At 40.9% G+C, this 72,089-nt stretch overlaps 2 protein-coding genes across 2 annotated transcripts in view; one reads left to right on the top strand and one right to left on the bottom strand.

Moving 5' to 3' along the window:
* Positions 1–33,776: 33,776 nt before the first annotated feature.
* Positions 33,777–58,299, top strand: TDRP (testis development related protein; the record flags this gene model as incomplete). The annotated part of the gene is made up of 4 exons (XM_079550552.1): positions 33,777–33,887; positions 45,648–45,707; positions 55,209–55,312; positions 57,954–58,299. The coding sequence occupies 4 exons, from the start codon at positions 33,777–33,779 to the stop codon at positions 58,297–58,299; spliced, it is 621 nt and encodes a 206-aa protein (XP_079406678.1).
* An 11,675-nt stretch (positions 58,300–69,974) lies between these two features.
* FBXO25 (F-box protein 25) overlaps positions 69,975–72,089 on the bottom strand; it is a gene marked incomplete at both ends in the record, with an annotated part of 22,843 nt that continues 20,728 nt past the window's right edge. Inside the window, one exon of the mRNA XM_079549928.1 lies at positions 69,975–70,064. Coding sequence (XP_079406054.1) covers positions 69,975–70,064 — 90 coding nt within the window. The remainder of the gene's footprint in view (positions 70,065–72,089) is intronic.

A 72,089-nucleotide genomic window follows, 5' to 3' on the forward strand; every position in this document is an offset into this window, starting at 1 on the left:
TATTTATGTATGACTGGTCTGATCAGATAAGTGTCAGTGTGGTTGGAAAATGGGAAATCAATCATTGCTGTTGGTTGTCTGTACAACATTTTTGCCTGAGCCGAGTCACCCAAAGCTATTACTCAAAATTTCAATCTCAAGGCTCCACAACCACCACATTACTTTTTGTGTAATAATTATTAGCTTTTTTTATTATTTTTTTTTTGCCTAGAGAATTCTGAGTATTTTGCTTCAGCAAGAAGCGAATACAGTGATAAGCATTACTTTGAAAGTACCAAAAAACCACATTCTGCTCAAGAAATACTTCACAAGCTCTTTAGGTAAATGGCTCTTCAAATGTTTTTCCTAAGGTAGCTTCAGGGTTCTGTTGTGAGACATGCATTATATCCTCCCCAGGACATAAATTTAATCAGTCCCAGGGAAACCTCCACCCAGTCATTGTTCCCACTAAAGGAATCATCTTCATACAATATTTTTGTCCAAGCTATTTCCTGGGAATCAAATGTGATCCCATAAAAAAAAAAAAAAAAAAAAAAAGTGTCTGGACAAAAGCATGTTGTAGCAGGGATATCCCTCTCTGGCAGAGTAACATTAAGAGAGGTCCTACACAGAGCTCTTATCACCACCAACGTAGATGTTATCTGTGAAAAACAGTATTAAAATGGAGAAAAGCAAAAGCTGGATACCATAATCTCATTTCCCAATTTGAAGTTTTCTAAGAGCTGTGGAAGGGGACACTGGGGAACCTCTGCTTTAAAATCAGAGCCTTTGAGCTCCCATCACAGTGCTAGAGGAATCAGGACTGTTTATAAGTTGCTATTTAATGTTTTGGAAATAGTCTTTCACTAATCTGTGATATTTGTTGTTTTTCACTTCTTGTCTCAGGTTAATCTGGATATTCAGTACCTACCTCTAGACATACAGGTGACATAAGTCACTGACAGGTCTCCTTTCATTATCTTTAAATCCAACCAACAATAAGGAAAAACTCTTCCATGTGTATCCTCCTCACCAGCTATTTCACCTACAGTAAATAGCACTCCTGTAAAAAGTAACCGAAGTGAAGATAGCAACTTGCACCTTTCTTTCACTCAGGGCTTTACAAACAGTGCACCCTTCCTTAAGGCACTGCTATGATGGAGCCACTGTGCACCAACTGAGCCAGAGAAGTTACAGGTCATCAAGCCCATGTGTTCCAAGATCACAGGTTTTTTCATTCTCCTGCCAGTCGCCAACCATGTCGTTGCTGTCAATCCAACAGGTCTTATGTACACAAAGAGAACTACTCAGTTCTCACACCCTTGCATTATATATATGTTACTATATTCATACGATCATATATTGAACTCAAAATGGAAGACTTTTCTTGCTAATATTGTCTAAAAGGCATTTCAACTGCCATGCGATGAAGACTTGGAGCTACCAAGGAGCGCCAACAAAAATCCAGTCTCCCAAAGTCATATTGAAATCCTGCTACGTTTTGATGCACAGCTCCTTTAAAGTAGTAACCAGAAATGGTAAAGGCATTTTGTGGGGTGGTGCGGCAAAAAGAAAAGAACCGTGAGCCCATGACAGCCCATGACAAAGGTACAGGGGAGGCACACTCAGATGAAGTCTGAGCTGCTGCTTTATGAAGGGAAACAGGAAAAAAACAGCAGAGCAGAAAGCCTAAAGAAATTGAAGTCAGAACAGGAATTAGAATGTGACCCTGAGAAGAGCAAATAAAGCTTTTCATTGGCACCCTGGCAGGGAAAGAAGCTGGGAAGCCTGAGCACAGGTGTTTGCTCCATTCTTGCTGTCAACAGGAAAACAGTCACCTGATTCAACCATAAATTTATCTTCATATGCAGTAAAAAAATCTTCCAAAAATATGAATTTTCTTGAATTTACTAGTTCAGGAAAGAGAGGATACCATTGGGAGGACCCCATGCAAAGTATGATCTGTTGTGCTGTGGTGCTCAGTTCCTGGATGAAATGTATTTTCTATAGGTCTAGAAGAAAAAGCCAACGTGAAGGAAAAAGAAAAACAAAACACTACAATACCAAGATGATAAAGACAAGGGAAAACTTGAAAGAGAGCAATAATGTGGTTTCAGCTCAGATGGTAGAAGATTTAAGAGGAAGGAGAAGAAAGCTAAAACCAAGAAGCATATATAATTATGCCACTGATTCTGATCACTGCATTTGAAGCCTGAGACTAAAGACAAGGAAACTTCCTGCTGTCTCCAGACCTACAACCAGAGCATCAGCTGCTCCAGCACATGTTTTCATGTCAGCCCAGCCTCTGTCCACCACCTGCATGATGGCCTAGCAACCAAATGTTCTGGCTTCAGAGTGGGAGAAGAAATGCAGAAATTTGCCAGCACAAGGTTACAGTGACAGAACAAATAATGGAATCATACAGTGTTTTGGATTGGAACAGACTTTAAAGATCATCTGGTATTAAATTCTTCCACTAGATGAGGTTCCCCAAAGCCCTATCCAACTTTGCTTTGAATAGCGACAGGGAGAAAAATCCTTACCCTTTCTGAGCAACCTGTCTCAGTGCCTCACCACCACACTGTGAAGCATTTGTTCCCAATGTCTAATCCAAACCTTCCTACTTTGCTGGGGGCCCAACAGCAGAACGCAGTACTCCAGGTGGTGTCTCATAAGAGTACAGAGTACAGGAGAACAATCTTTTCCTCAACCTGCTGGCCATATTTCTTTTTATGCATCCCAGGATACAGCTGGCTTTCTGAACTGCAAGCACACATTACCAGCTCACATCATGATTTTTACCAGGCAGAAGAGGAACAAGGATGCAAGAAAGAAGGAGAACTGGGGAAACCAAGAGCTACTTCCAATATTCCCTATTCAGACACATGACCTTCCTAAAATGGCCCTGGAAAACATCCCCTCTCTTCTTGAGATCTCTATTCCAGCAAGTTTGAGGAGAAGCATGCCATTCCCACAGTTAGCTAGAAGATAATAGACTTCCCATCTTCTGCTCCCTAGACAAGTCCCCTCTGCTCACTCCCTGCCCCCAGCCCCTCTCAGTCAAGAGAGCAGGTTACCAAAGATGCTATTTAAAGTGTCCTGGCTGACTCCTATTCACTCTGATGAAGATATCAATCCCAGAAGGAGGACATCCAACAGCTCTTGGGCCATAGAGTAAGTTTAAAATGCAGAATGGAGAAAGTAGATAGGAAGAAAGAATATGCTGGACAAAAAATAACCTTGTCATCTGACACAGCTGCACATGGTTTCTAAATATAAATACAAATGTTAACTTAATTATCCTGATTACTTAGCATAAGATTATTAGTTGTTTATTTCCCTTGTTCCACTCTGATTGGAATCTTAATTAAATTCAGCTGTTGAATAACTTGTTCCTATTGTTTCATCAGGCCTTTGAGTATGATGATGCTCTCAGGATTATGGAAGTGGAAGTACAATATCCTGTGAACTTATGATGAGTTAGCTATAGCACAGCAGCTGCTAATCTGGACAGTTTTACTCTGTGATAAGTATGATGTTGTTCCACTTTAAGGAGAAAGCAAGCAAGCAATCTAGAATTATCTTGTATTTCCCTTTGGGTTCAAGAAATGTCTTTGGGCAATTACTGTAAAGCAGCTGAATGAAAGTAGCACGTTAATCACTGATGTGTTGATGTCCTCATTTATGTTAGTGTTTATAAGGGCTAGTTCCCTTGAGGGTAACAGGTGACATCTGTCTTTTGGCAGCATGCTTTGACTTGAAGGGAGGCATTTGTACCTTATTGCCTTAAAGAAAACTGTCGTTGTTGCCTTAGGGTAGGCTTTGTTCTTTTTGGGTTGTGAACTAGAAACCCCTAAAATTTTAAGGAGGGCTTCCAATGAGAGCACTTGGGATGAGGGATGTGTGCTGCCCATGTGACCTTTGTAGACTTCCCCTTCTTAAAAATTGAGTATATTTCAGATTAATTAAATGCTGTGACTATCACAAGCACTTACAGATTATTTCCAAATACATCTCTTCCTTATGCTACCCCTTGAGACCATAATCTTGCTCTTCTAAACTCCTTGATGTTTTTTATTTCCGGCATACTGATGTGAACAGCTGTGCTACAATTAAATAACCAAGATCTTGTATTTGGGATTAGCTCCAAATACTGTTCTACCTAAATTAATTTCTGCTTAAGTCTTCCTTTGGCCTGCACTCTGATGTTTTGGTTGTGGCACTCCATAAGGAAGTTACCCTTTCTGGAGGATAATTTGTTAAAATATCTGCAAACACATACCTGCATAAAATCCAAGAAAACTTTAAGATTGGGACACAACACGGCATATTTGATATGTGAAAATTCCCCAGGTCAAATCTGTACTGAAAGGCCAAGGCTGAAATCCTCTTCCAGTCAGAGGAAGAAGTCAGAAGTTTCACCTTGCTATAAAATATTTGGGGGAAGATTTCTGTTGTTGCTTTCCCCTGGGCCACCACTAGGCTGCCTACTGGAAGACCACCAGCCCTGCAGAAGACCTGGCACTCCTTTTGAAGCGCAGTTCTGCAGAGAGTGCTGAAGCAATGTGCAAGTTGGATTAGAGAAGCTATGTTAACTGGGGTCATCCCTACCAGTAAGGAGCTGTTAGGTTAAGACTGCCTTTGGGAAGAATGAAGGTTAGTGAAAAGATGTAGTCTTGAGATACTGTCCCAGCAGTATGAGAAAGTTGCTTTAAGACAGTCTCTGCTGGGACCTCTTTTTGAACAAAACTGTAGTGTCCCTGGATATTTCATACTACCAATGAAGTAGGTATGCTGAAGCAGTGAATTATTGGTCTGAAGATGGAAGACTTAAGAGAATACTTGAATTGTCTGTCAGTGGACTTGTCATCACTGATGACTTGTGGTGATAGGAAAGCAGATTCTATCTATATTTCTGTCCATTATGCTGTGGCCTTTTGAACTAATAGCAGGAGAATATGAAAAATAGGTACTGTCTTCCCTGACTGAATGGCAGACTGAAGATGTTTTGATCTGAATACATATAAATTCCTCTTAATGTGGAATTCTGTATAAAAGCCTAGGCTGCTTTGCAATCTAGTGTAACATGAAACAAATTAAACTTGTTGCTCAGGGCTCAAGAACTTGGAATAAATGATCATATCTCTCTGAGATCAGTTTCTTACAGCTGGAAATGATTGAAGAATGTTTACTTATTCCAGAAATTTTGATCATGGTATGAACTGGTAAAGACAGTGAAAAGTTTGATGACCCGCACGGAACTGATAAAATGCATATGTTTTCATATGTGTTTAATTGACAACACATCGCAGCATATATTGGTCCTGTCTTGCTCATGGTGGGGCCAGCTCAGGAAGGGTGTGTAGGTTACAGTCAGGGGCAAGAGCTGTCCTTAATCTGCAAATTATCTAGGAAAAGTAGAGTTCTTGTCCTTATGGGGCTGCCTGCTTGGCACACAGGAGATCCAGTGTGTTAAGCAGAGACATGAAAGTACTGTGAGCTTGCTACAACCAGTAGAGACTTCCCTTGGCCATCTGCTGGGTAATATGGAAGTGAGAAAAAAACAGTCTTATGAATCAAAAGCTACAAACTAATAAACAAGCCTTCTGAATCCAATTTATGCTACAGTAAGAGACTAAATATTTTTTTTTAACTGAAGAAGGGAAGTATCAGGTAGTGAAGTTTCCTCTTCCTTATATTTCAAGTGGATCTTCCTTACAGACCTTATGCCATCTTGGGGGCAGTAGGAAAGCTCTTCTTCACTGTCATTTCATACTGTAATACTACATACAGTGGTTTTTTAGCAGATAAAGCTGCTAATTATTTTTATGACTAACTATACACTATCTTATTTTTTCTTTTTTTTCTTTTTTTGGAGAAGTTGAGTGATTGCAAGATTGAATCACTTGAGTGGTTGATACTGCTGGGTACTGCATGCAAAAATTAGTTACTGTGGGACAATGTGCTCCTCAGATAACAGCCCTATACAATTTTTGATCAGCAAGATGTTTCCAACTTGCAGAAAAACTGCTCATTTGAGGCTTGCAGTATTGCTGCTTTATCTTCACCAACAACAGGAACACTGACATATGTTAACATTGGGATCTTCTCCATAGATAATACCTCTTCCATTCTGGCAGTTCTTTCACATTTTATTGTCAGTGGAGCATTATAAATGCAAGAAATAATCTGTGAAGCTGATTACAGCATCCAGGTTTTAGCAAAGTAATAAACATTTGAAAGCAACTTGTAAACTTCTGTAGCTTCACGCCTGAGTTCTCTCCTTTATTATTTATATTGATTGGAACGTGTGTGAATCAAACAGAAACATAAATGTCAGACATTCAGCAGTGTGAACACAAAGTAATTCTGAAAATCAGTAAAAGGAGAGCTTAAGACATGCAGTAAGTTAGCAGAAATTGAAGTGGGTCTCCCTATTTCCTCTCTTCTGTATTTTGTCCTGATTTCACCATGAAGTAAAATGCAAAAATAAAATTAAAAAATGCAGTAAAATGAAGGACTGTGCTACTTCCTTCCTGTTTATTGGAAAGAGATGTGCATGGATGCAGAAAGTTTCACGTAGGAATGAGGAGGAAAGAAAGCAGAGTAGGAATGTGGGAAATGAGAAGAATTAGCAAAATGTAATTAGATTTGGGAATATGGAAAATGAAAGCTTCTGTATGCTAATACTTGTTCCAGTGATTACTTTAGGATTTACTGTGTATTTACTCCTCTTAAAACTCATCCTCTGTTCTTCATTACATTTCAGTAATAACAATCCAGCCATCATTACTACTTGAAGTTACAGTTATGTATTCATAATAATGAGTGTTCCCTTGTTTTGGAGTATGTTCAAGCAGCTGATCCATTTCGAAGCTGAAAAACAGTAACTACCAGAAGCTATTTAACCCACTGAAACTCAATAAGCTTACAACTAGTAATTAACCTCAGCTTGGCCCTGCAGAAAAGTTGTTGTTGCCAGGAGAGTTGCCATTTTATGAAGTAAAGATGGCTGTGGATGATAGAGGCCAGGATGCTTAAAGTCTGTTAATGAGCATGCTTTGCATACTGGCATAGCAAAACATAGTAACCAGCTGGTGATTTGACATCTCACAGTGATGATTAACACATCTGCTCCTGAATCAAACAGTCATGGGCTGGTCATTGCTCTTCTTGGTGTGGAAACAGGGTCTGGATGGACAGTACCTCAGCTTTCCTTCAGGAGGTGGGATTGGCTCCTGCTATCCACACTTTAATTCCCATTAGCTGCACATGACTGGTGTGTTACAGGTACAGGCAGGACACCTGGTAAGATGGGGAAATCATCCCATTTTCAAGTTACCTCATCCCAGTTTCACTTGAAATGTTTTTGTATCAGCAGCAGTTTCATTTCAACAAGCAAGCAATACAGCTAAAAATCTCACATATCAGCAGAAGATTCTTCACCATCGCCGCTATCAGCAAAAGAAGAGTTTAAAAGTTTCTGCTATACACAGCTGAGAGATTAATAAATCTGTGCATTGAGCTGTGCTACAGCCAGTGCTGTGTCTGCGCTGCAAGGCTCCAGCAGTGCAAGGGATGGCTTCAGCAGTCCTCATAGAAGAGACATTAATAAGTTTCTTATTTCTAATTAATAGACAACATATTTTAATTATTTTTATCAAGAGCATTAGATTAATTTAGAGCAACCTGTGGTCAACGGATCTATGTCTAGGTAGAGGCCAGTCACATGTGGTGGACCCAGGGGTCCATCTTGAGACCAGTCCTCTTCAACATCAATATCAGTGACACAGTGGGATCGAGTGCACCCTCAGCAAGTTTTCTGATGACAACAAGATGAGTGGTGCAGTTGATACAACAGAAGGAAGAAATGCCATCCAAAGGGACCTGGACAGGGGTGAACAGTGGATATAAATGAACCTAATGAGACTCAACAAGGCCAAGTGCAAGGTGTTGCACTTGAATCAGGACAATCCCAGGTTGTTGTACAGACTGAGAGAAGAACTCATTAAGTGCGGCCCTGCAGAGCAGGAGTCCTGATGGATGAAAGGCTGCACGTGAGCCAGCAGTGTGCTCTTGTAGCCTGGGAGGCCACCTGTATCCTGGGCTGCATCAGAAGAAGGGTGGCCAGCAGGGAGAGGAAGGAAATTGCCTCCTTGCTTTGCCCTTGTGAGGTTCTATCTGGAGCACTGTGTCCAGGTCAGGAGACCCTAACACAAGAAGAATGCAAAGACGTTGAAGTGGGTCTATAGGAGGGCCACAGAAGTAATCAGAGGGCTGTAGCAACTCTGTTATGAAAATAAGTTGAAGGAGCTGGGCTTGTTTAGCTTGGAGAATGGAAGATGCTGGTACACTGCTTGAAAGGAGCTTGTAAACAAGAGGATGACTGACTTTTTACACAGCTTAAAAGTAAAAGAATGATGAGGAGTGGCTTTAAGTTAAAGAGGGAAGATTTAGGTTAGATTCTAGGAAGAAATTCTTTCCTCAGAGAGCAGTGAGGCACTGGCACAAGCTGCCTGCAGAAGCTGTAGATGTCCCATCCCTTGAGGTGCTCAAGGCCAGGTTAGATGGGGTCCTGGGCAGCCTGATCAGGAGGGTGGCAATTCTGCCAATGGCTAAGGGTTGGGATGGGATGATCTTAAAGTCCCTTCCAACGTAAGTCATCCTATGATTCTATGACTTGACTTGTTCATTCTTGTCAATAGGAGAAAACAATGAAAGTCTGCTATTCCTTGGATGCAGTCATGTTTATTGGTGAATAATGCCCCCATGAGCACAAAGATCACAGTTACCATTTGCCTTTTGATACTTCCAAACCTGTCCTTCAACTAGCATTCTGTTCAAAAGGTGGTCTCCTGTTTTTCTTTCTGACTTAACAAATGCAACTTTCCCTGTCTATGCAGTTTTCTGCTGAAATTCTGCCTGCTCTTGCAGACACACACATACACAACCCCCGAACTAATTAATTCCCAGTGTTAATGTTTACATTCAGTCTAGCCTTTGGCAGCCACCATCATTGTTTTAGGTCAGACTGAACAGCAGGATATTTAATTGTTTGCTCATTTAATCTGAATAAAAAGCAGCCAAAACAGCCATAAAACACAGGGATGATTGTATGTGACCAGCTCAAAAAACAAAGATAGATGTGCTGGATTGCACCCTCCTGCAAAGCAGTGCTTCAGCAGAGTACTGGGAACAGGGTCGCTGTTTTCCAGTACCACAGGAAGACTCAAGGAGTCTCCCATGCAGAGACCAAAGGTCCTCTGCACCACAGAGCCTACAGCAGCTGGAGGGAACAAGATGCTCCTAATTGTGTAATAATAAAAAAGTACACTATTTTTTAAGCTGAGCATGGGAACGCATGAATGCATGCATTCTACCACCAGCAAAACTGGCACATGAAACTTCAGAAAAGGGAGGCCTTGAACCTCATATTTGCATCACCAGTTCTTTGCCTCATATTGTGCATCTATATACGTAGGTTGCTTTGAAAGTAATGTCTCCTATTTACTTTCATGGAAGTTACAACAGGTATAAAGAGCACAATGATACCGTTTGATAGAGCAAATTCTTGGTTATACAATACTGTTTTTCAACATAGTTACGACCATTAACTACAAACATTTGCCAGCAATGAAAAAGAGCCTGCATGCTGTACTTGTAAAATTCTGCATGGTTGTCTAGAACATGACTTGTCTTTTACAACATCACTGCTGCTGAAATGCACTACCCACCACCTCAGTGTGCTCACATCCACTGTTTGGTCTCCATAAATGTTCAGCAAGCCTCAATGAATGTATGTCAACGGATTGTGATGTGCTAGAACAGGTTGCCCAAGGAGGTTGTGGATGCCCCATCCCTGGAGGCATTCGAGGCCAGGCTGGATGTGGCTCTGGGCAGCCTGGTTTAGTGGTTGCTGACTCTGCCCATGGCAAGGGGGCTGAAAGCAGATGGTGTTTGAGGTCCTTTTCAACCCAGGCCATTCTATGATTCTACGATTCTATACTTTTGGAGCTGCCTTCATACATGGATGGAGGTGTCCTCCAGATATTCCTTCCAACTTCAGCCATTCTGTGGCTATGACATTCCTAAGGGGCCACCTTAAGAAGTTATTTAACAGTAGGAAAAGCTCTGAGGTTCCTGCAAGAAGGCTGGGACATTTATAACAGAAGTTTGTTTACTTCTAGTGCTTGCAGGTTGTACATCAATAGGACAGTTCCTGCACCGTGTCCGTCTGCAAAGGTACTGTGTATGTGTTTCCACAGAATGAATGATCAGATGAAAGAATATAATTTGCATAATTATTTAATATCTATAATTTATTCATTTTCAACACCCGTTAACTTATAATTCACAACAGTAATTTATGCGCTGGTACTCATCCCGTATTTATCTCCTTACTACAAATAGCGGAGGCTTATTTTTAGCCAGCACTACTAAGGGAGTTAACAGAAGGCCTCAGTGTTTGTCTGCTATGCATTGGTCTTGTAGCAGTGACTGCTGGACACAACAGCCTGGCGTCGGCCTACTGACAGGCACAACTGCTTCCCTTTCAGTCCTGAACACAAAGGTCTTCCTAGCTTTGCTGTATACTCTTTATCACAGCCAGGGAAGTCCTGTTTAGCTTGAAGAAGGCTCTGGGGAGACCTTCAGGTGTTGAAGGGAGCTTATAAGCAGGAGGGTGACAGACTTTGTACACGGTCTGATATTGATAGGACAATGAGAAATGGCTTTGAACTAGAAGAGGGGAAATTTAGGTTGGATGTTAGGATTCAGTACTGAGAGGGTGGTGAGGCAGTAGCACAGGCTGCCCAGAGAGGTTGTGGGTGCCCCATCCTTGGAGGCTCTCAAAGCCAGGTTGGAGGGGGCCCTGGGTAGACTGTGGGTGAGAACTCTGCTCGTGGCAGGGATGTTGAAACTAGATGATCTTTAAGGTCCCTTCTAGCCCAAGCCATGCCACGTTTCAATGACTCTGTGAAGTCAGGAGAGCCTTTAGCACCACAGAATGTGAGCCCACCTGAGAACAAGGCAATCTTCCCTGTTCCTGAAGGATCCTGGATGCAGAAGAAGCGTTATCGCTGCTCAAAGCAGAAATACCATTCCCCTCGTGATTTCTGACACCCATCATTACATTTTATTACTAGAAGTAGTACTCAATTGACAGTGCTCCTTACTGTTATATAACTACAGCTCACCGGCTCCTTCAGCCCAGGGCCATTTCTGCTCCAGCTGGCACCTCCCTAGGCTGCACTCACTCATGCATGTCCCCTGGTCAGCATCCTCCAGTCCTGAGGGCACAGGGCTGACTCTGCCCACCCTGCCAACCCCTTGTAGTTTCTCAGTGAGTTCTGCTTCAGCATGAGTGGTGTGCTTTAAATTGCTTGTGCCCATCCTGTCTGCTGGGGAGCCCAGGTTTGAGCCAGGCCCTGCCTGCTGCCTGTTTCTCCAACCCAGACTGCAGAGTCTGAACAGCCAGGACTTTTTGGTTTGGCCCCTCTAGAGCAAATCAATACTTGTAAAGCCCAGCCTGAAATACAATGCCAAATAAATAAACAAATCTATTACTTCAGAATCCTAAGTGGCATTTCTCTTCCTTGCAATTAAATGCCCATGAATCATCTTTATTCAAGCTTAAAGCAATGAGTAACTCAGTGACGCAACAGGAGCTACAGCTTCTGAATTCATCTCTTCAGGCACCAAAAATAAAGTGTGATACCTTTGACTGATTTGTTGTCAAAACAACTGCAGTCAAGAGCAGCTTTTTATTTTTCAGTGGTTTTCAGTTTATTTCCCAAGACTTTGGCTAAGGGATTTTTCCTCACTTGACTGAGGAAAACACAGATGGCAGAATGCTCAGGGCTCGTCTCCACATGGAAATACAATGGAAGTGGTATTCCTGGATGTTGGATGCAGAAATGAGCGTTCTAATTATTATTCCAGAGCAATTATTTTTGAACTGCTATTTTGATTTAAGCCTCTGCGCAGCCACGCTGTTACAGAATTACCTCTGAATATGTATAACGGCCTTCCTGTTCTGAAACAGCAGCATCCAGAGTGGACGCCTGCATAAAAAGCACTCTGCAATAGCTATTTCAGAGGCTCTCCAAGTGCTGAGCAGCCCCAAGAGCAGGCAGTCCGAGGTCTTCCAGCAGCACCGGGGTGGCCAAGTTTGCATCGTGGTGCTGACAGCCCAGAGAGGAGAAGAGGAACCCTGAAGGCACTCTTAGTTGTGTTATCTCATGGAGGTGGCAGCAGGAAGGGTGGGGAAGGTGCTTGTATCAGTGCTATCCATTCAAGAGTCTTCTCATGTTTTAGATGTTTCTTCTGAAATTTCAGTAACGGGGATGTCCCACACAGATCTGTAAATAGAAGTCACATCTCGGAGGAAATGTGGTTATTTTTTCCTGCTTTCTTTCCTCACCTGCCACTGAGATCTGAAGAAGAATTGAAACAAAACTTCATGAAACAATTTGCTAAGACTGAACAGTGAAACATTTGAACAGCATAATTAATTTATACATAAAGATACAAAATGTTTGTATATTCATTTTCCTGGCTTCTTCTATAGAAATACACTTTTTTCCTCTATGCTATCTATTTACATATGCAATCATGACTTTTGCCAGTGAATCAACAATAGCCATGCATTATTTTTATTGCTTCCATTATTTCCTACTGCAGACATATGTTAACAAGTACAGAATGTATGTCACTTCACATGCCTCATAGCTACAAATGCAGTTCAAGGTGTATCTGTCATAGTCCAAAATAAAAATATACATATTTCCTAAGGATGTGTAGAAGCCTTTTTGACTCGCTAACACAATTATTCAACATATGATGTATCTATCATTCTTGAAAAAATTGTTGTTTTGAAATTTTTTTGAGTTTTGAAAAGTTTTTTGAAATTGAAAAAAGTGTTGTTTTGGTAAGCTTGTAGCTACTTCAATTATTTTCCAACACTCAATAACTCTTACAGCACAAACAGGTACCTGTCATAAACCAGGCTAGAAGAATACTTTGGAAAACAGGCCATTAATGCAGGTGGTTGTGGTGTTGTCCTTTATCTGTTTCAGTTCCTTGTTCCACTTAGCACAGATGTGTGCAGAGCCATGTCAATGGAGTTAAAAGGAAGTAATGGGGCTGCAAGTCAATGTGGACAACAGTAATGGTACTGGTCAGAAATGCAAAACTGGGGGTTGCTGGAAAACAGCCGGAGAACAAATCAGAAAACATTATGTGTTACAGAAATTCATGGTGCAGTTGCATCTTGAATACCAAATGCTATTTTTGGTTCCCACCTTAAAGGAACAGAATCTGGTACAGGAGATGATGTGTCTCTGATGACAATATCTGACCGTGGTCATGATGATGTCACAACAAGCCAGCATTGAAAGCAAATTGTATGAAAAGACAATGCCTGGTCACCTTCAAACAGGCACATCAGGTTTGACAGAAGTCTTTAAAACTGCAGGTAGCACAGACACAGGAATTAGGGAGCAGTCAACGCATTCACTATTCAAAGTTTTGAAGCAAAAAAAAAGAGAAAAACTTTGTACACTGAAAAACTGAAATGTTAGCATGCACTGCTGCAAGGTGTGACAGTTAGGTGAACAACTACATTCAAGAAGCTATTGGACAAATTTGCAGGAGGATATTTTTTCAAGGATTATTAATTTCCCCGCGTCGGAGATTGCTGAAAGCTAAAGGAAAGTGTATTTAGAGAAACACCTCTCTCTCCTGTAATCCTTTTCCCCTGAGGAGCAGCTAACGTCTGCTCTTAGCACAAGGTCAGACCTCTTGTCTGAATCACTGCAGATACCACTATAGACAAAAAAAAACCCTGCTTTTCAATGGCATCCATGTAAATCTCCCAGAGAAACATTTTTAAGATTTTTTGTCATATTCTGTAATCCAGAATCACTAAAGAGAAATATATTCAGAATAATTGTAAATAGAAACTTGAGGAATGCATAGAATGCTCCAACAGTACAGTAGAGTAGAGTCTAATCAAATCATAGAATAGCATAGAATGGAATGGAATAGCTTAGTTGGAAGGGACCAACAGATCATTTGGTCCAACTGCCTGAGCTCTTCAGGGCTAACCAAAAGTTAAAGCATAATAAGTACAGTGGGGAAAAAATGTATTATTTTTCCTTTAGCCAGAGTGGCCACAGGTGATTCTATGGAGTACCATTTGCCCTGCTGCTGATATTGTACAAATTATAATATCTGTAAAAAGAGAATCTCGGAGCGTATGGTACAATCATCCAAATTTTGTTACAAGTTTCATACATTTCAAGTTTAATAAAAAAGTGTTTAATACAAAAAGTGTTAGAATTCTTCAAAGTTTATGCTTATGTGCCCAAGTTGTCCAGGTCTCCACCTGATCTTAAGGGCTGCAGACAGTAAATACAGCAGGAAGGAAGGATGCACTGGCTAACAAAAAGATGTAAGCCCTCAAGCAGCCAACAATCTCACATCAGCAATCCGTGGCTCTCCTCCCCTCTCTGTTTTCTCCTCCACATTCTGTTGCTCTTGCAAATAGTTATCTTTTCACAGGGATTTTGCACCATATTTCATGTGAGGCATAACTAAGTGCTAATTTTGAAAACACAGGATGATAGCACAGTCTTAGAGGTGGGGATTCCCTTGCATTAAATGTACCCATCAAAGCAATAGAGATAGCATAGAGATAAAATTGTGCAGAAACAATAAGAACTTTGATAAAGTGCTTTCCAGTGTGTATTTACGTGATGAAATATGACTCAATTACTGCTTGAAATTATGATGAGAGCCAACATGGTTCTTTATGCAGCTTGCCTTGGAAATGATGGATATGAAAGACTGCACGTATGTTTGCTTTATTAATCTTTTTTTTTTTTTTCCAGAAGAATAGAAGGTGTCTACCTGGTCACAAAAGCATGTTTTTTATATAAAGTGGGGGAGCGAGAGAGGAAAGAGTCCTGTAAGTGCCTGGGATGACTGCTACTTCCCTTCAGTGCAGGGCAAGGACTAAATCACTGGGTCATGGGTCCAACTCAGTAACCTTGGTTAGTCAAACCACATGCAGCTGCTCCGTGAGCAGACAGCCACCCCTTCCTGGTCAGCGGTGCCCTTGGACATGGGACAGTTGTGCCTTTGGTTCTTGGTCTTGTCTGCTCAGAGCTGTGACCTCAGAGCCTTGCGTTTGCATTAGCACGGTCGGTGCTCTGTGCTGTATGCCCCTCTCCATGGGCCGAGGTGTCTGTTCCTTTGGGACATGTTCTGGTGATGGAGGGAAGCTGAGTGAGCTCTTCTACAACAACACGAGCACAGATTGCATTTTATACTGCATAAATAAATCTGCTTCTGCTCTCTCCTGTTGAGCTCTAATGACCAGCATGCTCTAAACGTTTCCTTTTATCTTCCTGTTGTAAAACCACACGCACGCTCTGCACACTCTGTTTTTTATTTTCTCTGGAGAATATCAGGTAGACCTTTACCAAAAAAAAAAAACAAAAAACAAAAAAAAAAAAAAAACCACCAAAACTAAACAAATAACAGCAGCAACAACAAAACACAAGAAAAACACTTTAACTTCTAAAAAAAGTATTTATTCCTGGACGTAACCAAACCCTTCATGCCGAAGCAGGGTGGTCTTTCAAGCTTTAATGAAATTCAAGTAGAAATTACTTACATTCCTCTCCTGGAATTTTCAGTTGGTTCTTTTCCTGCAGCAGTGGCTGTACACAATTGGTCCATGTCACCAAGCATGTTCAGTTTGGAATTTGTATCCCCTGTCTGTACCTCTTGAAATTCACTAGAACTGTTCTGGTGGTGGGTCCTGTGATGGGAAAGATATCCTTTTCCTGTAGGAATACCTCAGGTGGAGCAGTTGAAATGCCAGCATGCTTAAAGCCATTGTCATTTCTCAATTTAGCATTACAGAATGCTAAACCTGGGCCTGGAAAATGCAATACTATACTAATGCTGGCCAAGAGTGCCATTTTTAAGATCTGCACAATTATACCACCAAATTATACTGACACAAAACATGGCACTTTTTTCTGTTTTCACCATTTCACAGCTGTGGAAAATGGCATGAGCTCTATCAACAAAACCGACAAGACCAGGGCCAGGCTAAAACCAGGGGGACCTGATGTCACACGAGTACATTTTAGTGGTGTTCGAGTGAATTTGGTGATCCGTTTGGCTTGGCTTACTTCTTGCTGTGGTATTTTAATCTACAGCAAATGCATATCATTTCCTCATCGAGCAGACAGGGAATGAATGCCTGTGATGTACTATCACTGCTGTTAATTCAGCAGTCTGCGAGCAGAGATACAGCACACTCATTTGGGTGGTATTATCTACTTCAGACACCAGCCAGCAGGCACTGCAGAGGAAACATTTCACTGGCTCCCTAGTTTTCCACAAAATATTAAGCCTTGAAAGGAAGGCCCAAAGCTCAGACACTCATGCAAGGCGGGAGGATATTTTATGCTCACTGATGTATAAATCTCAAGGAGAGTCTGTTTTGCTTTCTGCACCTGCACAAAAGATTTGCTGCCAAGTAGCTCGAGTGCCTCTGCCTGCCCCAGCAGGGATGCATCCCTGAGCCTTCACTGTCCCTGGGCTGTAGGATTTCTTCAGAGTGGAAAAATCCCCACCTCCCATCAGTTAGTGAGCTTCATGCTCAACCCTGAGCAGCACGAGCAGGGATCTCACCGGGCTCCACTCCACACACCGCAGCTGAAGGAAAACACCTTTGAAGCTCTTGGCAGCACAGCAAAAGACAGCACCTGCCCAGCTCCCCTTCCAACACTCCTTCAGAGCCTCCAGCAGCTTTCTGCTTCAAGTTCGAGAGCTCACAACTGTGCAAAAGGGCATAAAGCGGCTGGAAATATGCAGAAGGGAGGAAAAGGTTACTCCCACGCTGCACTCCTTTCCACGAGCTTCAATATTTACAGTGTGCTATGGCTGCTGAATCAGCCCCAGTATTTTTACACTGGCAGCGAGCAGTAACTCTGAGAGAGCATTGCCAACTGTTGGTCCAAAGGAATAAGATTTAGGGAGTTATTTCATCAGAAAGAAGAGACTGGTTTCCTCTTGTTTTTGCTAGTATTTATGGAAAGCTGTCCCATAGATCTCCCAGTGTTTGGAAAAGGCTAACTGCTGTTAACAGAGGATCTGGAATTATTTTTTTTTGGTTTTCAAATATTCAGTTTTCAGACAGCATCTTCCGAGCTGAATGTCTGAGGTTACTTGAATGCATAGCTGAATATCAGACCAGTTCTCTGTTGGGGTTGAGGGGGCTGCAGTATTCCCAGTGCCTTTTGAAGGTGGTTACATCTGGAATTGCTCACCAGCTTTGAATTCCATCTATAAGTGCCCAAACATAGATTTAAAAGAAATATTTAAGTATTTAGATTTTAAGATACTTTTAATGCTTTCTTTCCCTCCTTAAATGTGCTAACACATTCCTCCCTTATGCTTACATTTATGGCAGAGCCCTGCAAGATTTCACTCAAGACTCTTCCCACATAAGAAAAACTGAATGTGATGGGAGCGGGTCACTGACATTATTTCCATTACGTAAGGTCCTTAATACATGACCTCACTAAAGCTCAGAGTAATAACAACATTTTATAGCTCTCCTGTGCCCTTTACTCAGGAATCTCAGAAAACCCTTCTGAAACATTGAGCCAAGCAGAATCAGTGGTGAATCTTACCCACCTAGTGACAGTCAGAGAATGGGAAACCAGCGTGTCAAGTGGATGAACCAAGCGGCACAGAACAGAAACAAAATTTAAACTGGAGATAAACTGACTGCAGTGACAACAAACAAGTAAATGTTTTCCATCCTGTCTTTGTCATCTGAACTCTTCATTCTCTCATGTGTGTTTATTTGATCTGCTTTCTTCTGTCTGAAAGGCAAGGATTCTTGCAGACTGAGAAAACTGGTTGTACAAGCTTTGTCAGGTAGATCTGTGGAGACCAGAAGGAGGTGCTACGTAATACCCAGTTTTTTTGCCACGCTGCTTTTCCCTGTCTTTGACACTGATTACCTGGTCTTTTCAGCTCTTTCTCCTCCCCCCCCCCTACTTGTCTTGCTTTTCTATTCTCCTAGTATTTATTAGAGGAAGGCAACAATCAGGCAAATGCAGCAGTTTCTACCACTGGAAAATGTATTTTTACTAATAGAGTAATCCTATTAAAAAACACATAGAAGAATGGCTCATCTAGGTGTTTTACAAAAAAAAAAAAACAACCATTTCTTTCTGTCCCTATAACTGCATCTAGTCCATACCCAGATCCACATTCCACTAAATATTGGGCCATACAAATCTGTCATTTCTGCTTTGCTTTGTTGCATTAAATTGGAATATGGCAAATACTGAGTTATGTTAAGCAACTTTGGATGTCACACTGTACATCACACACAGCAGTTTTGGACTGAATATAATATGTACCTTTCCACTTTTTTTTCTTGCTTTCTGCAGCTTATGCCGTAACCTTAATAACACTTGCACAATTTTTTTGTGTTAATATACCCTAGGTTAAGTTATGATCAGCCAACATCTTTTCAGCAATGCCAGTTCAACCAGAACACACAAAGCTTCACTGCAGTTTTGATTCACAGCTTAATAGCTTCAAGACACAACTTGTCCCTAAAGGACTCGAATGTTATGTTTGCAGCAGCCTCATAACATCCCCACAGGCACTGGCAGTGCTAAGTTGCATGCTTCAGATTTCTGTACAATAGCTTAAAATGAAATAGCTACTGACCACTATAACAAGCAAAAGAAATACATTTTACTATAGGGTCTTGGTTCATGGAACACCTCCAACCACACAAGATATTCATTAGCTGAAGAGCAAATGGCTTGTTTTCTGCTTGGGCTAAATTATAAGAGATTCTGTTGTTTCTGATGGCACAGCATATGCACTGAACTCTTCATCTCTTTGTTGAGAGATAAGTGCAGTGTTACATTAAAGTGCTCTGTTTTAAATTTGAACTAATACAGAGGCATTACCGACCACATAAAAGTCAAAGCATGTGCAATAATGTTTTGAATGTCAGTGCTTGTCTCTGGTGAAGAGCATCTTCATTTTGTAAGGATCTGCATTATTTGTGCTGCAGTTCATTCTTCCAGGCCAAAATTAAAACACTCACTTCTATTTTATAGGAAACAAAATATTACAGTAAGTTACAATACAAATAATCCATATTTTCTTGGAATATTTCTACACGTTATAACATTACCTTGTCAGAGATGTCTAATCACTCACAGATGGGAATTATAAGAGAGCAGATAAAACAGAAAGGATAATAGATACTACGAAACATGACAGATTTTGTACAGATTAATCAAGTTTAGACAATCTACAAATTTACTGTACAATAGCACACAGTCACACCCTCCCCCCATGGCAGAGGGGCTAGAGTTCTTTAAGGTCCTAACCTAAGCCATTCCATGATTTTGACATATGAATAGAAAGGAAACAAATATATTCCATTAAACATAAAATGTACATTCTTTTTACTGTGAACAGTAGTTTTGTTCATTCTGAGACTGGAATTATAGATGGTTGCCACAATGGCACTCCTTCGCTATCCTGCAGTTGCAGAAACGCACTAGCAAACAAAATTGGAGCGTCTCATCTTTGCGCAAAACAAAGCTGCCAGGTGCTGATTTATCAATGTAAGCACATTTAGTGACAAAGCTACTGCTTTTCTTTTCCTATTGCACTTATCCTACAATAAAGATCTTCTCATTGCTGATTGAACTAGCGTTGCTTCAAGAGCAATGACTTCAAGTTATGAAACTTGTTGTGCTTGGTGTGATATAATTCCACTGGAAGAACAAGAAACAGCTCCATACAGACATCACACAGGCCCTGGGACCATGAGGAGCTAGTATTCATTTAGACCATACTGGCTTTCCAGAATGTACTTCAGCACATAATTTACCTCCCCAGTAGGCATGTCCAGCAATAACCCATTAGAAATGTCACTGCCCTGCCAACATGGGTGGGTAAGGAGTGGTACTGAGTCACCCTCCAGCTGCATTAGCACAATTTAGACACGATGCTAAGGCTGCAGAACATTATGAACTTATCCTGCCTTGAGAAAGAAAAATAAATAAATAAATAAATAAATAAATGAAAATTAAATTGGAATTAAAAATATAAATAAAAGTATATAAAAAATATAAATAAAAAATCAACCAAAAACAATAACTTTTAAGCATGAGGCCTCTGTCTATTCCCTGTCTCATGCCATCATGCGTCATAACCCCCGCCTGGGCAGTACTGAAAAACAAAACCTAGGTTTTACTAATGTTATATTAATTTTTCCACAGACCCGCAGGAGAAACACCAGTGACTTTTTTCATAGAGGGGGGTCAGCACTGGGATGGCTATTTTTATTGACTAGGTCTATTGATTTATATGCTAGCATAGTTCAGTTGTTTACTCAGGCATTTCCCCATGGGCTTGCTTAATGGAGAAAATGTCTGCATATACATATGACTAGCTGAGTTTCTTTGCACTTCTTTATAATTAGGGTAAACCTTCAGTTTTGTTTGCCTAGTTACTGTTCTACTCATTGTCATACTCAATGTGATAGTGAAGTTTTCAAAAAATTCACAGTAAAGTGATGCATCTCGCTGCAGAACATAAGACTCAAGTAATTAAAGACAAATATGCAGCAATAAATGTTCAGGTACATGCCCTTTAAAACTTTTTTTTCTTTCCTGCATCCGTGGCTAAGACAGAGGCTGCATTACCTCTGCTGAGCATCAGACAGAGCTTTATAGAAGAGTCATGGAAGGAATTCCTCACTTCAGTAGGCTCAGACCATGCTGCTGGGGGGCTTTCATCAGTAGCATAAGGAATACTGGCAGTGGGTTAACCGGTTGTTGAGCAAAGTGGGATCTGTGTAGCCCCAGTGGGTATCTGCACTGAGCCACTCATCCACTCATCCCATGTCTGCACATGCTGCAGGAGACTTCTTGGAGGAGTGTTTTGGTAAACAATTTGAGCAAAGCATTTTTTTTTTACTGGCAAGTGCATGGATAAATAATCTCCCCATTGCTAACTGTGAGGATAGTTCTCCCTATAACGAATTGTATTCTATGGCAATAGTTCAAAGGATGTATACAGAGAAAACAGCATGTTCCTTTTGCACTTCTGCAAGAAAAATGCCGCAGTGATAATGAAGAGAATTAGGGTTCGAGACCCAGCTTTCTGGAACGCAGTTGCTCTTTACATGAATGAACAGCTGCAACAGTCCTGAAGGAGCATCCCTCAGGAATAATTCTTTAGGAAGCCTCCTGCTTCCTAAAGCCTTTTTGTCCTCTAGCTATCCTCCCTCCAGCTGGTCTATGCCCTGCTTCAGCAAGAAGCCCATGGCTATCTGCAAACTGCTGCCAGGCCCAGGATCCCAGCCACAGCCCTCTGCTGTGGGCCACTTTGTAAACAGAAGATGCCATCACCCTTGCTGTATCACTGCAGCAACACTGAAAAAACCTACTGTATGCCAGACAATCAAAGCTTTTTTGAGGAAGCTTAGCAGAAATAAGATGATTTCCTTCTCAGCACCCAGCTGCTGCGCCTCCTCTCATCTGGCAGCTGTCAAATCCAGGCAAGTGGGATGCCTGCAGCACAGGGAGCTTCCAGGTCTTGTGCATAGGGACTTTGGTGCTTAAAGTATATGCTTTAGTGATCTTTAGTTGATCTTCCGGGTAGTACAGTAGGTTCCAGCTGTGCAACAGGTATGCAGCTTGCAAACTAGGTCAGTGAGATATGCTTGATTCTTGCTGAAATGACCTCACCGCTGGGCTTCATCAGCTTACACAAGAAGGATGTGGTGCAGTATTACATTAAAGTGCCAAGCCCTTCTTTAAGAATAAATCAAAAGAAGAGTGCTATGTATAAATTGATTAATTTGGTGACTAGATAGCTGAGTTATCCTACACCATCTGAAACAGTTCAATATTTGCCTTTAAAGGCAGTGGCAGAACAGATCAAGAGCAGGCTCCTGTGCTGCTGAACTCATCCTTGCACAGGATGACTAAACCAGATGTTATTTGCTTTGAAATTTAAAGGAAACTTTACTTACTGGATTTTTTGTAAGAGCAAAATGTAGGATGACTGATTGTGTTGCTTACCCTCAAAAGCAACAGACCAATTGCCAAATCTAGCATGAAGATTTAAAAGCATGCTTGCAGAAGCAGGATTATGAGATTATGGCACTATGCAGTAACACCACAGACAATGGGGAATTATTCAAAATGGCATTTGTACATAAAAACATTTGTCCTCAGAGGAAAGGTAAACTTATCAGCTTTTATATTTATCTACAACACTCTGAAGTATTCAAATGTCTCAGTCCCAAGTAACTGACAGGTCTTTTGCTTTTTGTTGCTAACAACAGATGAAAGATGTTGAGCAATTGAAAATTGTGGTAAATTATCATGATTTTAAAAGCAAAAGTTTGTATGCCAAATACACATTGGGACTGATAAAGCCAGGAGAAGAATACAGTGGGATTGCAAAGAATTAAGTGATTTTACATGAAAGTGTAACATGTGAATACATAGATTCATCAACATTCAAAAGAATGGGAAATCCATTAAAGAATTACATTATTTGAAATTTAATGAAAAGTATGCGAATTTAAGTTTCAAAATTCTTATGAGAAGAAAGTATGTGAATTTCTCCACAGAAGATAAAGTCTTCTAATTGAAGCATTCACTAAAGTCTATGAACTCTCTGAATTGAAATAGGCTTCTTACACATAAGCAAATTCTCAGCTGGCATAAATCTCTCCAGCTTTAGCCTAAACTGAATTCGTGGATGGAATAAACCCTTGTGTCTGAAGCAAGCTTTATATCCCCTTACCTCTAAACATAAGGGATGCTGTCTGTTTTGTCTGACCTACATTCAGAATAAGGCAGTCACACAAACCACTGTAATCCTTCACAGTGTAACTACAGCCCACCTATATGCACCAGCCTTACAGCAGACCTTTATTTTAACTATGGCAGCACTTGGGGAAAAATTTATTTGGAGCTAATATTTTAGGTGACATAAAAAAGTGGAAGACAGAGATTTCGTAGATCTATGTCTCACTGGAGATATACTAAGAAAGGCGTAAGGAATCAGATTTCCAGTTTCCTTGGTGATCTGCACTTGATTTACATGCTGGTGCACTGCGAACAGTGATGGACAGCAACTGCTGAAAAACTGAAAGTTTTGGGAGCACCTTGAATTTGAGTCCAGGCTTTGGAAAAATTAAACTGCAAGAAAACTATTTTCAATGAAGATGAAGTTAGAGGCAGGCAAATCTGCTGGGATTAAACCACATAAACTGCCATCTAGATTTCCTAAGTGTAGATTATCTGCACAGTTGGATAAAGTATGTAGAAAATCCATTGAATTCCTTGTATAAGCTGGTCTGCAAGGACTAACTTTAATGAAAATGTCATGGCTAGAATGCTCCACTTCAAACTCTACACCTGACTACTTTTCACATCTACAGCAACATATGGAAAAACCAAATCTGCCAGCAGACTGGACCAGGACTTTTCAGAGGGCTGGAGCTCCAGCTGTGGGACTCAGCTTGAGATCAAGTAAGAGGCGCCTCAGAGCTTGGACAGGCTTTTTTTCAGTACCATTGGAGAGTTTTTTGAATTGTTCAGGTGGACATAAGTTCAAATAATGTGAATTTTAGAGTCATAGAATTTAGGCACCTGGCCTGACACCTGTTGAATTCGATGTCCTTCATTTCATTTATTCGTTCAGAACCATTTTAGGTAAGACTCTGTCAGAAGAAATGGGACAAAAGCCATCTCTTCTTTCATATTATGCATCTGATATCACTGCTATGATTGAGAGGGAATGGAGAGGAAAAAAATCACTCATTTTAAGTAGTTTTTGAAGCAGATGAAGTGAATCTTCCCATTGTGAACTCTGAGAAAAAAAAAAAAAATCCTCATTTTTAATATTGATCTCAAAAGAATAGGGGACAATAAAAATACTTGGATCCATCATCGGTATTTTTATTAACAGGTTAGAAAACCTCAAATTAAACACGACTTGATCTATCCACAGAGAAATTTTTACCAAGAGTTAATCCGCTAAAATATCAGTTTAGATTAAATTGATGTTCCCAGACTGTAGAAATGTAGGGCTTTTTTTAGTCTCCCTTTTGTATCGTGTTATTGTGAATTAAAATACACCTCTGCTAAAGTCAGTGAAAACTTTTATCAGCCACTTCAACAAGGCCAAGATTTCAGTAAGTCGATCTAAGCACAGAAATCAAAATAAACTCCATCTGTGCATGGTAACATACATTCTCATGGAAGTGGAAAAAATTAATAGGAATGGCTCTTGCTCTAGGAAAATTTAGGTAAACGCCACCAGTTTCTGCATACTTTATTAGAAAACTAATTAATAAGCAAAATTGAGTAATGACTTCTGTAGAAATATTTATAGATCTCTTCCTTACTCTATCATTATCTAAAGCTGCACTTTCAGCACTTTCCCACATTTGGGTGTCACTTCAGCCTTGATTATGTAGAAGCACTCAGGAAAGTGATCTGAATTAACTACAGGTGTGTCTCTGGAGTGCATTAAGAAAACTCCCTTTACTCCTGTACTCTTACTCTTCAAGTACTCTTTAATTTAATTTTGCATATTTTTCTTTAGAAACAGAGAGAACTAAATAAAGTCAAATTAATAGTAAGCCTACGCATCTGAGAGCAAATATAATTTAATCTACTTTTCAAAGACTTTCAAAGTATAGTAAGCAAAACTAATTTAAATGCTTGATTCAAAATAGGAGATTCACACGTGGTTTTACTGAGGTTATAATAACTTGCTTTAAAGCGATTTTGAATTTTGAACTGTTCTGAGTGACAAGTCTTACGTTACAGAATGGAGTGAAAATTATATGGGTATAATTTTATAAGCCATATCTGTAACTCCATCTGTCACGCAACTGCCTCAGTGTTGTTGCTTATCTTGTATTTTGTACCATTTTCCAATGTATTTTTTCTCTACATTTTTCACTACATTGTTTTATTTAACAAAAATTCTATTTTAACAAAAATTTATTTTAACAAAAATTCTATACCTCCATATATGCCTCTATACTGCACATAATTCTGTACTGCCATAAATTAGAAACTGAGTATTTATCTCCAATTCTGGACTTGCTATTCCTCTGGCATTCTCATACTCGTAGACTACTTATAGAGCATTTGAAGGAAAAGGGACTACATACCCCTATTTTACCATGACAATGAAATGTGAAATGCTTAGTAGAGTTTGGGCTAGACTTTCATCCTCTGCCAGTGATAGGAAGTTAAATCTCCTCCTCTGAAAGCCTTGCTCTGAAGACGGAGCAAAGGCACACCTGAGCGCTGGGCACTCTGGCTACGTGTGCAGCTCAGAGGAATCTGACTGCAGCAACACAGTGGGACTTGTTACAGCAGATGGCATTACACCACCAGCAGGATTGTGACTAGATTTTTGTTGGATATTACTGTCCCATATTATCTTTCCCATCATTTTATTTGTTCTGTTGCTTAAATTTTTGCATTATTACTTTTTTTTTCTTCCCATTAATTAAAAACAAAAACAAACAAACAAAAAAAAACAAACAAAAAATTTCTTATACATTGCCGTATGAAGTCAAATACAACAATAGAAGAAAAGTCCATCAGATTTTATTAAAACTAAAGATGCTGGTACGGCCACTAGCATAGGAAGTTGATGCTGGCAGGATATGCCAGGGGAAGTATCACCTTGAACTTGCTCTGTGCCTTGTTTGTTTTCATAAACACAATTGTCAGAGACAGGATGCTGGGGCAAATGGACTTTTGTCCTCCTAATGAAAGTATCCCTTTACTGTTCAAGAAAGATGCTCGTCTTTCAGCAATATTGCTTCTAATTCTCTGGGTCTGCATCTATTCTATTTTGCTCATAATGTGTTTTTTCCTACAGATGCACCATAAACAGCCTTACACATTGCCCACTCTCCAGGGTGAGGAGATTCATGCTCTATCTTTCCTTCCAGACAGAAGCACAGTATTTAAGAGTCTTCGCAATTTATGAGAGGCAATGTCCACAATGCCTGCCTGCTTGCAATCTGGGCTAGGACTGGAGAAAGTAAGGATTTCTCAAATATGAAGGTTTTGAATCACACTGATCCAAGGGGACAATTGCTTCAAAGGAACAGGACACTGTGGAACAGAGAGGCTGTTAGGATAAACATAAATGAGAAAACATCATGCTCCTCCTCTGCTGCACGTTGCATAAAAGCTTCTGTGACTGCAGGAGGTTGCATTGTGGGAATAATTTGTGTTCTCAGTCACTGAAATAAATGTATTTCCGGATTGGATATACAATCCATGACTTCTTATTGACAGTTTGGAAACAGTACTTGCAAGTGTAGATGCAGTACTGAAAAATAAAGTAGGTTAGTAAATAAACAGCAAGAATGCAAAGTCAGGAAATTTATGTTTGTTTTGTAAATGATTTGACAAAGCTTGCTGGAAAAAAATCTGTGTATTTTGCCTTCCAGCACATATAGAACTTCGTTATTAATTATGATTTGTTGTTTGATTCCAGTAATAGTAAACTTTGCAAAAGAAGCAAAAAAGATAAGATGCAGTTTCCAGTTATGAAGATGCCGTTTGAGAAGTACATTGTCAGGATTAATTCACTAATATATGTGAGTACTTTCAGATCATTGCACTGAAGCTGCTCTGTAAAGGAAGCATGCAATTTGTTTTCTCACATCAGAAGCCCATTATTACTACAGCAAATAAGGAACATTTTAAATGTCAGGATAGAACAGAAGTTAAAAGTAAACAAAATTCTGCATTAAATCACATTTGACAGAAAAAAGCAGGCCTTCTTGATGCACAACAGCATTTCAGTCCTTCCTAGATTAAAGAATACATACTCTTCAACCACATTTTCATTAATGATTACCTAAGATGTTTGTAATACAAGGGACAGTAAGCACATCAGTCTCCTCTCCAAAGTGGCCATTCAAGACACCAAGAGAAACAAGCACAGTCAAGGGAACTCTGAGAATTCTATCACTTGCTTCCAGTCCCCCATCTTCTCATGTAAACTGGGAGAGATCTTGTGAGCAGCACCCATAGCTTGCCCAAGCACATTCCAGGAATGATGATGGATGGTGAGAGGTGCTCTGCTCTGCTGCCCTGTCTCTTTTTGAGTCTGTAACCTTTCTTGTCCCCTGGAATAGCTTTTTATTCTCACACTTCTTTTTTTTCCCCTAGCCCTTTCTCTGCTTAGATGGCTTGAAAGTTTGGTTACGGTTGGGCTAGCACCTGGCTCCTTTTAGCACCTTTTAGGCAGAATGACAGCTACCAGAATTTAAGCAGGACTTAATTAAAAAAATTTAGCTCCTTCCTGCATGGTCTAGTGAAAACTTATATGCTCGCTGCATCACTGAGAAATATTTGCAGAATAATTGGCCCCAGGAGAGTCATATGCAGGTGCCTTGAGATTCTTCCTCTACAAAGAGTAGCTTCCTTTGTTATCCACTGGCACAAGAAATGTTGAACTGCAATGTTTCTGGAGTATTATCCTTTGCCAATCACTTTTGTTCTGTCTTTTCAGGTATTTTTTGAGAACTGTCCTCACAGCGTTCCAAACGAAGAGAATATGGAGGTGAGCTCTACATTCATCAGAAGCCTTATGCCTCTGATTTGGATCAACAGTGTAGCAAAAATTTAGTTCCCCAAAGAAAGCGGTGGTCGCCTCTGCCATATGGATCATAACAACCCCAAGCAGCTGTATAAGAACATGAGCCAGCAGCATGCCCAGGTGGCTGAGAAGGCCAATGGAATACTGGCCTGCAGTGGAAATGGTGTGGCCAGCAGAATCAGTGAAGGGATCATCCCTTTGTATGTGGCACTCAAGGTGATGCGCAGGGAGTTGGTGGAATCACCATGCATGGAAATATGTAAGAGACATGTGGATGCTAAGTGACATGGCTTAGTAATGGATTTGGTAGAGTCAGGTCAGTGGTTCAACTCAATGACCTTAAGGTAATCATTCCAACCTGAATGATTCTTTAATTCCATGATTCTGGATCTTACCATAGCGCCATAATGTGGAGATGTCAATTGTGGCCAAAGCAGCTGCATTGGTAAACAGCCGTGTGTAGGAAAATCAGAGCCCCTTTTTACCACAGTATGCCTTGTTTTGTCAGATAATGGTTGGAAGGTCTATTTGTCAGAGAGCGCCTTGCCTGTTTAGATTGCTGGTATATCTGCTCTATGATATTTCAGGTACAACAGGCTTAACTTTGCAACCAAAGTCTTACTGTCAGCTAAATAATGTTCTGGGGAAGTTTCTTTAACTCTACTAATTCTATTGCAAACTTATTTGAGTCATTTAGAGGTTGATGATGTCTGATTATTTTTGCTATTCTGGTGTGAGTCTGGATATTACCTTTCATAAGTACTGCACTCTGTGGCTTCAGTATTTCAGAGTCAGTCTTATAACTTTCCATTCTCAACAGCTTTTGATAATTCAAAATTGTAAATGAACTAGATTTTTTGAAAAATTCTTTCTGAATGAAACAATACAAAAATACAATATCTCAAAAATGATGAAATGCGCCCTTTTAATGTTATGACATTTGTTTCTTGTAGACAATGAAATTTTAGCACTTGCAGTCCTCTGAGTGTACTTTCCATCCGATGCACGTACTGCAGAGAACAGAACTATTTCAGGTTATTATGTGCTATCTCTTTTGTGCTTAGGAAAACCTTTTGGAAATAATAACAGTGAGGTCAGGCAGCCATATACTTAATCAGTCTATTCCCTAATAGCTTATTTCCAATAGCCCAATAGAGGTTAATGTCAATTTGATTTACATTACAGCAGGAAATCCTGCAGTAGAAAATAATGGAGTATACTCTCATACGAAAACTCTCTTATCACATAGCTTCTTAAAAACAGCATATTTCCTGAAATCAAAGTTTAGGCATCGTGTTAGATATTTTGGTTTCTACTTGTGTTACCTGATGTTCTTGTTACCCTCACAAACTTCCTGTTTCTGGAAGGAATGACGTTCTTTGGAAATGAGTTCACAGTGTGCATTTACACAGTTGAAAAATATGTTTCCTTTTGTCAGTTATAAATGTGTTACCTTTTGATTAAATAAATGTTAGCTTCTGGTTTATTTCTGGTGAGAAAAGGCAATTCTATTTCAGTACCTTTTCAGTATTTTTCTGCATGCAATTCAATTTCCTCTTATTTGTTTCCATTTTGAAGTATTGTATTGATCTACCTTCATAAGAATGTGTTTCCATGTCTAACAATCTTTGTCATCAATTCTAGTCTTCTGGTTTTGCTATTCCACCCCTGGAGACACAAAATCTCTGTAATAAATTGCAATGAAAGAGCATAAATTAATTTAGTATGCATTTCCATGCACTGAATCTGCTTCCTGTAAAACTTTTGGTATTTCAACTAGCTGTCAATTTTTTTTAATAAGTGGATTTTTCAGAAGCATTTGCTTTTTTCCCTCACACATTTTCTTTGGACAAAGGGCCAGACTGAATAAGTAATATGCCAAGCCAGAAACAGCTTTCGTTTACATGTCAGTATTTTAAATTGAATTGGTTTTCTTTCCAAGCCTTATTTCTATCAGTAAGAACTGAGTTTGGCTAGAAACTGAAGACTTCTTGCCCCTTGTAGGGTTGGAGCTCCCTTTCAAAATGAAAAGGCTTAAAATAGTCATCCAAGAGTGTAAAAATAAAGCTAGACCGTTTTAGGTGGTTTTCTGGCATGTATTTTACAATTTGCTTTAATTAGGAATTACACTTCAGTTCCAAAAAATTAAGAATGCAATCATCGGCAATCTGCTTTGGAACAGTTTTTGCATGATTAATGTGTGTACAGGAGAGTGCAACATAAATATTTTATTTCAGTAAGATTGGACACTGCGAAGACTTGCAGAACTCAAGTACTGTATTCATTCAGAAAACTGTATTGTATCACAATATGTATTCTCTCATACATACTACATGTGTTTTAGCTTAAAATATTGCTATGGAGCCACTAGAAAGTGTATGGGGAAAGCATGAAGTAAGTCTTGCCATCCCTGAGCTGTTCCCACTAGTTGCTGAACTTACCTCCCCTACAGTTCTGAGCACGTAACAGTGGCAGTGCTTCACTTTTATGAGCTTTGCTGTAGTTATAGCTTGATGCCTACAGTAAACAGCTAAGAAAAGTAAGGTGAGAATTGCAAAAATATGCAGGATTTCTCCACACTGATTAGAAATTGAGAATATCAGTTTACACATCTGGATGTTAAAAATTTCATGAGATGAACTCCAGCCTAGGACTCTGGCACAACCACCTTCCAGCAAAAAACGCTGCTAAAGTGGAACAGGAATCCAGGAAAGGTTATATGGATGCTCTAGAGCCTGTGCTATGCACTGGCAGAGAGCTGTGAAGACAGCTTTCGCCATTAAATGGCCAAGTATGAGCCACTGCTGGAGGAGAAGGATGTTTCTGAGACTTATCATGCATACCTGACATTACTGGGAAATGGTGAAACTTAGCTTGGTGGCAATAATCTCCAACAGTTACCGTGGTATGGTCACCTCCCTGTTTCTTACCTTTCTCATTCTTGCTTTCTGTCTCCTGAGAGTCTGGTTCAGTCGGCAACTCCACCCAGTCCTCCACTGGGTGAGAGCCTGGACGAAAAGAGCACAGGAGAAATGACATTTCCAGTGGCATAATATTTTGCCAGCTGATGAAATAGCTGCTAAAGCCATGTTGTCTGGCTTTTGCTTTCAAAACAGCTTGGCTTCTATGAGAGTCAGAGACAAAGGTTGCATTTTCTATTACTTCTCTTGTGTTGTTTTTTTTTTCTTTATTTTTTTTTCCTGCTTTATTTGTTTCCCCTAAGGAAGATGGGATCAGAGCTTAGAAGCAAAATAATCAAATCTTCCTCATAATTACATCAATAAAGATGTTTGTAGCATGTTAAATACTATTCAAGAAGATTCTCAAACAAGATTTCATAGCCCTCCTCTCCACACAGCTTAAGAAAACATGGCAAAGCAGCTGGTTAGAGGAAGAAACTTCCCATTTGAGTGGCTTTGTTTGTTGGGGCTTTTTTTGTTTGTTTGTTTTTTGTTTGTTTTTCATCCTGGGCAGTTCTGTGGATGTCAACTTTTTACTCTGGAAAATTTGATTAGATGTGTGTAATTACTTTAAAAGGAAATAATAAATTTGTGAGCATGACGTCTGCAGAACAGATCAGCAGAAAAAAAGATAGAAGAGCATTTTAATGCTCAACTCTGCCTTGATGTCTCAAAAACAAATAGGAAAATCTGGACTAGTGCCCTCTCAAAGTCAACTGGGCCTATTTTTAGCGATCCAATTAAAGCCACAATTTCACACCAATGTCTAAGAGCTTAAAAGAATTATAGAATCATAGAACCATAGAATGGCTTGAGTTGGAAGGGACCTCAAGGATCATCAAGCTCCAAGCCCCCTCTCACAGGCAGGGCTACCAACCTCCATATCTAATACTAGACCAGGCTATCCAGGGGAAAAAAGAAGAAAAAAAAAAAGAAAAAAAAAACAACAAACATGAAACATCAGAAATTGAAAACAAGAACAAACACCTTTGCGAAAACTAAGAAAGACACCCAAGAAGGTACATAGTCAGTTCTGTATGCATACTTGTGTTGGGAATGCAGAGTGGATTTCTTCATGAGCCCAAAACTGAGCACAGTCCTAAGTATTTGGAGGATTTAAGCTTAATGGTAGAGCTGATGTTTCAGATAAGGATAAGAAAAACAGCACATGGAAGACAATGGATTAAAATATTAGGGTCATGTGGTGACTGATAACTTATGTGATCTTTTTAAGAGTCTAAATGCAGAACTCAAATAAAAGGAATTGCTTTTTTACTACTTAAGCTTGCCCAAATATGAGTCAATGTAAATTAGAATTACTACACTCTGCCTTCTAGGTAATTTCGTTTATGAATTTGAACAAGGAGTGAGAAGATAAAGAACTGGCCTTCTAGAGGAAACTCATGCTAAATCTGATCTGTCTTTAATCACTGGGAATGTGTTTTGTCTCCTACCCACATGAGATTTGGTTAATAATAACGCAAGATGGGCAATAGAATTCAGGGCTTTGTGTTTAAGAACTTTATGTCTTGCAAAATTAGGGACTGAAAATAAAATGAAGATTTTGTTTAGAAATGCACTGTAAAACTTCCCAGTTTTCCCAGCCCTTCCAACATTTGTGCACTTGCTTTACAAATGCAAATATTGCTTTGCTAATTTCATTTTCAGTAGAGAGGGCTAGAGCAGTAAGTTCTATGACATCAGGTTCAAGGGAAGCGAGCGTCTTTTGTGTGGTTAAGTAATAAATTAGAGTTAGCATTACAGCATTCCTAAGGCATTACAGGAATCCTTTGTCAGCACCATAAGCTCTCTTGGGTATTGATCAAGGATGACGCTTCTGAAGTTACAGGGCTGGTAAGGATGCCTGTGGTGGAAGAAGCAACGCTATTTCAATGCTTTATGAACTTTGGCTCTACAGGTGCAGGCACAGCTTCTGGATGAAGCACAGGTGTGCTTCCTTAGCACGCAGAGCATGTGGAGCAACCGGCCGGGTGCAGCCAGTGCTCCCCAGGGCCAGCCCTATTCCAGCCCAGCAGGTATGAGTGCATTGTGGCCCAAAATGCACTGCTGTTGCCCAATTGCTTCCACTTTGCCCCTCTTTGGGGCATGGACTAGAGCGCTCACAGGCACGGGGTGATGGTTGAACTAGATCACGTTAGCGGTCCCTGTGACCTTGATGATCATATGGTACTATGAAAAGCTCAGGCAGCCACAGCCAGACTTGCAGGTCTTTCCGTGATGCATAAGGAGCCCATGAGCATTACAGACTTCTGCTGGAGAAGCAGCAGAAAATAATATATCATTTTAAAGCACTCTCATGGTTCTTCAGACATCTGACCCTAGCTCATAGTTCAGAACGATGGAAAAATGAATGCTTGGGCAGGGATTTTTACAGACAAGCACGTCTGTGTAAAAATAAAAGGAGGACTGTAGGAAACACCACAGCTTTACACGCACCAAGCAGAGCCGCCGGGGCTGCAGCTGCTCAGCTGGACACACCGGCCTCGCGCTCCGAGGGCAGCGGCATTCCCCGGGCAGCCGAGGCTTTGACGGCACGGGGACACGGCCACGGAGCAGCGGTAGGGGCGCTGCGGCGGTGGGCCCGGCCGGGGCCCTACGCTCCCCCGGGCCGGGAGCCGCGGGCGCCGTCAGGGCCCGGCCGGCGCCGCGCCGGTTGCCGCGGTGACGGGAAAGCCCGCTCCCCCGCCCCCGCAAACATGGCAGCGGCGGCGCGGCCGGCTCCGGCGGGGAGCGGCGGCAGGTGAGGAGGGGCGGCGGGGAGGTGTCGCCCCGGCCGCAGCAGCCGTGCCGTGCGGGCGGCACGCCGCGCTCCGCACCCGGCTCCGCTCAGGCGGGGCGGCGGAGAGGCCGGGGCGGCGGCTCGGCTCGGGCCCCGCGGGCTGGGGCCGCCGCAGGCCGGCGGGAGAGGCGAGGCGAGGCGGGCGCGGGGGGCGGGCTCCCGGCCCCGGCAGGCAGCGCTCCTCCCTCCCGCCCCGGGAGCCCCCGGCGGGGTGACAGCCCAGCCGAGCCCAACGCAGCAGCCCTGCCCGGCCTCGGCCCGCTCGCCGCCAGCGAGGCGACAGCCGCCTCCCCGCGCCCGCCATGTGGAAGCTCAACAAGAGCAGCAAAGTTCTCCTGGACGACTCCCCCGAGGAGGAGGAGACGCGGCCCCGCGGCCCGCCGCCGCCCGCCGCCGCCTTCGCGGCCCCCCAGGTAAGAGCGGGGCCGGGGGCCGCGGGGCTCGGCCCCCTCCACTCCTGCCGGCGACATGAGTAATCAGTTTTCCACGCCGGGATGCGCGCCGCGATGGGCGAAGGTGCCGGTGTCGGTGCCGTGCGTGCGGCTGTCAGCGGGTTGGGGTCCTCGTTCGCCGTCTCTCTTCTTCCTGCCCGGCTCTCCCTTCCTTCCCGTGCCTTTGCCCCGGCCCTGAGCAGCGCTGCGCCCGGCGCGGTGAATTACGCGACCATCCTTGGGCGAGCAGTCTGCGGATGGCCGCGTGTTTGTGTGCGGTGCTAAGTTCTGACAGGGTGGTTTCTGCTGGAGTTTTTGGTCGTAGCGGTTGGTTAGCTGTAGATAGCTGCAGTCTTATTGAAGGCTCTGACTGTTAAATGGTAAGTTGCGCTCCAGCAGCGACCTTCCCAATGAGCTGTCGTCAAACAAACACAATTGGAAAGGAAGGGCATCGGTCGAGCACCGGGCAAAACAACTACAAGAATGTTCACAGACTGCTTTCAAGAACTCAATAGCGATTCGGCATCAGCCCAGTTCAGCAGCCTGTTCAGCTTTCTTGCAGATCTGATCTTTTGTTGCCACCAAGCTGGGATTAGGCACAGCCCAAGCAGGTGGCTGCCTAGGGCTGCGGGCTGGTGGGATTTGTATTCAAGGTTGGCTACAAACACCCACCCCACTGCCTGCCCGGTGTCTCGGACCTGTCTTACTGGAAGAGCTGGCATGTATCTATCTGGAAAGCCTATCTCTGGTTGAGTTTCTGGTTGGTAGCTGTGATGGGTGTCAACACGTGGCTGCTGCTGATGAGCAGCCTCCCCTAGTCACAGCAGATATTCCCTCCCTCTCCCAGGAGCTAAAATCACTGCACTTATCTTCAGTGCAGCCTCATCTTGGCTATTCTTGTGCCCTGTGACCACAAGAGCCCTGTCTCCAGATGTGAAAATGCCTGTGGATAAATGGCACCTTCTTGTAAGAGGAGGAACAGATACTTATTTTGAAGAGTCTTTCAATGGATGAAGAGGATTATGGGGTTGGATATGGGGTATGTCTCCTGCAGCTTCTCATACCACATGTAGCGTTTACTCCCATGGTTCCTGTCCTCAGATGCTTGGAAACTTGTACTGCTTTCACTATGCTGCTGATTTGCTCTCTACAGCCCTCCTAGGCTTGCTTACCTCCTGAAACCCACCACAGACATCCAGAGTCACCATATGCTTTGCAGGGACCATTCCCTGCTCTTCTTCTCTACACACAAGAACTTCCAGACCCCTCTGATGCTCCTGACCCTAGCGTTCCCCAGATCAGAAAGTGGCTCTTTGGTCTTTCATCCTTACAATTCTCATATTACTTTTTCCTCAACTTTATCAACAGAGGTCTGGTGTGTTGTTTTTTGTTTATTTGTTTGTTGTTTTGTGTGTGTGCGTGTTTGTTTTTGTCCCATTCTCTGTCTTCACTACCATAAGCTTACATTTCCTTAGGAGGGGATCTCAAGTTAAAATGGTATTGACAACAATTTCAGGTGCATATAGTTTGCCATTTTCATCAATTTTAGCAAACTTCCATTTTTGCTCTCAGAATATCTGTTACCTGTGGCACTAGGATAAAATGTACTTTTTGGTGTAGGAGATGGCAGGGGAAGAATAAATTATTCAAAAACCCTAGATGAAATATTCTTGAAGACAAATGGTTTTGGAAAGTTAGCAGGTCTCTAGTATAGGTTAGCCCTGAAACTTCTTTGGAGACAGTTCATGTTGTTTGTTCTGCTTCAAGTCTTGATTTTTAAATTTGGGAAAAACTGTTTTTAAAGGAATAATTTAAGATTTTGTTTAAGCTTTAAGGAATGATAGATACATGGAGAACTATGATCATCTGATCAATGTTTCTTACGATCCATCAAAGGTAGCACCTAGATCAGCCATAGGCACAAGTGTTTCTGAGACGTGATTCAGGCGGGCCTCAAGAAGAAAATGGGAGGTAACGTAATGCACTTGTTAGATCTCATAGAGCTCAAGGGCCTCACTTTTAGCCTTTGTGATTTCTCACATTTCATCAGAACCTACATTTGCTCCTAATAGTAGGGTCATGAGGGAGTGGAGGGCAGCAATGTACAGGGGGTTCAGCAGTGAGCTGTGCTATGTGGCTGTGTCCTGAACTGCAGGAGGGCCATGGAATGGAGAAGATGTGGTTCTGGTATGGTAGCTGTGCAGGAGAAACTCAGTTTGCCTCTGCTGTGTTGGGGTTGTCATGGGCAGAATGTCTGAACTGTGGATGAAGAATGTTCTTATCGAGAAGAAAAGAATCCAGAGCTCCCTCATTTTCTGTCTCGAGGGCTAAGCTCTAAATAATTGATTGGGATGATCTTTAGTAGATTAAAAAAGCCCATCATTGGATTTTGGGCAGAAGTTTGCTGTTAGATTTCATTTCCTCTAGGTTCTTTCCTGATACACCAGTTGCTAAAATGGAAGATTCACTGTCATCGTAGTGTTTGATTTATGCTGCTGTATGTAGTTTCTTCAAAGCTGGGAAAGATTGAAGGAGTTCTCGCTGTAGAACCTAGTAATTAGGACATTCAGGAGCAGACAGCAACAAAGAATTAGGCTACTGGAATTAAAAAAGAAAAAAACCTTTGTGGCTCTACAGAAATTTTAATCATCCTATTTAGATATGGAAGGCTGATCTGGGCTTACACAAGCAGACGTTTGGATTTGCAGAGGTTCATGGTCTCACTCGCTTAAACCCAGAATTGTGATGGTTCTGTTTTTATGGTTTGATTTTATTTTATTTTATTTTATTTTATTTTTTTTTTTTTTTCCCCCAGGCAGAAGAAAAACAAGTTGCAGAGCATGAGAATGGCAGTGGGAGGAACTGCTAGTCTCTAGCTACTTTTTAGCAAAAGTTTCTGCATACGTTGAAGTATATTGAATTGTTAACACTTATTTAAAATAGTAAGCTGTTTCCTGAGATAAGAAAGACAAGTAAATTCTGAAACGATTTGTGTACGTGTGCACAATTATTGTATATTACTATTTTTTTTTTTTTTAGATCAGACAGTTTTAGGCTGAATCATAAAGGTTAATTTTAGTTTACTCTTCAAAGCATAAATATTTTACATTTATGCAATGAAGGTTCTTTATTGACTAGAGTTACAGTTAATGCATGAAGGGAACTTAATACGTGTGAATAGTGCAAGTGTGTAAAATGAAATTAATGTCTTGTGTTTCTCTCCCAAAATATGCTTGAAACATACAGTTATGCTTGCCAAACCTGCATTCAGTTTGTAATATACTCATTATGTTTCAAACTGGAGTTATATTTTTGGAATGGGAAAAATGTTTGGTTTTGACTTCTGCAAGGCAGTGTTTTGGCAGTCATGCTGTATTCTCCTTGATTAAAGTCTGCTGTAATCTAATCAGGCCTCAGAGATGTCAATGATGTGTCAATATTTCATGCTACTCTTACGTAAAATGGTGCTCAGCTTTGGAATCCGCCTATATATTAGGGCAGCTGATGAGTATCCAGCTGAATTGTATTATATTTTGCAACTTTGTCTTTCATGTTGAATGCTCCAGATCCGTCGTCTTTCTTGACCTGTTCCCTTCTGATGGTATTTTTGGTTATATTCACAGGGAATATGTGCAAAAACATGTTTAATGCTGAGTTTTGTTTAGACTTGCACACTGAACGTGTTTAAAGTTGGATATACAGATTTTTAGTTATCTATTTTAATTAAGATGTTTAAATCTCTGGTACAATTTTGGGACTAGCTTTCATCTTCAGCTGAGCCGAACTCAGACAGACCCTGAAGGAATGGGTGGGAGCTGCACAGCATTTTGTATGCTCTACTAATACACTGAATAAGATTATTTTTTAATTAAAAAAAAGTAGTAAATGTTAATCAAGCTAATGTCTTTCCTTCACTTTCTAACCACTTAAATGTGTCTCAGGCTTTGCATGTGGTACTTTTACAATTTCTTTATACATACTCTTCTGTTGTAGCCTATTTTTTCATCAAAGTAATTCTTCTGACATTTTGTGGCATTTTCCTGGCTAACATCCATCACCTGTGTTCTGTTGTCGTTCCTGAACATCAGACTGGGAGGACTGACAACAAAAGCTCTCCTGAAGCTTTCCTTGACTTGCCTTTCCTGTTTTTTTTTTCGTCACATGCATCCTGCAGCAGTGGATCCTTTTTCTTTCTCAGCCTTCATAGAGCCCTGAAGAGAGCTGATGGTGTCTTGAGGTGTCTTTTTGCTGATACTACTGTTGTTGTTTATGACATAAGCTTAAGTTGTCCTTATCTTTCTGGTTCAGTTTCTTCAGCTGACTTCCCTTTGTTTCAGGACATTTACATTCAGATTTCTAGCCTTGCTTTCAAGATTTTTCTCAGTACATCCCCTTCCTCTTGCCCATTTGTCACTTCTAACACTTGTATCTTCTTTGGAGTCAATTCTGCTTTACTATCTCAGACAGCCTCTGTTTATCCTCAGCCCTGTGTGTCTGCATCCCTGCAAGAACCATATGGAATTATTCCCTTTGGCTGATCCAAAAATCCCATTCTTCTCAAAATCATTTCTGGAGATCCATCATCCCTAATCTGTTTGCTATATCTTTGTGGAGGTAGACGGACTATTTACACAGGCATATAGTGATAAGATAGGAATGGTTTTAAACTAAAAGAGGGGAGATTTAGGTTAAATTTTAAGTGGAACTTCTTACTCAGAGTGTGGTGAGGCACTGGCACAGGCTGCTCAGATAAGCTGTGGGTGCTGCATCCCTGGAGGTGTTCAGGGCTGGGTTAGGAGGAGCCCTGGACAGCCTGGTCTGGTGGGTGGCAGCCCTGCCCACGGTACAGGGGTTGGAACTGAATGGTTCTGACCATTCTACCATTCCATGATATGCTTTTGTAAAGTTAATAGAAGCATACTTTCCTAGCAGAGTGGAGATTGCATGCAGTTAGTATATGAACAAACTAGTACATAGTACTTTTTGAGAGAGAATTAATGTTTTTCATGTGCTTAATTCTTTACTACTGAAATAAATTAATAAAATGATTTCTTCCCTCGCTTTTGTAGAAACTTTTTGTCTGATTGCATAAAAGCGTCCATAAGATATGTAGAGTTATTAGCATTTAGATGGATCCCTTGCCAGGTAGAGCAGTTTTCAGTCCTGACATCATCAGGGAATGATTTAGTGGAGGGTTTTTAGAGTTATGGTGGTATGATTAGGTTGAGGTTGGACTTGATGATCTTGAAGGTCTTTCCCAACCTGAGCAATGCTATGATTCTTCTAGCTCATTGCGAAGGGCCAGGCTAGAGTGTGAATGTAGCACTGCACGTGGAGATGAAAGCAGCATCTCAAAAGGAAGTGGTGTGTTTGCTGTTGAACACCGTAACCAAAAATAAAGTGTTCAACCTGTTTTGCAGAAGCTATTCTACAAGAACGTTATCATTACTCATGCAAGAGGTTTTTTCTGGGGGATGTGTAATTTAACTTCAAATGCCATGCGTGACTCCATAAAAAAAATCGTAAGTCAGATACTGTCTTTTGAACTATCATCATTTTCTGGTGTGGGTAAGTCATTACATCAGAGAAATTTTCAATCAGAAACATCATCAGAATCAAAAACTTCATTGGAATATTTACATTATTGAAGCAATTCAAGTCAAATTGATTATCCGACCATATTTTCAGTGTTGACATTGATAGTATTTCCCTCTTAATATAGTTGTTTCCAGTTCTTGGAGCATCCTTTAAATATTAAAAATTGGGCAAAAGCATATTCTTAATGAGCTCAGTTTTTAAAATTATTTTTAAGGTGTTAAGTAACATTCTTCCTAAAATATTATGTAAAGCAAAATCTGAGTAAGATGTCTTAGAATGACTTCTTATTACAGGCAGGTACAATAATGTGAGCAATTGATAAGATAGCCTCCTTCAGTGATGAGAGAACGCAGAGCATCGGAATCTGCTGCTCTGAGATTTCTTTTTGTGATGCCAATAAAACGCAGAACTACGAAAGTATTTTTGTGTAAATACTTACATTTGGAAATTAATCTTTTCCAGTAACTCTTGCCGTTTGTATCGATTGACAGTAAAAATATGGAAATAATTCAGATATTCTATTTTAAAGTGTAAAAGAACGCAAAGCAATAACTGAAGAAGAAATGGTTGAATGAAACAGTTTGTCAAAATGCTAAAAAGTTTTTGACAGCTGTGAATGCTGATGGAAAAAACATCATCTTTGTTTTGATCTATTCAGCCTTAATAATATTTTAAACGGCGAAAAAATAGGAAAACTGTTTTTCATCATCCGGTCAATCTGGAGGATAATAGTTAATTGCAGAAGATGGGGACCTAGAATATGAAAGCAATTTTGAATACATTGGATGGGCTGTCGGCTGTATCTGAAATAGTCACCTGGATTTCTCAAAGGCAGCAGGGTACAGCAAGCTCTTCTGCACATGGTCTGGTGAATTGTAAGATGAAAGTATAAGGTTCAAGGAGGAAAGCGCATTCTTTAACATAATTCATTTTTAAGCTTTCCTTTTCTTTGTGAACAAATTATTTTCCATTTTGCTGCAGAGCGGCAGAGGAGGCTGCCAGGGTAGCAGTCACTGTTGCTGTTCAGTCACTGTGGCATCTGAACTGGGTTATAATGGAGATGCTTTTGTAATGCTGGAGAGTGATTTAGAGTACTAGAATGTTCTTTATATAGTTTTTGAGAAACCAGTTTAAAATGCCAAACAACTCTTGAGCGTGAAAAGACTTTGGGGAGTACCTAGTTTAATATTTTTTATTGGTGATAATAAGTTTTCAGTGTACACCAGCTGTTCACATGGTTAGCTTGGTTTGTTCGCTTGTTTTGAACAAACATGGACATGGAAACAGCACTGAGCGACTGAGACCTAGCAGTAGATGAAGTATGGATGAGACTAAAATGGTCTTGGACTTAATCATCTCTGCTATCAAGGAGAAGGGAAATTCGCAGTTCAACATGGCGTTCCATCTGTTGAACACCTGGCTTTGCATGAAAGCTTGGCTGTTCAGACTGCAGGCCTTGTGTCCTTGAAGGGCACATTCCATTTTGCATCAGCATTAGGTACAGGTCTGTTTTTTTTTCCAGCCGTGTCCATCTACCATCTACGTTTGATCACAGTTGCTTCAAGCTGATGATTTGAAAAGCATATGTATATCCACACATTGATTTTTCCAAGTGTATGTGCGTGTGATCAAGAATGTGAGGCTAAGACCAAAGTTACCTGCTGCTTTCTCCTTATTTCAGTGAGGAGTGTATTTTGTGCTAGTTTTGTTTCAGATCTAAAACCAGATAAGTGGAGTGACTTTTGCTTTATTAATCTGTTGTAGACTTTATTTCTTTCATTTGATGTTATAGCAAAATCCTGCTCAAACCGAAGGAAGCAGGTTCTTTTGTTAGCTATATTGAAGATAGTGATCTGACAGCGGGATCTCGTCTGAGCGCGAGCTGGCTGTCTCCGGTCAGGCTATGTATCTAGAGTTGTTCTCCTGTTTGGTTTGTAATCAGTGTTTTGGGAATCTTTCCAGCTTTGGAGGTTAACTTTGAGGTCTGTAATCTTCTGAGCAATTTTTGTTTTTTCTCCTCCATCTCCTATCTCTGGGTTACTTTGGGGCTTTGTGGAGGACTGGGAGTTGTTTTCAGTTTCTGCACGGCAAATATCTCCTCAGGTGGTGGTGGTTGTTTTTTTGTTCCACTTAAGTTATTCATCTGTGGTTCATAATCTAATTTGCACTTACAGGCATGATGACCTAGATGTTAAATTCCACTTAGTCCTTGATGAAGCATGGCAGTAGGCAGAAGAGATGTAACAGGTCAGTGGAAGGGCAGTAATTTGTACCAAAAAGACTTATTCCTAAAATAGCCAGTTTTTCTTAGGTGTGTTCTACTTTGACAACCAGCATATGTGTGATAGGAAGGCTCCATAACTGAGTAGAGAAAATCGATAATATGCCATTTAATGTACTGGAGCAGGAGAAAGACACGGAGGGCAACTTGATGATAGCATTTGCCTTAACTCTTTGGTGTCCAGTGTTTCTCATCGTGGACTGAATGATCTAAAGGGACTAATTAATTACTTTACCACAAAGGAAGCTGAGGGAAGTAGATTACAGTTTTGATCTCTGTACAAAAAGGTTTATGTGCTAGTTGAATTAATCCCTTGAGTACCCTATGGTTTGCAGCATGTCCAACAAAAGGGCACTTGTTTCCTTACGAAAACACACTGTGCATACCAACATTCTAGTGCCAGAACTGAAAGGCTATTCATGTTGATCAGCATTTCCCACTTGCCTTAGTATTTAGGTGCCTGTTTCATTACTAAATGCTATAATGTACTCCATGTTTTTCTTTTAAGTTAAAGTAACTGTAAGCCTCTTAGACTAAAGTAAACTGGGATAATGTGTAAATGTTGGTGTTTCTTATGCAGCATGATAAAGCAAGTGTATCTTCACTTTTTACAAATAGCTGTGTTTGTCCCCTTAGAGGAGAATAAAAGAAAAAAATTGAAATTGTAGGTTCCTTGGTCCCTGATCAGTGATGAAAGGAGACTGTATCTGTAGAAGGGGGAAAAAAATGATTCCCCAGATAACAGATGAAGATGGGCTGTATGTGCCTTCCTGTCTCTTCTCAGACCTTCCTCATAGTACTTCAGGCCCTGTCACTTTTCTTGTCACCCAGTGCACAGGTTCCTCCCCGGCCACGTGAGTCAGTGAATGCTGTGGAGCATACTTTTTTCCTGCCTTGCTTTTCTCTACTTTCCCTAGCCACAAGTTTTCCAATAAATGTGTAGAAATCATGTCTGCCTGAGACTGATAAATTCAAACCTACTGGTGTTGGTTAGTTGAAACCTCCTTGGTGTCAGTCACAAGTTACTGAAAGCACCTAGGACGTACGGATGGATGTCAGATATGCATCACAGTTGACCAACTCTTCATCTCTTAGATCTCTTAGAATCATAGAATGGCTTGGATTGGAAGGGGCCTTAAAGACCATATAGTTTCAATCCTCCTGCCATGGGCTGGGTTGCCACCCACCAACTCAGGCTGCCCAGGGCCCCATCCAACCTGGCCTTGAGTACCTGCAGGGATGGGGCATCCACAGCTTCTCTGGGCAGCTGTGCCAATGCCTCACTGCCCTCTGAGTAATAATTTCTACCTAACATCTAAACTAAATGTCCCCTTTGGTAGTTTAAAACTGTTCCCCCTTGTCCTGTCACTAGAGATCTTCAGAGAACCCTATCCTGCACAGGGGCTTTTGGCCTCTTGATGGGTCTTCCACTCCTGTAAAATGTGTTTTGAGCAATGGATTCTCCCCAGTTGCTTTTCTGAGGGATTAATATCCTTTTGTCTTCGTACTTTGTATCTTTTTACTCTGTGTTGCCTTTGAACTGTCAATCCCCCACTGTGTGAGTGTCCTCCTGAGAGCTACTGCTTGTTGGTTATGAGGATCACATTCTATGTCTGTGAGTAGTAACATGTGGATGTATTAACAACAACACAACCCTGCTTGTCACAGTTAGTAGAAAAGGTTCAGTTTTATTATTTTTTTAACTGTTCATTGTGAATGACATCTTTTGTCAGAGATGGTGTTCCTGTTTTCCTATGCCTGTTATCTGGCTCCCCAGCCCTGTGAGATGCTCACCGCATCCCTCAGCTTTTCCCTAGAACCTTGCACTGTGAAAGTCGTTTTGCATTTTTGTCTCTGTATGCTCTGGCTTGGTGGAGGCTGTATGCCTTTGCCCTTTCATCTTTTCTTTATTCATTGTCATATTTTTATAATCCCTCTTAATATATTTGGAAAGCTGAAAGAATGAAAGTGAGAGGTGTTGTTTCTCTGGGAGGTACCAATGGTGCCTTGTTTGTTCTGGAGATAGCATTGTGCTTTTGTACCTGGCGGCTCTGACAGCTCTGGATGGCTGAAATCACTTTTCCTCTTACCGTATTTTTCCTGGAGGCTTTTCTAGTACTTGACTTTTTCTTTGGGGTGAAAAATTTGGACAAATCGGATGAGAGTTCTCTAGCTCTAACTCTGGAATTCTGTGTGGCATTCCTGTTTAAAATACTGCCAGTGATTCCACAATTCTCTCTTTAAACTGGGGATGAAAAAAGTAAGTAATTTTCATTCTGGAGTATTGCACAGACGTTAACTTTGTAATTTTTAGTATCCCATCTACAATGATATTCTTTATTAGGAAAATTGACTAAAATGCAGAAGTTCAGTAACTTATTGAGGTCACAGCACGCAATAGTCTCATTTTGGTGATGATAGAAGTTCCTGACTTTGTATTCTGCCCCAGCAGTCTGCAAATCACTGTTTCCAACATACAGTTGTTGTTGAAGTACAGTGGGATGGTCTTCATGCTGGTTCTAGAAATGTTTGTCACCTCTTGTACAGTATGAAGGATTGCCTGTGCTAGGAAACATTACTAGAAAATTACAATAAATATAATCAAAAAAGGATGTGTGGGATGAGAAGGTGACCTCTCCAAGAGGAGGCTGATACTTCCGGGGTCACCCATGACTCAATACACCTAATACTTCTTTGTAAGCTTTCTCACCTCTTCCTAATGCTGTTAGCAAAGGGACAGGTCTTTGGGCATTTTGTGTAGAGATGTGTGGTTTTATTTATATGGAGTTACCTTAAAAAATAAACAAAAAAGCAAAAAAGATAAAAAATAAAAAATCCTGAGCACATAAACTTGTTAATATTTCTTTTTACTTGAAAAAGATAGGAGTGGACAAATTTGATTTTGAAGTGATAGTTGTCTGTCATAAGAAAAAAAGGGTCCAAAGTAGCTACTGGGAATTCTGTGAAATTGTCGCTTCAGAGGGGCTTTCTATAAACTGTTATCCTGTAATTTCTGTGAGGGTTTTTTATTTTTGTTTTGTTTTTTAGAATTGCTCTTAAATTATGTGAGTTTAGGTTTTTGTTCCTATTACAGACTACTGGTATTTGGAATTACGTGTAGAGCAAAAAATGTATACATATATCTTGTTAAAACATAGACAAAGATGAGAAAATCCCACCGTTCTTTGTATACTGTGATTCACTTCTCATATTGTTCTTTGACTTGTAAGATGAATACCAGGAATAGTTTACTTGTCCTGTCTTGGGGAGCTTGTTGATAGCTGGCTTTAGTGCACAGAGATACCAACTTGATTCAAAGATGGACAGAAATGCTGCCCTATTAAATTACCTTTGCTGGCATTGTCAGTACTCTGGTTTTCATCAGAGATCTTGAAGATAGAAGAGAAAGGAATGCAGGCAAAAGTCTGTTATGAAGAGGAAATATAGTGCTTTTTGATGTGAAAGTGGAGAGAATCTTTGGACATTGCCTACTCCAGGCTATGGACACTGCATAGAGCAACATCTACAAAAAAACTGCAGCCATAACTATTAATTTAAGATTCAGGTTAAATTTTAAATTTCAGTTGTGTGGAAATCCTTCTGACATAAGGGTTTGGGGGCTCTCTTTTCGGTTGGTGTGGGGCTTTTGGTTTTGTAGGGATTTGATTTTGTGTTTTTGCTCCTGGTGCAGCATTAGCTGTGATGTTTGCTTAGTTCTGTGGTACGACCATGTTTTGTCAGTTTTCTGTCATGATGTTTTGAATAGAATAAAAGCATTTATGAGTATTCTAAAATATTGCTGCTGATTGTCAAACTGAACTGACCACGAGCCTTTTTTTATCTTTATTCTTTTCTTTTTGGAGAATAAAGACCAGTTTCTTCATGATGAAGTTCCATCTTCAGTGTCTCAACTTGCAACAAAGGTAAATATCTGTTCTTTGGAAGTGTAGCACGTTGTATAACATGTACATACACTTCACTCTGTGTGTGTTAGGAGCTTTGCTTTTTATTGTGTGCAGCCTGAATTAAGGAGGATATTTATGTACTTTATTGTTGGTTTTATCATTATTTGTGGTCCTTCCTCATAGTGTCATGGATTTCTCATTGAAGTAATGTTAGCAGCCTAGTAGTTGCAAGGAAATAAAGCAGCGTTCTAATTATTTTTTGGAAGAAAAGTTCCTGTATTTTTATTCTTTCATGTAGTATGTATTAAAGCATATATATATTAAAAAGAAAATAAGAATCCACAGGAATTAACTGAAGCGCAATCTAAAGTAAAGAAGAACTGAATATTACCTGTGCTGAAAATATGATCACTGGGAGAGATTTTTGTATCTATTGCATTAAATGTGTAACTCAGCTGGCTCTGTGACCACAAGGACTTTATCTTGTATCTCTTTACGGAAAGTTGGCATTGAGTAATATATTTTTTTACCTTGATATGTGTCCAAGAATATTTTTAATGTTCTTCAACTACAGTACTAGAAGATGAAAGAACTGGAAGTCGCTGTGATATGCTAGAGCTTGTTTTGAAATTCCACAGGTATAGAGAAAAGCATTTAAAAACAGTGTCATTAGCGTAATAGGATACTTCACATTAACATGTATAAACTGAACATCTGCCTCTCTTACTTCTTTTTTGTCCTACTTGAGATGCAGCATGATTTTCACTGAAAATAGCAGTGCAGTTATGCTATATCTTTCTGCTTTTTAGAAAAAAAAATGTATTGCTCCTTCTGGATACCTAAACTGCTATGTTTTTTATGTCAGATGATAAATGTTTAGGAAAAGAATCTTGACATCACTTTGTTTTATATTGAAGCTTTTTTTGTGCATTTCTTAGTCATTCAGGAAGACTTGCTAACTGTGTGTTTTGGTTTCAGGGGAAAAAAAGGCCCCAGGGCAAACCACTGAGCTGTGGTATTTTTCTGTTGTAAAATAAAATCCCCTTGTCTTAAAAAAGTTATTCACTAAAACCGCTCCTTATCCTTCTCATCTTATTTTTCTTTATTGTTGTTTCTGAAAGCGCTTCTGAGTTTTATTTGGTTCTTCTGTCTTAGGAGCTGTCAGTAAAGTGGTATCCCATGAGTTCCAAAATCCTTAATATAGAAGGCTTTTTATATGTGTGGCCTTTTCAGTGGATGTGTTTCATGAATGAGTCTCCATGTAGAAACAGTATAATGAAGAACAATGGAGTTGTTCAAGAAAAGGGATCCTGATTTGGTATGCCTGCCCTTTAGGGAAATAGCCTTTAAGGACAGCCCTTAAAGCTGAAGTTTTAGGCCAATCCTCGTTCCCAGTCTGACAGAAAAGCCTTTGACCTGGATCTGAAGGTGCACAAGCAGGGGCTGGTCCTAATGGCTGAAGCTATAGGCTGCAAAATGAGCTTACATTGTGCTCATACAAGAAGTTGCCCACCCTGCAGTGAGAAGAAGCTGGCTTCAATGCTAGAGTTTTCCAGTTCCCTTTTCCTGTTTCACCTAGAAGGCAGGTACAGCTGGTCAGAAAGCCATGTGGCATCTCCATTGGAGGAGCTGTGAAATCCCTAGTGGTACACTGGGAGAGGCAGAAGCTGAAACCCATTGCACATCACTCTTTGGCTTCAGCTAAGCTCATCTCAGTGAACAGAGCTCAGCATTGAACTTCAGCATTAGAAGCACAGCGGAGGCATCACCTGCAATTGTTACCAGGCCACCTTTTGAAGAGACAAATAGTTTGGAGAAACAAGGTACATTATCTTAGCAATGGTACTAGAGGTGTTGGGAAGTCCAGTAGGGCCAAATTCTGGAGTTTCTCTCCAAAAGTAATCGTTGGTCTGCACACCAAGAAAGTTGAGATCCTTCCCAAGAATGCTTTGATAGCTGGGAAACAAATTTGGAGGGGGATTGGTTTTTTCATTTTGAATTCTTTGTTGTTTGGATTCTTGCGTGTTATGAATAGGCTTCCTATAATGTGGGAACAGCACTTCTTTAGTTAAAGCCGATTGACGTTTTTTATTATAAAACACTTAGTCGTAACTTTATTGACCTGTAAAGTACTTATATGGAAAATTCCTCCCTGGCTTTTTATTTTGACAGGGTGGCAGAGGAGGGAGGAAAGCTGCAGGACAAACAGTTGTTTCTCCTCAGTCATGTTGGAGGGAAAAAATTGTTTTTGTTTCCATTTAAAAAAGAAAATTGTGCACACTTTTTGTGGAGCGCTTTTACATTGCTGGAGGATTTTGATTCACCAGTTGTGAATCCTGTGTGAAAATACTTGTGACGGTCTGCTCAAACTTGGCCAAAACATACATTTCTAGAAATCTCATTTCATACATGCTGAGTTGAGGCTTTTTAGGGATTAGCTGCTTAACTACACAACAGCACTGAACATGCTGATTCTCACTGCAGGTATACGGAGCACAAAATTGCTCTTTTTGGTTGCTAAGACTCTTGTTATGTGGTTTCTTGTAGCCCACAGAGAGTGACTTCTGTTCCCCGGAGCCCTGCTGGTTAGCAGTCAAGAAGTAGAAAACTCTAATGAGAATATATTGCAAGTGCTACTACCCATTCATGCAGCAGTAGTTTTAGTCAGAGTGATGTTCAAACGTACTTGAATCATTCACTTTGAAATGTTAACTATTTATCATATACCTCTAATGTATGTCCCAAATCCTTACTGTTGTTCTTCGACTTGATTGAGACTATGCTTATCTCCTCCCCACCATAATGCAGCATTCATGTACAATAACTATTTTCAGTTAAGTGTAGTCATCTTCTTTAGTATGTGTTCATCTATATGTGCATATATATGTTTCTGCAACATACTGTTTACTTTTAGGAGTGTTCTACTTCTTTAGTATATAACTGTTAGTATTCCTCATTCGTCACTTTATAGCCTAATTTTTCATGAACCTTCTTAATATAACGTGGAGCTCTAATTATGAACTGCGTACCTGTGACAATGAAATCAACTGAAAAGTCATCTTAGCGATGCTTTACTGTTTCCCAGTAGACTCTGATGGCTCATTTATTACTCATTGCCTGTCTACTTAGTATGGGAAACAGAGGGTCATGTCAATCATCTGAATTTGTTGGTGTAGTGAAAACTGGTATATTTAAAGTAGTTTATTTGCAGTGATACTTCTCAAGTTTATAGGAGACTTCCAAATAAGGGGACCTGACCCTTTCTGGTGTACTTTACATATCAAGCTAACTATTGATAGATGTTTGTTCCCTTTTTTTTTTGTCTAAAGTTGGAACAAAATCAACGTATGTAGTTTATATGTAGCTAATTCACTTGGATCAGTATGGGCAGCGAAACAGAAAAACCTTCCTAAAGGGTTGAGATTAGGGGGGTGAGTTCAGGGAAGCCACCTACAAGGCTCTGTGGAGGGAAGATGGCTGCAATTTTTATTGCTAGAATTCATATAGTAATTTCTGCCACAAAAAAATGTTCTGTTGCCCCTAACCTCTATGTTGTTTAGTGACTATCTGACTCTGACATCTTTTATTGAGCTGATTCTTATCGTTAACCAAAAGAACGCAAAAAACAAATGACTTAGTGTTCTGCTTACTTAGTAATTTCATCTGATCTTCCACAGTATCACAGGGGTACAAAACTATGGGATAAGGAAGGCGGTATAAATGTCAGTAGGTAATGAACTGGATCTGCCCTTTACAGCAGCAGTGTCTGATCTGCCATCGTGTGAAAGTTCTCCCCAGGAATCTGTCTGACAGATGGGCACCAATACTAAAGGTTTGGCAAAGGCAAAGCGGAGGCAGTAGCAGTGAGGGGGAAAAAAATTGCAGGCAGTAGGACTACGGATGGACAGACTGTATCCTTTACATGATGTTCTGGAAGTGGCTGCTTGTACTCCCATGTCAGAAGATATACAGTAATTAAATGGCTGCTTTTTCAGCGTAGAGGGAGTTCTTCATAAGCTGGAATTAACACTATGGAAGGTAGGGGAAGAAGATAATGGTTTTTCAGTAGTCTGCCTGTTGATAGATTAATCTACATTTCACTTCTACTGATCCTTTTAGGTGATTGCACAGAGCATTGTGATGCAGATTTTCAAGACCTAAAATGGATGTTAGGGGGAAAGTATGTTATGGCTGTTATGATGGGAGTACTCCGTGCTCTCACAGTCAAGCTAGCATGAGAGCAGCCTGTGATCCTATTTCACACAGCGCTTAAATGACATCTTGAGATGTTTCTACTTTGCTTCTCATGGGCATTTTCGAAAAACAGTAGACTGTGGCATCCAACTTGGTCTACTAAAGGCTTGAAGTTACAAGACTAGCCGTTAGCTGTAATCTGTTTTTCTTAGCGGTCCCCTCTGGGTACTTTGCTTATCTTTTGTTTTGAAGTTTTTATTTTGTTTTAAACCTGGAGTTTAGTGTTAGTTTACTGTCCAGGAAGGCTGCAGAGTCTCCCCCTGTGGAGATGTTCTGGTTCCAACTGGACGCAGTCCTGGGTAAGCTGCTCTGAGCGTCCCTGCTTCGAGCAGTGTGGGTGGATAGATACCTCCAAAGGTCTCTTCCAGCCACATGGACTCTGTGGTTCTTTGAACTTTGGATGCTGAATTATTTCTTTTTCCACTGATGCATGGAAAAAGTACTTTAAAAGTTTGTGAATATGAACTAGTCAGTTATAAACGTGGACTTATTTGAAAACTTTAGGAGTAGTACTTTTGAGCTTTGTGTAGACTGTTATGTCATAAAAATGAAATACAGAACTTCTACAAGTGGCTTAGTGGCTCAAAGACCGTATCAGTAGTTTATTTTCATATATTGCATAACTTTGCAAAGTAGTTGAAACTGCTGTGTGTCAGACTCAAGGTTTTGGACAGTGGTGACTTCAGGATCTCTTCACTGAATTGTACCTACTAGCAGATACAGTTGTAATGACTCCAGCTGCACTGGGAGTCATACTTAACTCTAGGTTAAGCAAACACATCTTGCTGTGTTAGGGAATCTTTTAAGTACATGGCAGATACATGACACTCATGATCAAAAAGAAAGATCACAGTCTCAGTAGTTCAGCGGCTAGAAATTAAGTGATGGAAGTATATCTTAAAAGTTAACTGTATAGGCATACTTCATTCTGGTGGCCTTAAAGAATGGAGTGACAGCTTTGGTGGAGGGGGAAGTGTGGTGGATGTCATCTGCCTGAAATTCTGCAAGGCCATTGGCATGGTCTCTCTGAATTGGAGAGGTGTGGATTTGAAGGATGGACTGTTTGATGGATTAGGAACTGGCTGGCTGGACGCAGCCACAGGGTTGTGATCAGTAGTTCTGTGTCAGAGTGGAGGCCGGTCACAAGCGGTGTCCCTCAGGGGTCGGTCTTGGGACCGGTGCTCTACAGCATCTTCATCAACGACACAGACGATGGCATCGAGTGCATCCTCAGCAAGTTTGCAGACAACACCAAGCTGAGCCAGACAATACACTGGAGGGAAGCCATGCAGAGGGACCTGGGCAGGCTGGAGAAGCAGGTCCCTGGAAACCTAACGAGGTTCAATAAAGCCAAGTGCAGGATGCAATCCCAGGTATTCATACAAACTGGGGGAAGAGCTCCTGGAGAGCAGCTCTGCGAAGAAGGACTTGGGGGTCCTGGTGGACAAGAAGCTGAACATGAGCCAGCAGTGTGTGCTCACAGCCCAGAAGGCCAACTGTGTTCTGGGCTGCATTAACAAAGGGGTGGCCAGCAGGGAGAGGGAGGTGATTGTCCCCCTCTACTCGGCTCTTGTGAGGCCCCATCTGCAGCACTGTGTCCAGGCCTGGGGCCCCCAGTACAAGAAGGATGTGGAGGTCTTGGAACAGGTCCAGAGGAGGGCCACTAAGATGATCAGAGGGCTGGAGCACCTCTCCTATGAGGAAACATTGAGGGAACTGGGCTTGTTTAGCTTAGAGAAGGCTCCAGGGAGACCTCATTGTGGCCTTCCAGTACTTGAAGGGAGCATATATACAGGAGGGGGAACGGCTGTTTATGAGGGTGGATAGTGATAGGACAAGGGGGAATGGTTTTAAACTGAGACAGGGAGGTTTAGGTTAGATATTAGGAGGAAGTTTTTCACCCAGAAGGCAGTGATGCACTGGAACAGGTTGCCCAAGGAGGTTGTGGATGCCCCATCCCTGGAGGCATTGAGGGCCAGGCTGGATGTGGCTCTGGGCAGCCTGGTCTGCTGGTTGGCGGCCCTGCACATAGCAGGGGGTTGGAACTAGATGATCACTGTGGTCCTTTTCAACCCAGGCCACTCTATGATCCTGTGATATGATTCTATGCTGAAGGAATAGTACAATGTAGTATATGTAGTTACTGATTTACACACAGGTAGAACCAGCAGCCAGCCTTCTGCACATTTTTATCTAGAGACCTGCGTACGGCATCTGCTGACATTGAATGGGCTTCTTCTAATAACTGTTCTTGAAGTCATCGGCAGATCTGCATCAGGCTTCATGAAATTAGATGTTAAAATATCCAAAGGTAAAAATGTGGAAAATATGTGTCTAGATATTAACAGGATTTTATTACAAAAAGGGTTTGGTCTTTTTTCTTTTTAAATTTTCTTTTAGACGTAGGATTACTTGAGTGTCCAAAACAATGCAGCAAAGGTTGGAGTTGTATCAGTGAGATATGCATAATTTTCTAGATTAAAAGAAGAGGTATGTGTGTAAAGGTATCCCCTTTCTACATTAAACATAGGCGTGCATAGCTGCTTCTCTCCAAATGGCCTTTTGTCAGCACTGTTCTTTAAAGGCACATACAATTTAAGTTAGGCCAGTTGCCTCTCTGTATTAGATTTCTGTCTGAAAACTGTAATGAGATGGTTCTTTTATTTTCATTGTTTCATCTGCAGGTTATTATGTTTGATGAACCATTATTTTTGAAGATAGACAGGCTTATGTCTAAGTTAGACCACTGAGAGCTATGGAGTCATTTATCAAGCCTAAAGGATTAAGGCAGTAAGAGTTGTTAGCAAAGGTTCCTGCCCATAGAGGCTTGAAATGGGAGAGCCTGAGTAAGGTAGCAGAAGATAAAGGCTACTTCAAGATCTAACGTCTTGGAGAGTCCCATTTTTGGGATATTTATTGTAGATGACCTGCATTGCAGTGACAGGAATCTAAAACACAGTAACAAAATCCTCGTGTTAAACTCGTTAATGCGTTTAACAGAACAACAGAAAAAGCTGACAGGGCTGGGCCTTTAAAGGCTAGGACTGAATATTAGACCTCTGTTTACACCATGGCATTTCCAAGCATTAAATATTGCTTGGAGAGGCTCCTAGCTTTGGTGTAAGGACTAGGCATGGAGAGGTAAGGTATCTGAAGGCACCATCCGTGGCTTGCCTGGTTTTCTCTGATGCTATTGCCAGTACCTGCTGTTTGCAGCATGCGTAAGGCTAGTCTGCCACAGGGATGTAAAGCTGAAGTTAGCTGTCTATGTATTTGTAACATAATTAAAATAGCATTTGTTTGTGTATGAGAATTTTCTTATAATCTGTACACACTTTGTTCTAATGGTGGAAAAAAATACATATATAGAAGCAATTGCTTTTCTTATGGAGCTATGAGGAAGCCTGTGGCTTTTGGTAAGATCAGGTGCTGGTTTGGGAAGAAGTGGGCAGAGCAGTAACTGGATTATGCTCTTCTTTAAGAGCACTGGATTATGGTGAACACAGTCTTCTTGGTATGTGCCTGGTATGTCCATATCCCACAAGTGAGAGCTAGGATTTCATGGAATCCTTAGAGTTGAAAGGGACCTCTGAAGGCCATCTAGTCCAACTGCCTTGCAGTGAACAGGGACACCACAGCAAGATCAGGTTGCCCAGGGCCCGATCCAGGCTCATCTTGAAAGTTTCCAGGGATAGGGCATCCACCACATCTCTGGGCAACCTGTTCCAGTGCCTCACTGCCTTCACTGTACAAGACTTTTTCCTTATATCTTACCTAAATCTATCATCTCTAAGCTTGAAAACATTTCCCCTTGTTCTTTCACCACAGACCTTGCTAAAGAATCTGTCCCCTTCTTGCTCAGCCTTCTCTCTTCAGAGGTCCCCAGAGCTGTGCTTAAATCTGGATCCCTGTTTGGATCCCAGCAAAATGAAATGGAGTGGACAGAAAGTCTAGGTAAGATCTTCCTGGTAGTCCTCAAGTGGCCTGCTCTGTCTGCTGGCCCTTAGTATCTGGGATTGTTCAGGAGTGAGTATGGAGGTGGGTAAGAAACACAGACAGGAGAGCAAGAGATGGAAATACTCTGTGGCTGACATATAGCAGGAAGAGCACTGACTCTCCTAAACTGTGGAAGTTGTGGGTTTCTGCAAACAGGGGTGTTGGCAGTATTTGTGTTTTCCTACCTGATTTGCACTCAATTCATAGGGGATATTATCATGCATCTTTTAACACCTATGGGGGCATACCAGCTATCATCTGTAATTGCTTAAAATGTCAAATTTATACTAATTTGTACCAGTGAGTTCTGCAGAAAGAACAAAGTGTAATAATAGGTGATGAATTAGCTTTCACTTATGTTGACACTACAATTTTCTTTTGATTGTTTATGTATTTCATAATGCACTGTATTTTCAATGTAATCAGGTTATCAATAATAGACTGTGCCATCCTTGCTAGACTGCAAGAAATGACAAGCAACTTCTATGTTCTGTTAGGCATGTGTGTTTGCATTTTATAGTCACTAAACATATTACCAAAAGAAAAACAAGCAGTAACTTTTTCTTTGAGGGAGAGGGATTTAAACCCTCAATACTGTTGGAAATCTTTTTGCTGGGATGGTTAAACTTATGGCCTAAATGTAGAGAGCAGACTGTAATGCACCCAGTGGTGCCTGTGTCACATCTCGCTGCTGAACCAACACACGTACCACCCCCTTCTGTTTGCAAGGCCGTAAGATGTACTCTGGGTGAGTTTAAAAACAGGAACAATTGTGCAAAGCAGGTAAAATTTAAGGAGTTCCATAATTCCATGTCCTGCCTGTTGTGGTCCCTTCTAGCAGTGACTGCTCATTTCAGTTCTGTCTACTGAAACCACTTAAAGTGTTTGCTCAGCTGCCTAGATTTCCCATGTCTCCCTGCATAGATTCCCTATGTCACCCTTCTTATGTATGACAGATGAACATGCAGCCAGCAGCTCTTGGCTGCAGGAGAGCACCCCGGAGCCCAGCTGCACTCTTCGACATCATTTCTCAGCTCCTGCAGACCAGCAAGGTTTTGTGCTCTTTACTCAGCAGGAAACAGCTCTGTCTGCAGTCACCCAATGTAGTCTTTCTCAAAAGGAGAGAGAGAGCCTCCATGCTCACAGCTGCATGGCACGAGAGAAGTGGGACTGTGGCTGCCCATCAGCCACCTAAGCAGTCAGAGCTGGCATGTACTCTGCTTAAATTCTGTAATGCACATTTATGAGTGTGTTTACTTCTCTGCATAGGTTCAAGGTGCAAGTTTCCGGGGTTGGAAGGAAGTGACATCTATGTTCAATAAAGATGATGAACAGCAATTGCTGGCCGGATGCAAGTCTCCAAAATCCAAAGGGTGAGTTAATCTGATTGTTCTATCTGCTGTAAAAATACACAAACTGGAACAGAAAATAGCTCTGCAAAACATTGAAGGAAGAGGCTGAAAAGCAGTAGTGTTCAGCTCCTGGAAGTTAAATCACAGAGAAAGGTTTATGTGCATTTCAGAACTATTCATTGTAAGTTAAACACTCGTAAAGCATGCTGTGCTAGGAAAGGATGGTACTGTTGATAACCTATTTAGGCATGTCAGGAAGAAGAGGGAATTCAGCTGTGTAAAGGCTTCTGAGTAAGAGTCGTCTGTGACCTCTTTTCTCTTACCGATTTATTTACAGTTGAGCTTAGCTTCTTTAACATGCTTTACTTCCTTTTATGAAGTCTTGTCTGCACCTGTGAATGCCAAGTGATGTAGCTGTGTCAGGTTCTGCAGATCTTCCCTTTTGAAGCTGAAATGCTCATAGGGCAGTTCTGTACTGTGTTGTGGCTACGGCCCTTGTCTGAACGGAGAGACCTCTTCCCAGGGCTGACTGTTTTGCTATTACAGCAACGCGTAGAGTTTACGTCCATACATTGCCTGATTACATTGGTCATGAACAGGAGGAAATGTGCCATTCACCAGCTCCAGCCACGTAAAGGTTTTGCTAAGACCTGTCATCATATGTTTTGTTTCCAGTTGGCATCAAAAAAGATGCATTTCAGTATGTTTGTGTATTTATGTGCATATAAATGCATATGTGTGTGTATGCATGTGCACATATTTAAAATACATACATTTCCATGTCATTTTGAGCCTCTTCAGTCAAAGTTCCCAGCTCTAGTTTCCATACAGTTTTCTTGGTATTAAGATGCTAAGGTTGCTTCAAGGATCCTATGCAATTTATGCAGAAAGTAGAAATGAAATAAACCAGTGAAGAGAGTGGAGGCAGTATGAAGACTATTACAGTAAATATGAAAGGAGGTTTGTAGTGCCCTATGATTATTACTATATGCATGTATTTTATGTCTGGGGGTGTTTTCCTGTAACCACGTGCCACGACTTCTACGTAACTTTTAAGTAAGCACAACTTTTCAAGTGCTGTAGGCACAAAATAGAAGAATAGTGATTGGGGTCTGTGCCTGGCCTTAACAAGTTGACAATTCTACAAATGTTAAGTTCACTGAAGGAAAAGCCCTTTTAAAGGTATTGGTTCTGTTGCTTCCACTAAAATATGATAGCACTGAACTCCTTAAGCTAAGCTTTTGTTCATGGGGAAAAAAATCTTCTAATAGAAATATTCATAGTATTTCAGTGGGTGTTTTATTTGTGGCTAATTTGTATGCTAGTAGTAGATAATGCTTTCAGTATTCTTCTTAGCTCACTGAACCATGAAGATTGTGTGTTTCACCACCAGTATTCAGTCTTTTGTGTTCTGTTTTTTGGTTACACCTATAACCTTGTACATAAACTTATTCATGAACATTTGACATTTTGTACCTTTTGTACTTCAAATGCTACTCACTGCATATACAAAATAATTCTTCTTAATATGAGAAATGTATTAGCATAATTAGCCTTTTAAATGTCTCTGAAAGAGAGATTATTTGTATGTATTACAGACAAAGGGTTTTTTTTCTCATTTTTGGGAGGGTAATTTTGGAATTTCTTCTCAGAAAAATGAAACAACTGTTTTCAAACTACTGTGCATATCTTTGAGGGGAAAAAAAAAAAGTACTGGTCTCTATGAAGTCCTAATACTGTATTTAAAATGTTTTAGGATATAATGTGTAACTGCAAAGGTGGTAACAGGAATATGAAACTGAGGAAAGTACTGAGTGGGTGTTTAAAGCTAATGGTAGACAAAATACCTTCATAATACTTCTGCTGTCCTAGTGCTGGGTTTGGGATTTGTTTTGATGAATGTCCTAAATTGTTGTAATGCAAGCTAAAATGCTCCATACATTTCCGGAGGCACTTCCAGTTCATAGAACCATACAATCACCAAGGTTGGAAAAGACCTCCAAAACCATCCAGTCCAGCCATCCACCTACCCCCAGTATTTCCCTACTGAACCATGGCCCTCTGTACAACATCCAGGCATTTCTTGAACACCTCATGGGATGGTGACTCACCCCTGGGCAGCCCATTCCAGCACCTGACCCTCTTTTCCTAATAACCAACCTGGATGCCCCCGGCACAACTTGAGGCCATTCCCTCTAGTCCTATTGCTAGTTTCAGGGGAGAAGAGGCCGACCCCCACCTCACCACCACCTCCTTGTAGGTGGTTCTGAGAGTGATGAGGTCGCCACTGAGCCTCCTCATCTCCAGACTGAACAATCCCAGCTCCCTCAGTCACTCCTCATAAGGCCCGTGCTCACGTGTTAAGAGTGGGGAGTTCTATTATCATAAATTGTGATACTCAGTCCAGATACCTAGAGTCCTTATACCTACAGGAAGGTATTTTTCCTGAAGATGACAATGATGGATGTGCTGTCATAGAACAGCAACTGACTTCTTAGTGAAGATGCAGAGCTAGCTTTGGGTAAAATTCAAGGTGCTTCGGTTCTGCTGGATAAAAGCATTCGCTCCTATAAAACATAATTATTTAATTGAATGTTATTAATAACTGTTAAGTGCCTTGGTAAATGAAGAAATTAATCACCTAATCGTTGTTATTTTCTAGAACAAACCTAAAATTAAAGGAAGAAATGAAGTCAGAAAAGAAGCCAGGTTTTTGGGACAGTTTGGTGATAAAGCAGAATGTCCAGTCTAGGAAACCAGATGAGATTGAGGGCTGGGAACCACCACAGATTACTGCAGCTGATTCTGCCAGTGATGCAGCAACTGCTTTAAGTGACTATTCAGCCTGGTCAGGCTGGGAAGATGAAACCAAAGGCTCCACAAAGTACACGAACCTGGCCAGCTCAGGAAACAGTTCCAGGTGGAGTATCAAATCAGCTGGAAAGCTGGTTAGTATTAGACGTCAGAGCAAAGGTAACCTTACTGACAACTGGGAAGAACTGGAATGATGCTGGTGATGTGAAATACTTTGTAGGTAAGAAGAGAAAGGTTCCATGATTTACTTGTGTGTTTAAACCAAAATCAAATCTGCTCAATATTGCACCTTTATACAGTACTTTGTTTTATTCCAATTGTTACAAATTTTTGCTCACCTGATAGTAAATTTTCTTATTACATTGTTAAATAGCTATGTTTTCCACACTAAAAAAAGAAAAGTAGAGAATCTATTTTGTGCCTATATTTCACATTCAGACTCTGTGGTTTGTTTGATTGTTGGTTTTACCAAAAAAAAAAGAAAAAAGAGTAATTCCTTAGTGAATGTATACACTGATTGTAAATTTGACTGCCTTACGTAGGAACTTCCACTAGCTTGAGGTCCTGTATGTTTTTTTTTTTTCCTGGTATTTGAGGGTCACTCAAAATTTCAGTTTTGATGCTGTCCCTTTTAAAATAAGAGTACTGATGTGTAGCTTGCAGGAAGAATGCTTATACTTAGTAGACTGTTTTCCAAATCTTCAGCCTCAGCATATGCTTCAGCTTGTGCACAGAAGATGCTCAACTGTCACAATGTGCTTTGTGTGAAATGGGAAAATATGACTCCAGTGTAATTTGTTCAGTCACGGGAACTTCACCAGTAGTCAGGTCGAATGGGTCTTCCAGAGCTTTTTGTACTGAATGTTGTTTGACAAAGCTGAACTTGTCAGTTTTTAAGATGCATGCCATGCCAAAAATAGAAATGACTGTGAATTTGGAAAGTGGCAGTGGGTAGAGTGAAAGATCTCAGTGTTCAGTATGCGGAGTCCTGAATCTGTGGATAAGTCGCTTCTTATGGAAGGATACATTATTTCCTTTTTACAGTAGCTGGTCCCTGTTCTACAAGCAACTTTGTTTTGTACAATTTGTTGATTGCCCCTCATCCTTCCCTCCATAAGCAGTGATTGAAATGGACTGGCATTTTCAAGACAGCTGAGCCATCACAAGGCTGTGCATGCACGCAGTTTCTGAAGCATTTTTGCTACAAAGCTCTGTCTTATTTGCTACTGATACTTTCAGTTTTGGTAAAAGAGGGCGAAGTGTTAATCTGGAGATTTGAAATGTACATAGAATACTTAAAGTGCCTCTTTCTAGCATATTGTCTCTCATCAGCAGTGCAGCCAATGTCAGATCCAAAGTTGGTCTCCATTTCATTTCTATGACCTATATAAATACTACTTTTAACATCCATGGAAAACAGATCAAACCAAAAGTTTCATGGCAGACATGAACAGAAGCCTTTTCTGTCCTGTTTGTAAAACTGGTATAACTGAACTGAAAAGCGGTGTTGACTGTCTAGCAATGTGGCCAGTACAATAGGAAGGTCAGGTTAGTATTTGAGAGAAAATCAGCATTTTTACAAGGAAATGTATATCTTTATATTTAATAGATATCCTGTAAACATATTTTTGCAAGAAGCTTATGCTTGTGAAAAGGGATGCATGCAGTTTTCTTCTAAGCTTGTCCCTTTTTTCTCCTACTGCCACATTATTCCTTTCTCAGTGCTCTCTTTCTCCTCACTCTTCCAATTCATGTAACATTTTCTGGCTTATGGTTCCTGCATAGGTATTCTTTGGAGTTTCCTGTTGAGGTGAGCCTGGAGAGACGTAACAAAATGGATTTTTGTCTTTTTTTTTTTTTGGTTGAGTTTAATAGGATGTTAAAAGATATTGTTCTTAATTTTGCATAGAAGAGCATCAGTGTTTTGTGCTACAAAACAGGATCTTGTAACTGGCAAATGTATTATAAATTGGCATTATATATTAAAAAATACAGAGGAGAAAGAGTTAGCATTTATATTGAGTTATTTAGTCTGTGAATAAACTCTGTTATTTGCCTTTGGCAAGTGCATATGCTGAGGTTAATTATAGGAAAGCATTAGGGTCCTGGGGTAAAGTATGCTGCATTTTATAGTTGATGGAATACCCTCTAAGCCAAAGGCATGAGCTGGTGTTGAGTTTGGTTGTTGGTGCTGACCTAAAAGACCAGAAGGAGATCTGCTGGCAGCCCTTGGGATTTTACTCTCCAAGGTGGGCTGAGAGCTTTTAATTTCCCTCCTGAAGAAACTATTTATACTGTGACCAGTAAAGATTTTGCCTTGCACATTATACTGTCAAGTGCCTGTTTCTCACCTTGATGATGTGTTTGATGCACAGCTTAACTGCAAAATATTTTGATTTGTTTTTAAAGTTATGATAAGGACTATGCTCATGAAGCTGAAGTCTGCAGAAAACAAAATTTATCTGAGTGGGAAATCGAGATGTGTAAACTTAAGGTATGATTTATTGATGGAAGGTTTGGTGTGCTTTCTAAGTGATATTTCCTCAGAAAAAAAAAAGAAAAAAAAAAAACGTTTTAAGGATGAACATTATTAAATTTAATATAATTTATTGTTATGATTTGATGTTATTTGTCTTGAGAACTCACTGGTGTGAGCTTTTCTTTTCTTGTGTTTTTAAACTTGTCTGAATTCTCAGAATGGGGTCCTCTTTTCTTTTACCTTCTTTAGATGCTTAACTACATTTACATTTATGGGCTCAAACTATACACGGCTCCATATGTGGAATAAGTGTAGAATATGTCCCTCAATATTTGTTTTGAAATTGCATTTCAATCTATGTGAAATGGTTTAGAAGAAGATAGCATTGAGATTGTAAAATAAGATTGCACAAAATAAAATATAGTTTATATTGCTTTCTCGTAGCCAATCTGCATGATTGTTGGCGTGGTTTTAACGGGAATTAAAAGCTTTGTGTGGCTGTAAGTAGTCACTTAACTCTAAGCAAAGTTTTTGGAGTATTTTTATTTATTAGCATCATTTGCAGAAAGAAAAATAGTATTTTCCATATGAATAAAGATTTAGTTTGAACTGAAATGCCTTACTCTTTGATCTTTTGTTCCATTTTGTTGCCATCTGCGTGGATGTAAGTTACGTTGCTGTAGGATGTGACCAAGGAAGGAACAGCTACCTTTGTGTAAACCAGTGAGTCATAGCATTTTAAAAGCTACAGCATCCTGCATTTAAAGCGTCACCCATTGGTTTCACACTGGGAAGAATTCAGTAGTTCTGACAAAAAGAAAACATTCTGCTTAACTTTATTTATTGGTTTAAAAGACTCTTAGTTTACTGGTTGTTATGAAAGCTTGGGCAGAGCAGGATTTTTCCTAAATATTTCAGTATCCACTTTAAAACCACAGGACCCAGAGTGCTTGTGCGTATGCTGGCTCTGTAATGAGGTGAAACCCAGACATCCTACACTGTGACAAAAGTTAAGTACAGCTGCTGATACCAGTAGATAGGTACAGAAAGCCTGTTGTCAACTTCTTGTTCTTCCAGTCCAGTTTGAAAAACTTTGGGTCATCTAAACTTAGCAGAGATTGTTGAAGCAAAGTGCTTATAGAGTTATAGAATCATTAAGGCTGGAAAAGTCCATCTAGTCCAACCACCAGCCCATCCCTGGGCTGTGGCTGACAGTGGTTCCACCATCTCCCTGGGCAGCCTGTGCCAATGCATCGCCACTCTTTCTGAGAAGAAATCTTTCCTAAGCTCCAACCTGAACCTGCTCTGGCGCAACTTAAGGCCATCACCTCTTGTCCTGTCGCTTCTTACCAACGTGGATGAATTCCCTGAAAGAGATGATATTATTCATGCAGATTGCATTCTTGGGGAATAAAATTCTTCCATAGGGATACCTCAGTATTCAGGCAGGTCAACTGCCTGGGCAGGGAGAGGGAGGAGAAGGATCATAGAATCATAGCATGGCCTGGGTTGAAAAGGACCACAATGATCATCTAGTTTCAACCCCCTGCTATGTGCAGGTTGCCAACCACCAGACCAGGCTGCCCAGAGCCACATCCAGCCTGGCCTTGAATGCCTCCAGGGATGGGGCATCCACAACCTCCTTGGGCAACCTGTTCCAGTGTGTCACCACCGTTACCCACTAGTACCTGCAGCTGCCTTCTTGTTGGAGCTCAGGAAAGGATGTACGTTTCCAGGCTGTGGTGAGATAAGGAAGCTGCCAAATTCTGTTAGCACAGCCGTGGTGAATTCTGCCTGGCAGCTTTCTCAGCTTCCAAAACATTCTGTAGTGCCTGTTCCTGTACATGAACATCAGCTGACAGTACTCTGTCCTATCTCTGTAAAGAAAGTCTGATGAGAACATGAATGGACTTGAGATTTACTTTTTTTTACATCTAAATGATTCTCAATTTTATTTTTGCCCAAATGCCTGCTGGTTGGATTCTGATGTGCGTGCAAGTGCCTGGGAAACAAAATCAGCTCTGTCAAGATGAAAAATAAGTTCTTAAAAGGCTTAGTCATTGGTGGTAGTTTGCAAAGGCTTTTATTGTTTGTCTGTCTCCCTTAAAAAATATATTCTTGCAACGTGAGTGCTATGTGCCATACAAGACGTGGAATGGAGCAGAGAGGCTGACCAAGCAAAGATGTAGAACTCAAAAAACAGAGTTGCATTTATTGTGGCCTCCATCAGCACAGTAACACTGAAAAAGAGGTGCTGCTTCATTGCAAAGCAATGAAGAGTTTAAAGAAAAAAATGAAGTAGGGATGAAAACAGTATTAATAGAGAATGATATGAAATATACAACAAGAAATGAAGCATAAGGAAAGTTTCCATAAGATATTTACAACTTTGTACTTGTGCTGTATTTAAGAAGAAAATTCTGTTTTCAGTGTTTACTATGAGCTGCTAGAAAGCTACTGTATGAGCTGCTAGAAAGCTGCTGTATTCTTTTCAAGTGCATTACATCTGGTGAAAGCTTGGCGAGCACTGAAATTCTTGTGCTGTACAGAACTAAATAACACTAATGAAAGCTTAATAATGCATTTTCAAATATGAGCTTTCAATTGGAGGGGAAGAAAAAAAACCAAAAGCATTACTCTTTGCAGAGAGAAATGAGTGTCTGTGTTCTGCAAGACTCGTTTGTCCACTGCTGAAAATAATGGTGGTGTTTTGCTTTCTGGTACCTCTAACACGCCGTGTTGAGAAGGCTGACTGAGCAGCTGAGGTTGAATACTTTTCTCCAAGAATTGGCTGTTATAATTATTTGGGGTTGTATAGTAGAAAAGTTCAGATTTGAAACAGAATTGATCCTTTCAGTTAATGGTGGCTTTCAGCTTCTCTTACCTTCCTGTGAAGACCTCATTGTATTATTTTGAACATCTTGTTTGCCTCAGGGGCTTCAAGTTCTCACCAGGATTACACTGCTAACTGCTCCTGGTATTGGAAAGACAGAGGAAAATGTCTTTTCTGGAGAAAGGAAGGGAGTCTTGTTTATGCGGAGTCCAAATATATGTGCAGGATAATATTAACTATTCCTTGCTTTGTTTTTGTACTTGTTCCTTACTGGCAACTAAGGCAGCTAAGGCTTTCTTTGTCACACATGCCAAGACCCTGTGATTGTGCAAATCGCTGCTGCTTCTCTCCTGACAGACACCCATTTGTAGCAGACTTGCCCTCAAGTTGCATGCCTGTAAACAGTTTATCTTTTGAACATTTGGGCAGAAACTTGGCAGCCAACATTTGACAGGACAAACAAAGGAAAACAAATCAAGCATCACTTCCCATTAGGAAGTAAACTATTGTTTGATAGGATGAAGCACAAGATATCCAAAACTGCCAGAAGTCATACTGCAGATGCAGTTACGCTTTACGTAGGATTCATTTGAAAATTAGTGATTTTAATTTTTATTCAATTTTTAAATGTGCCATTGCTTGACTAAGGTACAACTAATCCTATTGTCTGCCATATATATATATAAAGGCCTTTGTGTAGTCACAGGCATTTACGGAGGTTTAGCAGGAGTTGGGCCCTGTGGTGCCTGTACTCCTTTGTGTGTCTGTTGGTACAGCTGAAGAAATTCTCATAAATCACTGCTGGGTGGAGGGAAAAGAAAATATCACCGGTGGGTCTTTATAACAAGAAGATAAGCCACGGCTGTCTCATGTTTCCTGAGGTGTTCTGCCATGTCTGTGCAGCATGGCTGTCATGCTGCTGCCTGCTGGGCCAAGTGCTGTGGCAAAGCAGCTGGCCATGAGGTTATGCCGCAGGAGCTGAGCTCCCAGTTCACACAGCTTTTCCCATTAAAACAGGTTTTCCCATTAAACAATACAATCCTTGGCTATAGTGACCAGCTGGGAAGGAAGTCCCCTGTGCACAGGTACAAGATGTAGGTCTTGGTGTCTAGGCTGTCTTTTCAGGGATGGAGATGCCTTGAAGATTAGTGCTGCATAACCCATGGCAAGAACTTCTCCAGATTCAATCTGCATTACCATTTCTATAGATGAGACTTAATTTGTCCAACAGGGTGCTACCAAGATGATCAGGGAACTGGAGTGCTATAAGGAGAGGCTGGGAGAGCTGGAACTGTTGAGCCTGGAGGAGAGGATGCTCCAGGCATCCCATCGATGCCCATAGGGGAGAGTGCAAAGAGGATGGAACCGAGCTCTTTATTGTTGTGTCCAGTGTCAAGGACAAAGGCAGTGGGCACAAACACAGGAGGAGAGCTTCAGAAACTGCCTGGATGTGGTGCTGGGCACCGTGCTCTGGGTGTCTGCTAGAGCAGGATTTGGGCCAGATGGATCCAGACAGCCCCGCCAACCTCAGCCAGTCTGTGACTCTCTGCTTTAGCTCTCAGTTATTAAATTCCCTTTGAATATCTCAGTAAGTGTGGGATGTTTTCTGATTCTTGTCTCTTTGTTGTTGTCCAAGTGAACTTTCCCCATAACTAATTTCTCATTAATTTAACTTTTGGTCAGTGTGTGCTCATAATCTATTGATTATGCTGGCTTTCAGCATTTGTCTTTCGTTTATGTTTTTTGGTATCTCACATGATTTTGATAATTCCTCACTAATGTCTGGATATTTTTTTGTTTCCCTTAGTGGAGGAATTACAGGCTGGTGGTCACTTCGCTGCTTTGTTTGTGTTTTACTGCCTTTCAACCTGTATACCTGACAATCTGGGAGGTGTTACTTGGGACTTGGCTTGTTTGGAATTGATGGCTCTGTGCCTGGCTTCCCCTCCTGCTCCCAGCTTGATGCTCTGCGCGGTCAGAATCACAGAAATGGTTGAAAGAGTCCTCTGGAGATCATTGAGTCCAATCCCTGCTAAAGCAGGTTTCTTCCAGCAGGTTGTACAGGTGGGCATCCAAGCCAGTCTCGAATATCTCACGAGGAGGAGACTCCAGCATCTCTGCGGGCAGTCTGTTCCAATGCCCTGTCACCCTCACAGTAAAGGAGTTCTTTCTCATGTTCAGATGAAACTTCCTGTGTTCCAGTTCATGGCCAGTGCCCTGTCTTCTTGCTTGGCACCATAAAAAAAGAGTCTGGCTTCATGCATTTGGCTCTGACCTTTCAGATATTTCTAAGTATTGATAAGCAGCTACACACAACTTTAGAACTTTGGCATTATATTGAAGCGTACCTTTGCCAAAATATTATTTTGATAAATTAAGAAAGTTTTAAAGGAATACTGTCAAGTTAGAAAACGGAATACAGATTTACAGCTTGAAAAGTATCTGGTTGTAAATGGTCTAAAGAGAACCTTGTCTGAGAGCAAATGGGGTCTGACACTGGAGGGAGGGAAGTACCTCAAGCTTTAGCAAGTGAAATTATTCTTCCTTTATTACTTGGTTATAAACTATAGAAAAACAGCCTCCAGGTGGAAAGCATATCTGAAAACTGAAGTATTTCAGTAAACTTAGAATTAAGTAGCAGCTCTTTGTGTTCACCCTGGAAATTGTAAGAAAGGCTTTGAGCTGAAGGCACAGTGACTACCCATCAAGTAGAGCAAGTAAAAAGCTGAACGTGTTTTATTCATACTTGCAGAGGAATGGGCACATAAACCTGCAGGAAGTAAGCACTGTCAGCTTAGTGCCTGAAAGGGAACGGGCCATGAGAATCGAAGGCAGCGCCGGCTTAGTGGTACTGACCTCTGCCACGTTCTGAACCCTTCCTGTCCTCGGGTACAGTGCTAAAAGCTGTGAAGGTCACCTTTCTCCTGCTGAAATTTGCAGAAGGATAGGATTTACATTCCCATCTTCTGAGGAGCAGGACCTGGACCTTGCAGCTGAAAGCACAGTGGGCAAAAGCAAATAGCAGAGCTAGTTCATACCTGAATATTCTGAGCTGTAATTTAGCAACTAGTTCCAAGCATTAGGTATTGTTTTCTTTATTTAATGCTGATATCTTTATATTAAATTGCCTGCCTTAAGTAGATATGAAGGCCAGCACCCAGAAGGGAAAAGAGTGGTCCCTCAGCCCCCTCCCTTAGTGACACACACTCCCTTAGCACACGCTTGGTCGCACTGGGTGTGCACTGGATCCTTCTGTGTGTGTTGGTCATGGTGCTGTGACCCTTCCAATAATTGTGGGCTGGAGGAAATGAATGATTCTCTGCAAGTGGAGTAGGTTCAGCAGAAAAGGCTGAGGAAGGAGGGTTCCATGAACATTATCCCGAAAAGCAGTGATTTCTCACTGGCTCAGTGCCCCAAACTGGCTGGCTCTGCAGCTGTGTGGGTGCTGCCATGGGACAAGGCCAGGGAGGGTGAGTAAGGGCAGCTCAGGCCCAGGTGGAGAGTGATCCCTGAAGAGCCCACCCTGCCTGGTGCTGAACAGGGCGATGTGGAACATGGCATTGATTTGTTCTGCTGGCACACCTCAAATGCAGCTTCCGCGCCAAGGCATCTGGAAAAATAATGTTTTACCCATGAAGAGTTGGGGTAAAATAGGAACTCTCATGTACTTAGAGAGAAATGAGCTCACCTCTTCAACTTTTTCCTGTAAGCACGCAGGAGGCAAGCTCCCAGGTTTATATGCTTGGCCTTGCAGGAGAGAAGTCTCTCTCTGAACAGAATTGGAGCACCTGAGACAGTTTTCAGTTCATCTTGGTGCTGGACTTTGCATCCTGTTTGCTCCCTACCCTTCTGGAGTGCCTTCTTAGGCACTGAGTTTCCCTATCTGTTTAAGAAGCGGTGCAGAACTTGGCTTGATACATGTGGGTTACAGAACTTCCACATACGGGATTCTGAATGATCTATTACCAATTGTGTGAAACTTGAAAGGTTGTGATAAACAAAGCTTTTGCGCCTAAGAAATAGCTCACTAAATATTTAAATAGATTGTAGATCTACTTCCAAAGCTCAGTTTTGCTGTGTTAAAAGCTTTTAATGCTGCTGACAGTGTGACTCTGCCCTCAATATCTTCTTTGTATAAGATTAGAAAATAAGAGTAATAGCCTTGCCCTTGAATGCTTCTTCTGAGATGTCTGCACATCTCCAGTTGCTGAAGTTAGCAAATACATTAAAAAAAAAAATTCAAAAAGCCATTTTACAGGCTTTTAGAGCTGAGGCACCTCATGGACAACAGCATGCTTTTGCTTCCAAGGAGGCTAACGTGACCCAGGTTATATCAGGCTAAGTTGCAGGAGCATGGTGACCCTAACTGCTGGGGCTCCTCAGTACAAGAAGAACATGGACATACTGGAAGAAGCCCAACAAGGAGAGACAAAGATTATAGAGAGACTGAAGTATCTTCTTGTACATTGTTCTGTTATTTGTGTGCAGAGATGAAGTCAAGCTCTTTCTGCAGTGATGCCCAGAGCAAGAGGTAAGAAGCACAAACTGGAGCACAGGAGGTTCTGTCTAAACACCAGGAGCACTTCTGTGCAGCAACAGAGCTCTGGCACAGGCTGCCCAGTAGCTGTGGAGTTTCGTCCTTGGAGATCTCCCAAAGATCCTGGATGTGGTCTGGACAGCCTGCTCTGGGTGTCCCTGCTGGAGCAGGGCTGGGCCAGACGGACCCCTGTCAGCCTCAGCCAGTCAGCAGTTCTCACACACTCCCGGCATCTTCAGCATCTCTGGAGGTAACGTGGTGGTGGTCTTCGATTAGAAATCCTCAACAAGCATGCTAGAGGGAAAGCTCAGCACTAGTTAGGACCTTTCTTGTGAGCAGGGAGTGGTTATATAGATTCTTACAGGAAAGTCCACAAAGAGTAGTAAAACCTTAACCATCTTTAAGAAGTGATTGATGAATAGCAGTCACCAACCACTGCAAGGGTACACATACTCCCTTAAGCAGGAAAGCAATTTGTAAGAACAAAGAGGAGCTGCAGCTTCCTTGGCAGGTTGAACAGCTGCAAGGCTAAGCATTCTTATGAATGAATGGCACAGCTCCACAATTTAAAGTTACAATAACCACAGCAAACAGCTTAATAGGAAGAAAATTAACTACAAATCCCTCTGTTGAAAATCTTATGATCAGCAAACTCAGTAGATAAGAGTAGTATATGACTGAAATTTTAGTGAATAAAACTATCTTCCAAGGAAATAAATACTCTCTTCTTCTTGCACAGCCTAATAACAATCTATCTGTCCCATTAGACAAACAAATGCTGATACAGTCTTTACTGGAAAGCAACAGTACTTGAACTACTTGCATTTTTTTCATTCCATTACCAATTACTACCAAGAGCAGGCTATAGAAAAGTCTTATTATAAAATTCAAATGGGTTCATTTCTATGCAAGACAGATTTGAAGGAGTAATAAAAAACATGATTGATTACACTGTGCAAAACTAGATTCAGAACAAGGAACTGCAGAATAGAGTAAGTTTTATTTTTCTGTACATTACCTTTTATTGATTAAATTTCATCAAGAAAACCAAAATTCCTGCAATTTTTTTCCTGTACCTCTTTAAGCTTGGCAATTCCTTTTGCACTACAGATTAGAATAAGATGCTTCCCAGGGAATTTATTTCCTGATTAACCTAGCAGAAGGTGCTCCTGCTCAGACCAGCTTCCAGGATTTCCCACAGCTTGCAAAGTCAGGTTAGAGCCTCAGTTTGTCCCACTGTGTCCTGCCGTAGTCTAGAAGCAGGCAATTCCACTGTCATTAAATTCCAGTAATGCTGTCTTCTTCTTAGAAGATGAATTGATGCAGTTGCATTTGTAGACATACTGAGCAGTATAAAGGAAAGCTGTAGCAACAAGTACAGAAGTCCCTTCCAGTAGCCCCATCTCTATTTTCAGTTATGGAATATGCTGAGATAGGTTACAGATTTAATAAAGTCCTCTTAGGAAAATAAATATTTTTGCATAACATATATATAAAAATTGGTCAATTTCCTCTATTTGTATGTCCACCCACAGATACACTTTATTCACTAGCTCACAATGATTAATGCCTTGTTGGTAACTGGTTTGACCCCAAGGGAATTATTAGCCTGCTTTTTATAACAGTGCAAGTTACGTGGAAATGTTTTGGAAACAGTGGCCTGAAGGAAGAACAATCAGCAACAACAAAAGTCATTTGGTCCTGAAAGTATAGTAGAAGTATAGTTTAACTTCATGAAATCTTCATAATTCCCTCACATAATTTTAACCAGTTATTAAGGCATCAAAATGGATTTAAAATTGAGATTAAAATTATCAACAGATTTTGCAAAGAATTCTTAATGTCCTCTCCTCAGCTCTTCTCTGCTGAAAAACACCACTTCAAGTACACCTGCCTGATAAGCTCCCCATTGTATTTAGAGCCACAACAAAACAAATACACTGCATAAATAGCATAACACGTCCTGCCCGACTCCTCACAAAAAAGTGACCACAACACAGGAAAACAGCTACTGAGCATCTCAAAACTTGAAGAGATCAATGAAATGCTGAGGAGATACTGGAGTGAGGCAGGTGTTTGGGTCACTGGCTGTGCAGGGGTGTCCCGAATCCTGCAAAATGAAGGAGAATACGTAAGCTTCTCTTCATATCCACGATCCCTCTATTCTTTTAAATTAAAGAAGGAAAGCAAAAATTCACATACAGCAACATGCAACTGCTTACACTGTAAACAAAGTGATAGAGGCTTGCGTTTTCAGTAACTGGTTCTACACACATGCACAAACCTTTTACACTGAACTCTTATGAAAACAGGCCTTTCCCATTTGCCTGTTTAGTTAGACAGCTTCAGATCTCAGGAAAACCTACTCTCCTCCCTTCAAAAACAGCCTGAGTTGGAGCTCTTGAAGTTAAAAAATACAGTTTATTAAATGCAATTTGAAGAGCTAGTTACTTTTCTGAACTTAATTTGACTCTAATGAAAAACTGAAATCAACCACTACTTCAAGGGAAGTACAAGCTGCTTGATTTCCAAGTGAAGGGCAACAGGCACCTCCCTGCAGTGAGCAGTATGTTTGATGGTCAGGCCAACAGAAGTTCTGTCATTTTCTTTCCAACATTTTTCTCCTCTTTCATTCCCATCTCTCCCCCAGCTGAAATCACTTTTCTACCTAGGCATCTATAAGAAGATGGACATAGTGTACAAATTAGTGCAAAGTAAGGAACTGTCTCATGAAATTACACCAATGGGTCATGATGTGATAGAGAGCACAGAAATCAAACCCATTCAAAATGGATAAAGGAAAGATGTGGAATCTCATACAATAAAAAGGAACTGAGCTGCCCTATGGAAGGCAGAGTTCACAAGCAGCTGGGTCAGCTTCAACCCATGGTATGACAGTTTAAACCACAGCTTTCTAAAACAGCCTGGGAAAAGTGCAGCCATTACTTTAAGGCTAGAGATTATGTTCTGTAGCACACTGAAAGGTCAATTTAATCTACCAGCTTTTGAACTGGAAATGTCAAATCATAGAATGGCCTGGGTTGAAAAGGACCACAATGATCATCCACTTCCAACCCCCTGCTAAGTGCAGGGTTGCCAACCAGCAGACCAGGCTGCCCAGAGCCACATCCAGCCTGGCCTTGAATGCCTCCAGGGATGGGGCATCCACAGCCTCCTTGGGCAACATGTTCCAGTGCATCACCACCCTGTGTGAGAGAACTTCCTCCTGATATGTAACCTAAACCTCCCTGTCTCAGTTTAAAACCATTCCCCCTTGTCCTATCACTATCCATCCTTGTAAACACTCTCAGTAAGAAGGTTTTCTCATTACAGATTCACCTAACCTCATGCTTCCTTTAACTCTTTGGAAAACTGAATCCAACACAATGAATTTTAAATAATCAGACAATTATGAATTATGGTGAATTTCAGTGTTTGATTTTGCACCTTACATGGACCCCTTTACAGGAATGAAATTGAGTTGTAATGAGATGGCTCCAGACAGTTCAAAGTTAGATAGAGATTAAACAAATATCTTGATTAATCAACACTGTAAGGCTCAGAAGTTGTCATTCCAGGTTTTAAGAGGCTTCTCTCCTTTTTCCAGTGTCAGCAAATTTACCACATAGGGCAAGAAAGCTAGAGTGAGGAGATCAAAAACCACTGAAGTCTTCATTCCTTCTATTTCCATGGGAAATGAAATTATACACAATTTATCTAATAGAAAAACCTGGAAATTGAACATTTCCTGTTTGGTATTTTCCACACATAAGTTTGTTAATGATATCACACTCCCTACCACAGACTTGCAATACTGAAGTGGAATAGGCCAAGTATATGTTTGAAATAACACTGCTTTTCCCAATGGAAATTACTCCATACACGCATTTATTATGTGTTTTTTCATTAAAAGTATAGATGACTACACAAAAATAACATGCAGTATCTCCTCGACCTTCCACACCTTTTAATACTTGCTTTAGTATCATTTAAGAGCCAGCTGCTCTCTCAATTAATGGGGAAATGAAAGAAACAGGCAGTCCTACCTGAAGTCTAATCCATGTAGGGAAGGTACTGATGAGAAAGGAAGTACTACTTCTGCTCACCTTCCATGCAAATGTTATGCCAGAAAAAC

The sequence above is a fragment of the Tetrao urogallus genome (assembly GCF_951394365.1).
Source record: "Tetrao urogallus genome assembly, chromosome: 2".
In the NCBI taxonomy this organism is placed as follows: Eukaryota; Metazoa; Chordata; class Aves; order Galliformes; family Phasianidae; genus Tetrao; species Tetrao urogallus.